This window comes from Apium graveolens, chromosome 6, assembly GCF_009905375.1.
Source record: "Apium graveolens cultivar Ventura chromosome 6, ASM990537v1, whole genome shotgun sequence".
NCBI lineage: Eukaryota > Viridiplantae > Streptophyta > Magnoliopsida > Apiales > Apiaceae > Apium > Apium graveolens.
The window spans coordinates 91,353,896-91,425,984 of record NC_133652.1 but is presented as its reverse complement, the minus strand read 5'-3'; the positions used below and the strand labels follow the sequence as shown (position 1 = coordinate 91,425,984).

The window sequence follows — 72,089 nt, the reverse complement described above, 5'->3', positions numbered from 1 at the left end:
ATTCTTGATTTTGGTTTAAATTCCTTAACTTTTGTATCTAAACATCTTTGAAAATCATTTTTTTGCAAAATTCTCTGAATTTGCCTATAATTGCAAGAAACTTGTTAATTACAAGATTCTTGAGATCTATGGATCACTCAACAGGCATTTGTGCTAAGCTGCAGATAATACATCTTTCACAACCAAACTGCAGTTCACCCAAGCACAGCAACACAAACACAAACCCACTCGGGTGACTCTCGAAAGGAATTTGTTTTACAAAAGGACAGAAACCTCAAAAAATGTTCTTCCTTTGTTTTGTTGTTTGAGAAGAGAAGAATGTAATAAGCCAAGATCCTCATGCTTATCTAAAACCTACAGAATTCATGAAGGGGATACTTGTGCTTACCAAATCAGAACCGCTACATGACTAGAACAACCAAACCTGTCCAAGATGCTTACAAAGGCTATTCTGATTCATCTCCAAAGAAAGTACCAGAACTTCATCTAATACTGGTCTTCACAGAAGCTCATCAACCCTGTTATGTTAGACTTAAGGAAGATTTGCTAAGGAAAACTGTCAGAAGTTCCTACAACGGCAAAACTAAAAGGGAGTAAAGGAGATTATTCTTGGACATGTAGATGAGACTATCAAATATTTTCACTTCCTAGATCATGCATACAAGAACCTATGTCTTAATGGGGCATAGCAGCACCATCATTTCCTGATCCATGTTCCACAAGAACCTATACTTCACATAGTATAGCAGACAAGGAAGAATCCCTTGATAAACATGACACAACTGCATATCAAATAGTGTTAACAAAACCTTAGAATTCAGACAGTGGAGTAGAGTACACAAGAACCTAGATGTCAAAGTAATACAACAACTCTTGAATCTACAGCCACACAAGAACCATTATCTCAAAATGGTGATGAAGGCAGAATCACTGAGAACACTATGAGAACAGTTGAAACTGATGAAAGATAGAGCTGCATATTAATGTTAAATCAATCAACTGATTCTTCAGAATCCTACAAGGTATGAAATGCATACTCACTCTTTTGATGAAATGAGTATGATTAGACCTATATGGATCACCCCTAATCATATGATCACATATAACTCTTCTCATCCACCTCTTATTTCTGTAGGTCAAACAACATTTGATCCTTTTATGTGAGGATGAGAGAAAAGATTGAGAGAAAAACAGAAAATAAGAGAGGCGGGATCCTTCCTGTCAAAAGGAGAGGTAGATGAGTGTCTGGATTTAGTAATCCTTGTGAGGAAACTCTGACTCTTAAAAGTCATGAGACTAGTGCAGTGAGAAGTAGTGAGACTACTTATTAAAAGAACAGAGAGTTTAGGACTTTTGTTACTGAAAGACTTTTTCTGCAGGTCTAAGTAAAGTCTCTTATTCTACCTGTTAAATTCATCACTATAGAAATCATTGAAGCTTGAAGCTGCAGATATTGTTCTAAATGGACAATGACAAAAGCTTGAACAACGTGCATCTAGCTGAATCTTTCCACCAAGAGATAATGTCAAAAAGGGGGAGAATATATCTAAATGCAAAACAGTTATTGGATGTTGCCAGACAATGATACTCTCTTCTTGATAGGGGGAGAAAAGAGTAAATCTAAATGCACTGGTGGTATAAACTTTACAAGGGAAAATCGAGTAAATCTCCATGAAATGTTGATGTAGATAATATTGAAGACATGTATAGAAGTAAAGTTTTTTAAACTCACAGAAGAAGATAAAATGGGGAGATTGACTTCTGCATTTAGTTAGAATTTTGACATCATCAATCAGAACTAGTGCATAAATTCATAATGAACAAGTTGGGGGAGATTGTAATATGTAAGTGATGATGTCAAAGATTACTGAAGATGACAACATCATTAGTGTTCCTGATCAAAGTGTGAAGCAAAGCTAAATGGACATCTGATCAAAGGAGAATAATGAACTTCTACATTTCATAATCTGTTAAGCTTGGGGTTAGTCTTGTTAAAAGGCATGAATGTGTGTCAAGCAATCTTCTCACAAATTGGGGGAGATTATTGTGCAAGACATGCATGTATCTCAACAAGACTAAGTCATATTTGTAACACCCTCAAATCCGGGGTCGGGGATCCGGGTTGTCACGAGTTCCATTTCTCTTAATAATACTTAATCTTAATAATCAACCAACTACTGCGTACTGTGACCCCCGCAATATACACACACACCACAAGTTATAGTCTCGAAGATGAATATCCAAAAATAATACAAGTCATTTTATTCCACAATTATAAGTCATTACACTTCAAACGGGTTTCTGAATAAATTTACATATTCTTTGCCATTATTACAATTCATAAATATACATAAGTCTAGTACATCAAAAGTTGAAAGCCTAGCCTATTGGTAGTTCCTACCTCAGCTACAGCGGCATCAACGCCTACTGGAAACTGCGGAACGTTTCCTATCCGCTCACGAATGGGGAGCTTGGTCATGTTCATCTTGTCTATCTATTTTTGTGTGATGAAAGAAGAAAGCAAGGGTGAGCAACAAGCCCACCAAAATAATATGTATAATAATTAACAATATATGAGCATTCTCATAGTACTCATGAAAGTCTTGGTCAAGAATAATGAACCAAGTTTGATATCTTAACGCGACCAAGTCGCAAAATATTCAGTATATATGTATATATACTTTTGAAAATCTTTGAAATCCTCTTCCATGTATAATATACACAGAGTTCCGGTTTATAACTGTATAAAAATATCGTTGCAAGGTGATCTCATATATCTAACCTTATCTCAACGTTTTTCTGAAAATCTTTGTCATGCATAAGATAATCATATACTAGATATAAGTTGAAAAGATGAAGTTACAAGATACTCCAATATACTTATATTTTTTCCTAATACTACTCGAACTACCACTGTTCAAGCTATAATAATTTTCAAAAGTTCATCACATAAATGAGACTGCAAGATAAGATTTGAATAGATTCAATCTTTGAAATATCATTCAAAAGAAATGAAGTTACGAGATACTTCATTAAGTCCCGATATATATATACACCTATATATATCTCATACTTTCCTTGAAAACCTCTGTTATAAAAAGTATAAACAGAGTTATAATATCCAATGAATTTGGAAAGAAGAAAACCTTGGCACAAACCTGATATCTTGCTGATCAGGCAAAGATACCAATTAAGTAACCTTTTCTACTAGTAGATGGACGAATTCCCCACTGGTCATCACCCTGGCCGCATTAGGACCTATGCTGGACTGCCACTCATCCACTTACGCATTGATGGACTCCCACTGAGCCACTTACACTTTCATGGATGCCTACTGAGCCCATGTTACTTATGCCGACTCAAATAGATGGACTTACTTCCCGAACGTTGGGCAAGTAATCAAAATGTTTTCTCAAAACAGCAACCTCGTTGCGAATATAAAATACACCACAGAGCCGGATCCCTCAGATTTTTAAGTGAGTATTTAAATCCCCTTTGAAGGGAAGATTTTAAATTTGAAAACGAGTTTTGGGATCCGCTCTATCCTTTAAAATCATTTTGAAGACTCGAAAACATTTTTAAGAATGTTTGGTGTAATGCTGATTTAATAAAATAAATCAGTCCCGATATGTTAGAAAATATCTGAATATTATTATTTAAATAATATTCTCATAAAGGATAATCTTTATCAAAATAAATGAAGTAGAAGTTTTAAAAACTCATACTTCAAATGAATAGTAAATAACCAAAAATATACTTATATGAAAGTACGATCTTTATTTGAATAATCGAAAATAAGTTTGATTATCGAAACATTATTCTTTAATAAAATAAAGAATATTGTTTAATAAAATAAGCGGAGTCGTAAGTCTTCGAATGAATATTCAAAATAATATTCATTAAATAAAATAAGCGGAGTCATAAGTCCTCGAATGAATATTCAAAATAATATTCATTAAATAAAATAAAGTTATCGAATAAACCTTATTCGATTAATAGTTTTGAAAACTATATCTATATATATATATAAATATATATATATATATATATATTATACTCGGGAACATCAACTCCCGGTTTAGAAAATGTTCACATTTGGGTCCCCTATACTAAGGGTATAAGCAACTATTGCTTATCTCTAGCATAGGTATTATGCAACTTATAAGCATTTGAATTGATAAAAGAATATCAATATTACGAAACAGGCATGCATATAAATATCATATCACATGCTCCAATATATCGCAAGACTTTGCTAATAATAATCATGCACTTATCACAAGATAATGCATATACATATGTACATCACAACAACAGTTATACGGGTAGAAAACTTGCCTGAGTGTTCCGGGATAGACTTAAGCTTAGAGTGGGTCCGGTAACCTATGAACAACAACATAATCCGGAATTAAACCACGGTCACTTAAGAAACTAGTCAAAACCCACTCATACCCTAACGGTCGCTTATACGCTTAACGATTTGCGTTAATCGCTTGCATACCCTCGGCTCCACCAATTTTAATAAATTAACCGTTACGAATTTTAAGGCGAATATTTCACGAGTACTTTACCAACTTCCTAATCCACCTTAAATAATTTTTTAGTAATCCAATTAGTCTTTTAGGGGCCTTAAACAAGGTTTCAAAGTAAGGCGAGGGGAAATGGTTCATTCGCGAAACGCCGTTACTTAAAACGGTCGTTTCTCCTAAACCGTACATCGGATTCAAGCGAACTACATATCAAAATGAAGTTTACGATATAATCTTGCTAAAAATGGCAAAATTACAGATTGGTCAGTGAGTTATCTGGTCCGAGATTCATGTACAAAAGTCAAAGGAAAACGGACATTACGACGGCTACGTTTACAAGTTTTCCAAGTTTCTCCCTACACCAAAACCTCACCAAACAACCCACAATTATTAACACATCAAAACCTCAACTAAATAATACTATACCAGTTCTTATTCTCCAGATTCTTCATCTCAACCAACCACAATCAAGTTCTATTAACTATAACAAGATTCATTCACCAAATCACTCCAAATTCAAATCAAACTACTAATAATCAAAGGTCATGCTTCTCATTTAGAAAACAAACCATCAAACTCACTAATAATCAAAGTAAAGGCTAGGGTTTGAAGTTTATACCTTCCTTGGGAAGTGTTAAGTTGCTAGGAAACCTTAGGGAGCCTCCTACAAGCTTGATCTTTCCAAAGAAATCAAGAACACAAAGTTAGGCTTCGAAGTTTCTAAAAGTCCGATTGAAAGAACTGTAAAAATGAGGGTCTTACCATATTTATTTGAACAAGACTTGTGAACAAGAGTTGTAGGCCATCTCAATACCTTTCCAACGATCTATAGAACACAATATTTAAGTGAGTATTGAAGGAGATATGGCAGTTTGAAGTTGCTGGGTTTGTTTTGGCCGAGAGCTTTGAAGCTTGGAATGGGGGAGAGAAGATGAATGGTGCTTGGTTGATTTTTTGGAAAGTGAAATGAATTTACTTGGTTGTAAATCAACCTTGCAAAATGTCTTGTTTTTGCTTCTTGATTATATCATTGCTTGCATCATCAATATGCCACATGTCCACTTCTTGTGGTGTAAGGATGTCTTAACCTTTAACTACATATTTTAGCTTCTCTTGGAAGCTTTCTTCCCATCCTACTTGCATGAGCTTGTCCCTTGGTCACTTATTTATTTTACGGTTCGCTTAACTCTCGTTCTCGTTCGTCGTTTGAGGGATCATATCCGGGATCTTATTACTTGGGTTCCCCTAAACCTTTCCTAATATTTTATAATCCTTTAATGATCCTCTCTTATAATCCTTAATTAAAAATCATTTTAATCATATTACCTTATACTCAATTCTTTCGGTATCTGGTGGATTTTCGGGAAAAATCAAAGTGTCCGGATTCAAATTCTAACGACCTTTACATACACTCAATTACTTTATGGAATACTAATAAGATCTTAGAATTTCCATAACAGTACTCCAATATAGTGTGGTCTGATAATTTTCCTTAATCAGCATCATCAGCAAAAGTTACTATTCATCAGTGTTTCAAAAATTCCAAAAATTGGGGTTATTACAATATTAACAACCCTAAGTAAGTTATATTGGTATCTTAGTTTGTATTTGTACTTGTAACATTTTAAAGTCTGTAAAAATTCAAAGGAGCAGACTGCAGTCTTTTTTCTGAAACAATATCAAGCCTAAGGATTCTATCTGTAAGAAGATCAAGGTGATCATGCCTCAGAAGAATTTTGAAGAAGCTTGGAGCTGAATAAATCTGTTTGGTTAAAAATACTCTAAGTCAAGATCTCTACAAGTCACAGATTTAGTATTATAGAGAAGTCATTCGAGAACTTCAAATGACTTATTGAGAAGTCAGGAAAGCTACTAGAGAACTCAGAAAGATATCGACAAGTCAAGAAGATATGAAGGTTGGAGATATCGACAAGTCATTTCTTCACTAGAGAACTTAGAGTTATCGACAAGTCTACATTCATTAGAGAACTCTGAGTTATCGATAAGTCAAAGTCCACTAGAGAACTCAGAGATATCGACAAGTCAAAATTCACTAGAAAACTCTAAGTTGTCGACAAGTCAAAGTGAAGACATGATGCTGAGAGATCTCGACAAGCTAAAGTTTCATTCGAGAACTCAGAGACCTCTATAAGTCAAATTCACTAGAGCATTAGAGATCTCGATAAGTCATTATACTTATCGAGATGTCAAGATCTCTATATGCCTAATTGGTGATCTCGAGTAAAATTCTCAAAGTACAAAATCACAGACCAGTTCAATATTCAATATAAACAATCAACAAACAATCCAACCAGCTGGATTGACAAGTCAACAAAAAGCAGCTTGAAGAATGTGCAAGATCAATGGTGAAGATTAACTGACAGAGGAAGATCAAGATAATCACAGAGGATGCTAAAGATATGCTAAGCCAGAAATGGAAGAGTTCTATAAATAGAAATGACAAGTGACAGTTTAGAAAAGCTAATAGCATGTCTTATTGTACACTGTGTAAACCAGCAGTTAACTGAATTATAAAGTTAACACTGGTCCTTCAGTCAGTTGTAACAATTTAAATAGAAAATCTTGTAATTCTCTCAAGAAGAAGCTAAGCTCTTTATCAACAAAGAGCCTAGAAATTTTGTTGCAAAACATTCTTAATTTTAATATAAAATTAAGTGAGTTTTGAAAAGATTGTGTTCTTGTTTACTGCATTAACACATCTTCCCTACAAGATTTAATTTACTTTGTTCAACCATAAGCATTAAAGAAAAGCTCAAAAATAGTAAAACACATCCCCCCCTCTGTGTGTTATTCATTTCCTAACAAGAGGAATAGTGTTTGGAATTATAAAACGAGAAACACAAGATATTCAGAGAAATATATATACATTCGTATATAAATCCTCGAGGGGTGTTGCTACACTCCAGTAAATAAATTAACAGGATACAATCTAAGAACAACAAAGTTCCTAGCTTCTACAAAGATTTACAAATCAAATCTTATAAAATGATCTAGCTTTTGTTTGTACTAGGATTTAATTGTCGGGTAACGTTTATAATGCCCCTAAGAATATACAAGAGTTAAATCGGGCATTATAACGTTATTCCGGTGAGAAGTTAAACGGATAAATAAAAAGCTTGAGCTTCTCTGTAAATTCTTTGCTGCAATCTTTAGCTCTTTTGGGAGAGAAGAAAATGAAAAGAACAATGCAATTGCTTGAAATGCTTCTTCTGCTGAGTGTAGACTTTTATCAATAATGTGTGGCTGAGGAGAGAGCTAAGATCAGGGAATATTCCTTGTAACCTGCGACTAAGAAAAAGGTAACTGGCGACTAGTTTATTTCTGCCAACCTGCGACCAACAACTACTCAACTGGCAACTAATTGTGGTAACCTGCAACCAATTAAACAAACCAACTTTTGTTTGTTTATTATGTTAACCTGCGACCAAGTCGCCAGGTTTCATTTTTTTATTTAAACAACATGCGACCATTTGGTTTGCAAGGTTTGTTTACTTTTGTTTTTTTATTATTTTGTTTTTGTTTTTCTTTTTTCCTTTTTCTTTTTTTCTTTTCCTTTTTGTTTTTATTTTTGTATTTCTTTTCATTTTTCTTTTCTTTTCTTTTTCCTTTTTTTTGTTTTTCTTTTCTTTTTCTTTTCTTTTTCTTTTCTTTTTCTATTTATTTAAGTTTAAATTGTAACTAAATTAGTTTATAAAATAAACTTAAATATAACCTATATAAATAAACTAATTTAGAATTTATTGAATAAACTTATTTAAAGTTTATAAAATAAATCATTTTAAGTTTATTAAATAATTTATATTAAAGTCCACTAAATAAATTTATTTAATTTAACAATTAAACTTTGAGCTTCCCCAATCCCTCGAGCCGCTTAGTTGTATACCCCGCGTATCTCTTCTCGTACTTTAACAGATAAACGTTCAATCCAAGTATGTTCCTCAACTTAATAATTCTTCTATAAATAATACTCAGATTCCTTTCACGAGCTGTTGACGCCTAGTGCAACTGGTCTGGTTCACAGATGACTAACCCCGATTCAGGTCTTCGTATTATAGCCTTGATTAAATTGTTAAGCTTGCAACAACTTTATTGCTTTGAACACTGACTGTCAATAAATAAATATACTTTCACTGGAATCCTTTATGGTACTTTAGACAACATATTCATTGCTACTACAATCTTGAATACTTCATTCACTGTTCTTCACCGAAGCTTGAACATATAAATGAACTCCTGTCAGTGAGTATAACTTCAAGACTACGGCTTTCTTCTTTAATCTCTGTCTATACCCTGTCTTCAATTCTTCAGATTCATATGCTTCATACATTGTCTATTTTCAATCAATGCCAATACACTGAAATCTTCTAGTAGCACTTATACACTGAATCTTCAACATTTCTGAAACCTTGAAATTCTTTAACCTTTATTCTTCACTGAGGCATGAACATATTAATGAGCTTCTTTCAGTGACCTATAAACAGACTTCAAGCTTTCTTCTAATCTTCTGATTCTTTTTATTTACCTTGTCTTCATTTCTTCTGATTTCTTGTGTAGTCGTAGTATTATTAACATGTCATGTTCTAGTGTTGTTCTCGAGTTGAGTTATCACGTAATTGTTAATACAGCTACGCAGTCTCACCAACAGCTTCTATTCCTTTGGCAGAGATCTAAGGAATTTGAGGTTTGAGTCTTTTATTTGATAGACCCTTCCATGCAGTTTTAGAGTATTCAGTAGTTTTTAGAATCTACTGAAAATGCCAGTGAGTGACTCACCTTCTTCACTATGGAAATGCTCATATTGCTGAATCAAGAGTTGCATTTTGTTCTCCCTTACTTTCTCAGTTCCATCACATATAACTTGAATTGTATCCCAGACATCCTTAGCAGTTTTGCAATTTATGATGTTGTCAAACATGTCACTGTCAACACCATTAAACAGAATGTCCATGGCCTTTTTATCCTTTTGAACTTGTTCTTTATCTGGATCAGACCATTCTGCTTGTGGCTTTGGAACTGATGCTTCATTTCCTGTAGCAGCTCTCATAGGGACATATGGACCTTTCTCAATGCAGTCCACATATATTTCATCTTGAGATAGGATATGCAGGTGCATCTTCACCTTCCAATGATGATAGTTGTCTTTGTCCAGAAATGGAATCTTTACTTCAACATCTTTTCTGTTCATCTTGTTAGTTGTTGTGATCTTTAAACATTTTGTTCTTCAAGAGCTTGCTCTGATACCAATTGTTATTCCCAAACAATCTAAACAAGAATTACAGATGGGGGTTGAATGTAATTCTGGCTTCTTTTTTGTTTTAAGAACAGTTATTCTACAAATAAATAACTGTGTTTGATTTACAATGATGCGGAATAAGAATATAACAGAAATTAAATCACAAAGCAATTAAATACAAGTATTCAAAAACTTTCTGGTGGATTAAACTTTTCCACCAGAGATATATATTAAGTAGAGAACTCTGTGATACAAATAGTACACAGTTGCTTACAAGTTGAACAACAAGAACTGCAGAGAAATTCTTTACAGATTTTTCTTTATCTATTTCTCTAGGTTTTCGTGCTTTCTTAGATACATTTCAACTTGCTACTCTTGATTTATATGTTACCAAGTTACATGACAGTAAGACAAGACAATAAGATAAACTGTATCTAGTCTAACTTTATGCTGCTTCACTTCTCTTTTCAGCATCTTTGAATATCATCTGTTTAGCATAGAAATGGAAATGCTTCTTTGTTCTTTGAACCCTTCAAACAGGCTGCCACATTCCATTTGCATACAACAAACGCATGTGACTGTCAAGTCACTATCAACTGCTCTTTTGAATTTGAACATCCGTTGGAACTTAGGTTGATCATCCGTTGGAACTTTGTCTGATCATCCGTTGAAACTTTGTCTGATCATCCGTTGAAACTCAGGTTGATCATCCGTCGAGACTTATATTGATCATCCGTTGAAGCTTTGTAAATCATCCGTTGAGACTGTCTTTTTGAAAGTTAACTCTACTTCATTTACACAAGATTACAAGGCATCTAATATTTACAATTAACCATCATATCTTGCATATCAATCTAGTAGTTAGCATGAATTGAACAATCTACAACATCTAGTTTACTAAGCTATCCAAGTATGCAGGAATGTGCTACTAGTCTTATTGTTGCATAAGCTACTCTTTCAACGGATGTTGAAATGATCATTTGTTGAGAGCTACAAAATCATTTGATTAAAATCTACTTAGTATTTTATTCAAGTTATCATCAAGTACACAACATATTCCTAACATTAACAATTAATATTTTTCGTATATAATCTGTGTACAATAGTGTACTAAAGCGGATAAACACGAATATATTAGTTTCGGGTTAGTGTCACCAAACTGGTACATGAATGCAAATCTGGGTCAGGTTCGGGTTTAAGGTTTGGTACACGAAAACACAAAAGTACACGGAATGTTTGTACACGACACGAAACATTACCAGGTCTACCTGTCACTATTACTGAAAATAAGAAGCTGGAGGAACCAAAGCAGAAGTCAGTAAAGGGGTACAGAAAGGAAAGAGCAAAGAGAAAGCTCGTATTTGAAGAAGAAGAGGAAGAACCTAAGCCAACCCAGTCTACTAGTGCAAATCAACCAACCTTCCCCATAATGGAGCAAGCTGAATTCAAGGTCAATCCTGAGGTAAATTTTCATGGTGAACCAATAATTCCTAAGGATGAACCAATAGACTGAGAAGCCTACCAATTCCTGAGCTAAATATCCCAATACCAACCTCATCCAAAAGAAGAAAGAATGTTCCACGAAATCCAGTCAAGTATATCCCATTCCAAACTAAAACCCTAGCTAAATCCAAACCAACTGTTAACAAAGGAGATCAGCTCTTCATATGTGACATAAAGGAGTTTTCAGACATCATTATCTATCTGGATGAGCTAGATGAAGTGAGAGCAATTGATGCCCATAAGAGACTTCCATAGAGATTGGTGTTCAGGTACAAGGGTGGAAAGGAGTTAACCTGGCCTCTTCATAAGATTCTCAATGAAGGCTTCTCTGTCTTAGTGAATATGTTCTCCTCAATCAAGAAAAACTTTGGCTTTAACATTGCTTCCAATAAGGAGATACTCAACCAGATTGAAAGAATAAGACAAAGCTGAAGAGACCCAAATGCACTCCCAAAAGTCTTAATTATTCCTTACACTGGGGATAGAGTGCATTTGAGGCCATATTGGTTAATGGAGTTCAAGGATGAAAAGAATACTAGAAGATTTTTCATACTAGAAGATCATATAAAGATTTCAAGCAATGAAACTCTCATGAAAATGCAGGAGATGCTGGATCAATCTAATGAAGATGAATATGAGTTCTACAGACAATTCCAACATCAAATTGAAGAGAACAATGAAAGGATGGGAAAGAAGATTGGAAAATTAAGGAGAAAAGATTAATTTGCTCAGACTAGAGGAGCACTTGAACAAAGCTTGTACGACTTGTGTGAACTTTCTTTTGCCAACTTTCAATAAACTTGCAGCACTTATCATTTTATCTGCTAGTAAATGATCTTTTTGTATAGGGTATTTTGTTATCATCAAGTTCCTCTAAATTTATGCCTACAATTCTAATAGACATAAATTGGGGGAGATTGTTAGGAATATGTTGTAGGCTTGATTATAATTTATCAAAACATCTTAGTAGATTTAATCAGTGATATTTGTAGCTCTCAACGGATAATTTTATTAGTCATCCATTGAGAGAGTAGCTTATGTTTAAAATAAGTATTTGTAGCACATTCATGTATACTGTAATGTCTTAAAGGATTATAAGTTGTAGGAAATTCTAATTCATGTTGACTGCAAGAATGATATGTAAAATAGGTTGGTTAATTGTAAATATTAGATGCCTTGTAATTTTGCATAAGTGAAATTGAGTCAACTGCTATGGAAATACTTTCAACATATGTTCCTACAAGGCTTCGATGGATGACCCAAGTCATATATGACAGATAATCCAATAGAGTCTAAACGGATGATTCAATAAAGTTTCGACGGATGATCCAACAGAGTCTCGACGGATGTCAAATTCAAATAGGAGTTGATAGTGACTTGATAGTCACATGGGTTGATTATACATAAAAGAAATGTGGCAGCCTGTAATCAGGATTATGAAGATCAAAAAGCATTTCCATTTCTATGCTAACTTGAAGAAATACAAAGATGTTGGATGAAAAAATGAAGAAGCATGTGATTATACTTGGATAGTTTTATTTTATTAGTTTGTCTCTTTCACATGTAACTTGATAATATATAAACCAAGAATAGCAAGTAGAAAAATATTGATTGAAAAGAACTGAGAAATAGATAAGGCATAATCTGTTAAGAATTTCTTAGTTCTCTCTATGTAATTTTACTTGTAAGCAGCTGTATGCATTTTTGCATCTTAGAGATCTTCTACATTTATATATATCTCTGGTGGAAACAACAATCCACCAGAAAGTTTTTAAACAGTCTTGTTTATCTACTTTGTGTTGAATACTTGAATGTTTCTTATCCGCACCTAGCGTATTCATACACATTTATATTTATATTTGTAAGAAGTTTTAAAAGATTGAAAAGAAACCAAGAATTACATTCAACCCCCCCTTCTGTAATTCTAATTGTTAGATTGTTTGGGAATAATAGTAGCAACAGTGTGTTTGTGTCGTGGTAAAAGAAATAATTGGGGGTTTTAAGATTTACAAAGAGTATGCATTTGAACAATGCGTATAGGGCAGTGAATACGCAACCAGGTGATAAGTGGCATTTTATACCACTTAGAAAATCTTATAATGTCTTGAATTGATGTCTTGAAATCAAGTATTTTGTGTATTTGATGCATTTTTCTAGTGTTTGTGCATTTCAGGGTATTACTGGCATTTGTGGAGAGATTTCATCAAGAATAAGTCTTAGCATGTGTTTGGCATTGCAAGTGGGAAGTTAGGAGCAAAATGCAGCGAAGAACGGGAGCAAAACAGAGAATTTTCCAGAAAGGTGTTGGGCGCCCGCTCAGCCTGGTTGAGCGGCCGCTCAGGAAGCTGGGCGCCCGCTCAGGATTGCTGGGCGGCCGCTCAGGGACGTAATTTTTAAATCTGATTTTTAGAGTTCTTGTTCTGCTGGACTTCTGACTTCTAAGATGGCTGGGTTTTGTGGGGGTTCTATATAAGTAGTTTTCAGAGACGTTTCACGTGTGTTGAATCGTGGTATTAATCGAGGAGCAAGGAGATAAGGAAGAAGACCGTTTTAGCACACCGCAATGATGAGGAAGCATAGTTTTTTGTGATTCTTTTATTCGTTGTAACAGTGGATGCTAGTTTTCTTTACTTTGAACCTATTTACTCTTGTGACGTACTCTGGTTTAATATAAGTAGTTTTATTAATTATTCTCGTATGTTATTATCATGTTTTCATATGAACTCATGGTGACGATGAGTTCAGTCATGGGCTAATCGTGATCATGGGGTCGTAACGGATTTGCTATGGAATTCTTTAGTTAGTTGTTTAATACCTTAGTGTGTGATGATTGTATGATATCTAGTATTGGTTGTGCTTAATCGTCTTATGTGCGTCGCGAACATATAAGATAGGGTGTTAATCTCTTGTGAAGCGACGGTGGATCTTGAGATTTAGAACTTGACATGCTAGCATAGGTTCATGTATGTGTATGCATGATTAGTGGGTAACTCTAACCGTTTTATTTGCCCTGTGTAATCATAAGGAATAACTTGTGCTTAAATCGTTATGTTGTCAAATTCTGTAGACATATAGGGTCTCAACATAATTGATGATTATTCAACTTCTATCTTAATTGTGGATGCTTGGTAGAATGGTATTGGTACAACGAAAGTTGGTTTTTATCAGTTTAGTGTTGTTCGATTAATATCATCATTGTTACATGCTAAGGGTAATAACAATAGCTATTGAAGGAAGTAGTAATGAAGTTATGATCTCATGTGTGTTTAATATTTTTAATTCAAGTGTCTGTTGAGTGTTTAATTCTTGTAGTTAATTCTAGTTAATAATTAGTTAATCAATTATATGTGTTATTGTCTTAACATTGAGAAGTAATCATACATTGGTGAGTGAGTGTTAATTGAGCATAGTTAGTCTGAGTCTCTGTGGGAACGAACTAGAAAGTATTCTATATTACTTGTGAACGCGTATACTTGCGTGTATTATTAGCGCGTGTTTTCCGCCCTAACACCAGGCAATGTGCTCTATGGACTCGCTTTGTTTTTTTTAATCACTAAAGCAGGAAAAAACAGGAAAAATAAAAGTACACGCACAGCTGCTATGCGTATACCCAAAACGCATGTCAGCGATGCATATACACTACACGCATCTTCCTATGGCGTATTCTATGTTTTGTGTCTTCTCTCCCCTTGTCGTGTAAAAATAATAAAGAATGCATAACTGTACTTCGTATACAGAGAATGCATATGTTTTATGCGTAAACCTTACACGTTGTCACGTATTGCGTATTCATGTTTCTCCTTCTTCCCTGTGATTGTCGAGTAAAAATAGAGCACACTCAATACCCTCTTGCGTAATCTGGCAACTCATGTAAGTAATGCATGTTCGCCGGGAGTTTTGGGCGCTTCCCGCACCGATGGGTATTTTAGTTTCTTTTTAGAAAATAGTGATAATTCGGTGCTTCATTTGTTGCTTATTAATGATTATAATATTCTTTTGTTTTATATAATAAAATTGTGCGTGTAATTTTTGGAAGAGAAGTGAGGCTTTGTTAAGAAATAATTAAAAATGTAATGTGTTTTAGCTTAAAAAAATTGGTTAGTTATTAATAATTACAATATTATTATTTATTTTATTAATTAGACTTGGTTGTGTTTTTTTCGAGATAATATAATTATTCTATTATATTAAGTAGATTTACCTGTGATATTCTTGAAGAAAAAAATGTTTAGGTTGGAAGAAACAAAATGTAACATATTTTAGTTGAAAAAAGTAATTGATATTTCATTTGAAAATGATAATTGGTTAGTTGTTATTGCTCATGATATTTGGAGAAGAAGATGTTTTAGTTGAAAGAAATAGAGAAGATTACATCATGCAATTGACGTTTTACTTGAAAATTTTAATTGTGTAGTTATTATATATTATGATATTAGTAATAAATTAAAATTGTTCAAAAATCATAAAATACAAATTTTCATCATGTAAAACAAAAAATCATGTTGAGGCTATGACAGTTGTTTTTAGATATGTTCGAAAAATCCGAAAACTGATCCGAAAATAAGCCCGAAAAATTCGATCCAAAAAAACCCAGAACCGGGCCGCCCCGTGGGCCTAAAATGAGCCTCCTTTTTCTCGAAAATTTGTCCTAGCTCGAAACCCGAAAAAACGGATGAAAGCCCGGATCTAAAAAAGTCCGGATAAAAGTCTGATTCGTCCCGGATAAAAACCCGGACATTTTGAAAAGTCCGATTAAAAAAACGATTTTTTTATATAAAATTTGAAAATATACGATATTTTCTATAATTTTAAAATATTATATTATCATATTATAATCAATTAAGGTATATATGATTATTTATATATTATACTAAAAAATAAATATTTAGTTCGGTGTCTAAACTACTATATATGATATATCAAAATATAATTTTCTTTGGTATATAAACTACTCATAATTCGAGTTATAAAATATTAAAATAATTTTTAATATATAAATAAAAAGTCCGGATAAAACCCGGTTCAGACCGATCCGGCCCGCAGGCCTAAAATGGGCCTTATATTTTTTAGGAAGTCCGGCCCGATCCGTTTTAAAAAACCGGGCTTTTAAAAACCCGACCCGATGTGCTTTTTTGCATCTCTAATTGTTTTTATCCTGGAAAATAACAAAAAATAAAGTTATAAACTACTCATAATTCGAGTTATAAAATATTAAAATAATTTTTAATATATAAATAAAAAGTCCGGATATAAATAAAAAGTCCGGATAAAACCCAGTTCAGACCGATCCGGCCCGCAGGCCTAAAATGGGCCTTATATTTTTTAGGAAGTCCGGCCCGATCCGTTTTAAAAAACAGGGCTTTTAAAAACCCGACCCGATGCGCTTTTTTGTATCTCTAATAGTTTTTATCCTGGAAAACAACAAAAAAAAAAGTCCGGATATAAATAAAAAGTCCGGATAAAACCCAGTTCAGACCGATCCGGCCCGCAGGCCTAAAATGGGCCTTATATTTTTTAGGAAGTCCGGCCCGATCCGTTTTAAAAAACAGGGCTTTTAAAAACCCGACCCGATGCGCTTTTTTGTATCTCTAATAGTTTTTATCCTGGAAAACAACAAAAAATAAAGTTAGGTTGACAGTGGGATTTGAACCCACGCCCTTTCGGACCAGAACCTTAATCTGGCGCCTTAGACCAACTCGGCCATATCAACAATGATGAAAGAATTCAGTTTTATAATTTATATATATAGGGGAAATACAAACTAAAATTAAAATATATAACTAAAATCTCTTCGAAGACCTTCTTAACCTTTCTCTTTTGACTAAAGAAGATAATGATTCATTAATTCAAAAAATCACTCGTACAAAAGGACACCAACTCAGCTGGGGCATATTACTTGATAAAACGATCAGACCAAAAAATATGTATACAAAGATCTCATCATCGTAACACTTGAGTAATAACAAGTATAACGCAGAAACACATCAACTTAGAAAAATGGACTATATAAAGGGCAAAGCAAGTAACAATACAGTGCACCAGCACATCAACTTGAAAAAAGGAGTATATAAAAGCAAAGTTTATTTTTGAAGAAAACTGTATTTAAACTGTAAATGCTAAATCTTGAGCTTACATTGACTATAGATCACACAACTCACATTACTACCATTATATTTAACCATGCAGCATGATTAAAAGCAAACTCACATTATAGTTGAATCTAAATTGTATAAAACTTTCGCTTTTAAGGTTGGATGGTTCCTCATTAATGAAATAAATTATACATCTTCTGCCACTGGGGGGTGGGGGGGGGGGGTGAGCTAAATTTCTGGAAACTCTGTTTTTTGGTGCATGAAAGAGGAGACTTTCATGCTGATTATGCCTTTGTTTTCCCTTTCCTTAGTCTTTCTAGATCTGCTTCGGCATCTTTCAACTGCTGCGCTAGTGTAGATACTTTCAGTTCCAGCTCTTCTATGGTGCCCCTTGTGATGGCAGGTTTGTATGGTGTTAAAAAATTACGTGAAAATCCTTTCAAAGCATCAACCCCGCAAACCTGTAAGAACACGTCTGTTAATCGGAAAAAATTGCAGAGGAATCTTAAAACATAAATATTAATGTGAAAGGATACAGATATCCTCAGTAGTATACACGGAAATTTAGTAAACGACATGATAACATGACGCGAAATGACATGGAAATTTAGTGTGTGGGTTTGAATTTTTGGTACATGAAAGTCCATGAACACAAAAGTATACGATCATACGTAAAGTTTAGTGTCTATACTTTATACAGGTTTTCACTTTGGTTACCCGACACGACACTAAAGTGCTCTAAATAAAAAAAATTAATAAATAATTATATTTTATGTAAAAAGTGTACATTAATATAAATACATATATACGAATTATTATAGAATTGTATGTAAATATAAAGATCTAATATATATTTCAAAAAATTTACATGACAATATATTTTTCAATATATATTTTTATTTAATGTACTTGGATATGACACGTAAAGTACACGACATGTTTCAAATTGGATGTGTCAAATTAAGTAGTCAGAGATTTTACATTGAAGTACACGAAACACGAAAATACATGAGAAGTATACGACATGGTACATTGTCAGGTCTACCCACAAACAATCAAAATGCCCCATTGTATGAGAATGAATGGCTACATAAGAAAAAGTAACCTTGTGTTGGAGTGTTCGATACCCTGTTCTGTGGTCAAAACTGGAATTCGTACACTCGTACACTGATACTTGCGTGCCTTTTCTTGTGCAATAATTTACAAAATTGTTTATATTGTGTTTTGTATGATATTACATTCCCAAAGTATACACAGAGATATGGATAACAGGATCTACATATCATGTTTAAAATAGATAACCCATATGCAAAGTAGCAACAGTTGTATAATTTACCTCTTCTGGCAGTAAAGGCAACTTTGTTATATGGAAGTCATCATATAACATGTAGAACTGATCGAGGTACTTTTGTTGCATCTTCATTCTAGCTTTAAGCAACTTCGTTTCAACAACTACAATTATAAGTGTACTAAAAGTGATTAGGTTTTGTCCCAGGAACCATAAAATGATCTAAAGATCTCTTTACATTCTACTCAAGCATACCTTCATCATCAAAAAGTACTTGGTTGATGATAATATTATGTGCATCTATCTCAAATTTGCTGAGTTCCTGCACCAATCTTTCTGTTTCATATAGGGAGAGGAACTCCGGTATGCATACACAAACAAAAGTCGTCATATCCTGTTAAACAAGAGCAAATGGATTTTATTTGATTGAGTAAACACTTACGCGAAAGAAAATGTTAAAGGTATAAGATTATGTTAGGGTCTTACTCTGACATCTTAAAGTTTTAGAGCGACTAGTTACTTAACATGGTATCAGAACCCGGTTTAGGGAGAGGCCTGGATTCGAGTCTTCCCACCCCCATTTGTTTAATTTGAATATTTGTTGGTATTAGTATTGGTATTTGTTATATTGTTGTGTCAATCTTACGAAACGTATTGTACGACTGAGAGGGAATGTTAAAGGTATAAGATCATGTTTGGGCCTCTATGACACCTTAAGATTTTAGAGCGACTGATTACTTAACAGAAAACATACAATATTTTAAGTAAGTTTCATTCCATGAAGAATTACTAACAAATGCATACTTAAGATAACAGATTTGGATGCACAATTCAGATTTAGACAAAGGCTTATTCAAAAATTTTAGCTGCGCAATTGGGTTATTTTGATTGATGTAGTTGTTACTCCCCTAAAAAAATAATGGAATGATAAGAACAATATCTCAGTGATATAAGAATATCTTACTGGATCCTTAAATTGTGCATTCACTTGTTCAATTATATCCTTCATACCCTCTATCTTTCCTAAGATTGCATCCTCACCAAATTCATCACCAAGGCCAAAGAGACGAGTCATCTGCCATATACAACACAGATACATTACACATACAAGACAAATTAATGATAGGCATACTCTCAACAGTAAAAGGTACAAGCAAAATGCAGTAGAAGAGTGTTATACAACAATCCATGCATGCATCATACATGAATCCGCGTGTAGCAAATACGATTCTCCTACTCAACCTACAACTTATCATTTGTATACAACACAAAGTGAAAACATCACATAAAAGTGATACATTACACATAAAAGCATTTATTTGGCACCAAAATCTATAAAAGCACGTTTCTTTAAATATAAGATGAAAATATATAGACATAATTTTAGCTGTTTAGGGAACATAAACAAAAATGAAGCAAATACATAACAAGCAGAAGAATATAACCCCACAGCCATCAAAAACAGATATACAGTTATAAGGATCCACGTCATATGGCAATTTACTTCTAAACTACTCCCTCCATACCATTTTAATAGTCCACTTTGTAAATTTCACACATATTAAGAAATAGATAATGTAATGTGTTTTTTCTCATTTTTATACAACAATATAACTTAGTTTTTATACATTATATTATTTACACATACTTCAAGAGGTAAGGGTGTGTATACATATATATATACACACACACACAAAGTCATTAAATAATGTGCATTTTAAATTTCTAGGCAATGATATTTACGAGGAGGGTCTTGTGACTTAATTTAATCAATACTGAAACTATAAAGTTTGCATGGGATAGAGACCATGACAAATATTTTGGGAAATATGTTTTTTTACAAAGTGGACTATTAAAATGGGATGGAGGGAGTATTAAAGAAAACAATTGCGGTTTCCAAGAAGCCAAGAAACAGAAGCATCTCCAAATATTTGAGCATTATGCCCGCTCTATGTTAGAATATGCCTTGAATCGATGAATGCCCCAAACGCTGGGAATTCATGATCCCGATGGGGGTTCGGGGGCAACGTCCCCGACCTTTACGGTATCTTATGTTATACGTTAGGGTTATCTGTTATGGACCTACTTTTCTCGGCTTTTCCGTAACCACCTAGAGAGTATTATATAATCTCTCTACATCATAACCTAAACGTATGTTGTAATCTATATCCTCAAGATCACCAAAACTTTTCTCTTCTGCCTATTTGTGTTCTTTCTTTACGTTTATTATAATTTTTCTTGCTTCGGTTGTAACACTCCAAGTCCAAAATATATATACAGGAAAGAAAAGATCACACACCCAAAAAGTGTATTAGGCATATTTCCTCTGAAAATTACAGAAAAAATTGGCATTTTAGTTGCCAAATCCATAACTAATTACGATTTTATTTAGTTGTAAAATTACACATATTAGTATTTCTAGCACAAAAAGTGAATAAATATAGTAAAAGCAAGTAGGAATAAGAAATCACAGATAGTATTTTGTTTATCTTTCCTTTCTGTAAGTACAAATGGTCATATCCGGGCCGTACAAAAAAATATACTGAAGTTTAAAAAATATGGAATCGTAATTTTGGAAGATTTAGCTGGATTAAAGAATAATATTGTAAAGTTAAGAAAAAGGAAGTGCATGAAAAATCTTGACCAAAGCAACATCACCAGATTATAAGACACTAGCCACTTGTCGATGTTGCACTAATCAAGTTCAAGGGCAACAGCTAATTAAGATGGAAAATAGGTAAAGCATTTGTGCAGGCCAAAAGAAATAGATGGAGTTGAATCATACAGTATTGACTATTAAGAGCGACAGTGGAACCTCAAAAGAATAATACCCTTCCACACTAAAATAATATGTCAAATGACTATTTTAGAATCAACATAATAAAATAGTTGAAATTTATTAAACGCAAGGTTATTGATTTTATAGAGGTTTAACTGTAATACTGTCAAAGAAGGCACTAAAGTTAACTAGATCATAGTATAAAATTTTAAAAGGTAACATAATTATTACCAAGTAAATTATTTATCAAGGGCAAGACTAAATATCTATGTGTAATCAGGAACAAACCTGACCCAACATCCCACCAAACTTATTCTTCAAGCTCATGATTTTCCCAAGACCTTTTTCCAATGTTGAAGGAAATTGCAATAGTCGAAGTGTGTGCCCAGTAGGCGCTGTGTCAAACACTATTACAGAGTAGTCCATTGTTTGCACCAATCTACAAAAAGTATTCAGATGTATGAAAAATATTGTAACAGGAGGGGAATTCATACTGAAAGCAATGAACATTATGTATTAAATTACATATATGTTAATGATGATCTACAAGAATCACAGCCAATTCCAGCTACTGTATATATATCACCAAAAGTTTTAAGAGGCTATTAGAAGAAGCATTAGCCTTACAAATATGTAACAAGATTATATCAAAATTGTGCGGCCTGCTTAGAAAGGAAGATATTTGTTTCAATTCCTGGACAACACAAAACGAGCATCTCCAAAAGAAATGGCTTCCTAGGGGTGCCAAACTATTACAAATAATATATTATTATTTTTTTAAATCATCTGTGTCATAGATAGCAACTTTTAGTAAAATAATGCTCCAATAGTTGGCACCCTTGACATGGACCTGCATGATCCCCATACATTAATCATATAATATATAATATATATTTATTAATTTAAACGAAACACGTATAGGTGATATATGCTTTAGGAAACAAAAGTTTGTGTTTTATCCATTTTACGAGGGTGCCAGTAATTGTCAACTTGGCACCCTTAATGGATCTCCGGCAGGGGAGCCAAGAAGAGTGCCAACATCTAAGTAGCACGGCTCTCTTGGGTGCCTTCCTATTCCAATTAGAGTTCATATTCGTTTTATAAGGTTGCCCAAACTTGTGCTAACTGAAGCTTGCAATTTTTTAAACTCTCTCAAAATAGATTAAAAAAACACATGCTTTTGTTTCAAAAGCATATACAATTCGTATTTTTTTTCTTTTACTAATTTATTTAATGAGGACCATGTAGACATCTTTTAGGCCATTAGGGGTCCTTGGAGCGTTTTTTTACTAGAGTTGCCATATATGCCATGGATGACAGAAAAATAAAAAAACATACATTTGTAATGGTTTCATAATTTTTGGCACCACTAAAGTTTGCTTCTATTGGAAATGCCTCTTACTGTGTACTTGTATACATTTCGAGGAGAAAAGACATATTTTTTCATTCTAAGAAGTCCACTCAATTTTGGTATAAACTTGTTACATATTTCTAAAGCTACATCATTAAACTTTCTACAAAAATCTGGCAGGTATAGACTTTTAACTCCAGATGATACCACATTCACTGCCTTGAGACATTTTCAAAATTACACTCTTAGATATATTTATGTCATATAAGCAGGAGGATGATCCTTACTTTAGCATTTCAGCAAAGCTCATAGCCTCATCAATTCCAGGAATTGCATTTGATAGGTCAGATATAAAACTCTCCATTCCATCCGCACCCGTTGTGTCTTCATGCTCCACAGTGGGATCTACCTCCTACAAGACTCCAACCATAGGACCATAAACATACTACCAAGACTGTAGTAATATAATATCAAGAAAACCTAAAAATCTAATTAACCAAGGTATATCAATGAATATTCAGAATTATACAAAGCATTGACCAGACCAGGAGCTTGGAGAGTCCACAAGAGAATTCTTTTTCAAATTTTTGTATCGTAATTTTACTTCTGGTGTCACCTTCACTCCGTTAAACATAAAAAATATGTGGCGGTTGCGTATGAAAGGCATATTCATTAATTTGTGAAGTTAAAGGTAGCATCTTTAGTATTTTTAACTTCTGAAATCAGCAAATTGAGTATACAAGTCTATTAGTTACATTGAGATAATCAATTACGTTCCAATTAAACCTATACAGCAACGCCCAAACAACACTAGCCTAATCGAACTTTAATCATCAAAAACCAAGATTCAAAACCCAGAAACATAATCACTAAAAGTCCCAAACTTAACAAGCAAATCAATCAAATAAAAAAGGCAGATAAAAAAGGTAGAGTAGGAGGATATACCATGGCATATAAATTGGAGAAGCCATTAACAAGAGAGGGAGATTTAGTGAATCTCTGTTGAAAAGCATCGCTGAGATTATGAGCAGGGTCAGTAGATATAATCAAAACAGAGGACCTGACTTTTGCAAGAAGAATAGATATAATTGAGCTACATGTTGTCTTTCCAACACCCCCTTTGCCTCCTACGAATATCCATTTTAGGCTTTCTTGTTCTAATATATTCTGTACTGTCCCTTCTGGTATTTCTATTGTTTCTGCCATTAATTTACACTAACAGAGAGAGAGAGAGAGAGAGAGAGAGAGAGAGAGAGAGAGAGAGATGTGTTGGGCTTGGGGCAGTGATTCTTTGCTTTGTGATGTGAATTGGGGAGAGCCGAGAGGGATCTGATTTTTTGACTACCCAAGATATCTATTTGACTATTTATGGGAAAAAATATTGAAACCGAAAAGATCTCTATTTAAGTTCGGGTAAATTTATTTCCTGAGTAAATTATTAAAAACTGTTAAAAAAATAATTATTAATATCTTCCGCTTACGGACGACTCTTTTTTTATTTTTTCGTGCAAATACTTTAAAAACAGAGGCTATTAGACTATTAGAATTCAGGAATCTTATTTAGCTCATATGTCAAAGTATATAATCAAGATGCAATGTCTTATACTCTGGGGTTCATAACGACTTGCAAAAAAGCATGTAGTTGGGCTCGCCATCTTTGGCGGGGAGATCGAATATAACATCTCGTATCGATAAAAATATAAATATTCGGAATTTTTATATATACAAGTCAATAACTAATATATATTAAATAGCTAGTTTTTTCAAACTGACCTGTGGTGAGTTATTGGGCTCGATATGCATTTGGTTGCGGGTTTGGGTGTTATAAATGGTATCAGAGCTCTATCCGGCCGGAAGTACAGAGACACTTCGCGAGTTCCGTATGTGTGTTTGTGAGATCGACGAGAACGTCGATTCCCTAAAAGAGGAGATATTTGTAACATCCTACATCGATAAAAATAAGAGTGTTTGAGGCCTTTATGAATACAAGTCAACAACTAATGTATACCAAATCGCTAGTTTTTCGGACTGGCCTGTGGTGGGTTGTTGGGTCCGTTACAGATACGATTGCGGGATTGGGTGTTATATCGAAAATAACAAGTTTTTTGCTTTATTAAAGAAAAATTGCGAAAACGTTTGCAGGGGTGGAAGACAAAAAAGATCTTTCGCGCTGGTAAGACGGTCTTGATAAAAAATGCTGCTGCATCTATTCTTTCATGCTGCATGTCATCTTTTCTCCTACCTAGATCTATTTGTAATGAAATGGAGGTGATGATGAATAAATATTGGTGTCAGACGGGTTCTTCTAACATAAGGGGGATTAAATGGATTGTCTCGAATGGTCTAAGCATGTCTAAGTGTCACGGAGGCCTGGCGTTTCGTAATCTTTGTGGGTACAATGTTTCTCTCATGGACAAACATGTATGGAAATTTATTCATAACCTTTAGTCTCTTGTATCAAGATTTTATAAAATTAAGTACTTTTCAAATACTCACATTTTACATGCCAAAACAACTTCAGGGTCAAGCTTTATTTGACAAGAAATCATCACTGCAAAGAACGAAGTTATGCAGGGATATAGATGGATTTTAGGGGATGGTGAATCTATCAGATGTGTTCAATACACCTCGTTAGCCGGAAAAGATAATTTCGAGTTAATCAAACCAGAGAGTATGTTGACAACACTATGGTAGTGGCTTAGTTGTTTTTGCTGAACGAAAGAAAGTGGGATGGTGCTAAAATCCTAGATGTGTTCTCTGAAGAAGATGCATCGGTTATTTTGGAAACTAGTATTCCTGCATTTCCAGTTGTGGATCACTTACCATGGTCAAGAACTACAAATGTAAAGTACTCAGTTAAGACGGGGTATCAACTGTGGCATGCTCAAAATATTGACATTAGGGCTGTTACTCGATCGAAATGGGTGGAGTAAACTCTGAAAAGTTGGTTTACCTCACAAGATAAAATTATTTCATTGACATTTCTGTAGGAATAATGTTCCTGTAAGAAGTAGGTTGAACAATAAGGTAGTGAGTATCCCCTCGAATGTCCGATGTGCAACTCAAATGTTGAAGATCTGATCCATGTCTTTTTTGTATGTCCTTTTGGTGGAGCTGGTTGGCAATACACATGTATGTTATATGACATGTCAATGAAAGAGTCCGCCCCTTCATGGTTACTTAATAAACTACATACGTTCTCATCGATTGAAATTTCGTGTGATTGCCAAAGTGCTTTGGGGAGTTTGGTTCTTTCGCAATCAGGGTCGGCCCTATGTATTTGGGTGCCCTAGGCGGGATTCAAAAATAGTGCCCCATATTCATAACCAAAAAATCACAATAAGATATATTCATTGTATAAAAGAAAACTTACTTGAATCTAAAGTAGTAAGTGAATATAATGAATTTCTTGTACGCTAAATATCCAAGTTTTCAACCTCCTGCAATAATCTCCTGCAAGCCACTGATGTAGTATCATGAATATAGAACAGTCATCATTACTAGTACACAACCATGTCAAAATAAAGTTATAAAAATGAATTTACCTTTATTGATTTTGAAACTTTTTTCTAGGCTTTTGAGATGTGAATCTCTCTATGATTTTGCTATAATCTAGAGAACTTGCCAGCTCACTTTCAATAGACAATAAAACCAATCCCTTAAGTCTATCTTGAGACATCGAAGAGTGGAGATAAGATTTGATCAGTTTCAATCTAGAAAATGTCCTTTCCGCCTCTACCACTGTAACAGGAATGGTCACAACGATTCTATAAGCTATCCAAGCATTTGGATAATTTACTTGCCTTGAACTAGAACTTAAATAATTAAGCACATCTATTGCCTTTGTTATCTCATCGGGGTATTATCATTTGAAGCACTAGTAACTCGTTAAACAACTCTGCGCCAACAATATCATATCGCATATCATGTCTAAGAAATCCCTCAAGCTTCATGCAACAAGATTTTAACCCCTCATCATCACCAGATAAATGCTTCTTCAGGTTAAATAAAAACCCAAATTTTTCCTTATAATCTTGAAACTGTTTAAACCGTCCTTATAACCTTAAAAAATTTTCCAAATTTTTCCTTTCAGTCTCCTGCTCAAATTCAGTATATGTAGCTTCATTCTCAGATTCTTTTCTAATATCTGTATTCTCAACAGGAACCCCAATATCACCACTATTAGTTTTTTTTCCCAAAAAACTTGTCAAGTGAGCCCATTTTCAATTTCTCTGCTTCCGCCGCTTTCAATTTCTTTTGCCTTTTTTGATGCCCTGATAACTGGTTACGCTTCATTTTCAAATTATCTAGTCATCAAACAAAATAATGCAATTAATTTTAGTCACCAATCCCAAATCAGTAAATCACAAAAGACATACTACTTTTTACAAAAATAAATCTCAATTATTCTCTAATTATTCACATCAAATCCTTAAATTGAAAAATAATAATAAACAAATAGTAAATTATAATATTATTAAAAAAGTAATTAGAATAGAAATCTTTAAACCATACATGTGTTATAATTGCTGAATTGATAAGCACTGATGATCCGATCTTCACGATGAGTCGATGACTTCCAGTGTTTTGATAATTGATATTCAAAATGAACAGAGAACAATCTGTATTCTGTATTTTATTCGGTAGCTAAGCATAGGGAAGGGGAGAGTTTTGTACTTTTGTTATATGACTTAATCTGACCATCTGGGGTAATGGGTATAGACGCGCATAGTCCAAAAACTCAATTTCTCCAAACCTTTCACATTTTTACTTTGTTTTGTTTATTAAATAAATTTATTAATTATATTTTTAAAGTAAATTAAAGTAAATTATATTTTAATTTTAAAATAAAGTTATCACAAAGATAATAATATATTTTAAAATTTTAATATGTCCCCCAATCACATATATGTTAATGTATTCTAATTAAAATTTGTATTTTAAAATATAAAAAAAAAAATATAAAAAATAAATACACCTATATACATATGTTATTGAAATATTTTGGTGCCCCTGTGCGCGGTGGTGCCCTAGGCGGCCGCCTTGGTCGCTTACCCAAGGGTCGGCCCTGTTCGCAATGAAAAAGTCCGGGAGAATAAAGCATTCAAAACAGCTATATATATGTAGTGGAGTGCCGAATTAACCTCGGACTGGAGGAAGGATATGGACAAACACTCTGAAAATCTGATTAGTAACCCGAGTACAAGTGTTCATGAACCAGTCAAGTGGAAAAAACAAGGGGTTGACACTTTCAAACTCAATATCGATGTAACAGTTAAGATGAGAGCATCTCCTTTCTCGATGGGCCTAGTACTTCGTGATCACACATGTGCTTTTGTAATTGAGAAAACGATATGCAAAGACATGGTTTTCTTGGAGTTTGAAGTCGAAGCTCATGCCATTCTTGAAGGTCTTCACTGGCTCCTCATTATGGACCATGATAGAGTTATTCTCGAGTCAGACTACTTGTTTACCGTTTAAGCCTTGCAGTGTTCTCTTCACAACTTACTTGAAGTTGGTCATATCCTGGAAACATGTCGAACTATCCTAGAGTTTAGAGCAGGTTAATCAATCTTTTTTATTAAAAGACAAGCAAATAGGTGGCTTATCTCGTAGCTAAATTACCATGTTCTCTAAATTGTCAAAACGTACTCATGTATCCTTCAAACTTGTTGTTGGAGGCCCTTCTGTATGACTTTTCTTAGTAATGAATTTTGTATTTTTTTTCAAAAAAATACTATACTATGATGTTTGTTTACCGCAAAATATTTTTCATTTTTCAAATAAACAGTAGTTGTTTGAATTTTAAAAATTTATATCTAAATATGTTTTAAAAAATAAGTACAAATATTTATTTTTATTTTTCACATAAAAAATTCCAGACAAATATTTTTAGTGAAAAATATTTTATGGGATATTGATTTTTGTAAAATTATTTTTAATGAAAAATATTTTTCAAGAAAAATATATTTTCAAACAAATACCTTCTGAAATGAAGTTAATATCTAACAAACAAATTTAGCTTAATATACAAAGTAAATATTAAAAAAAATATTAATGCATACCCAATAAATTTCTTTATATAAATTATTGAAATAACCACAAAAGTAATTAAGAATCAGGTGAATACCGTAGTTTTCTAAATTTATCAAAATATAAGTTAACGAGTCTTTTCAAGAATTAAATATCAAGATACCACATTTTCAAGATGAATAATCTTTTCATACTCCCACACATGTTAAATCGTGTGTCGTAACACAAATTAAATAATATTCGCCCGATTTATCTTTTTGGGTGCAACGTCATCCCTGATGTTGAACACTTATTATAACAACCATGATGATGAATAGTAAATTCCGCATCATGGACCGGTTACGCCGCACGGAACGATGTTCTATGTGATGTGGTGTAGGGGTATGCACGAAGCCATCTGTTACAATTATAAAGTAAAAACTATTGTGATTTGAAAAACTCCGCCACTAAATCGTTGATAAATAAAAATCAAATAAAGTCACGCGCATAATTGCGGTTGTTGCAGTTTAACTTTGCAGTTCAACCGCTAAAATAGTTACAAAAATTAAGAAGATAATTTTAATACATTTTGTGCCAATGGAATGAATTATTGAGTTTAAACTCAAATATTTTGTCACTTAAAATCTTTTTCGTGTATAATATTAATAAAATAAATGTAATTAGTCAGGTTTCAATACTGAAATAGTTTCCACATGAATTGACGGATCCACAATATAAATTAAGTTGATTATTATGATTAATGTGGGCTGGCCAACACATGAATTGATGTATCCATGATATATTCTAAGATCAAAATTTTCAAATGGGATACCGGCGACCACAAAAATTGAAAATGATATATTTTGAGACATCACCGGTGATTCTCAGTTCACTTTTCAACTATGGGATAAATAATTGAAATTTAATTTAGTGTGTATTACCTTAAACAATGTTCTTTACATTCACTTAATATTTTATTATTTAAAATAACGCGAGGTAATAAGAAAAGAGATGAAGTGAAAAGTAAAAAAGGTGAATATTTATTATTTGCTTTTTTCTCAAGTCAACTGAAACTTTGCATAAATATGATCAGCATGTAAATCAGCATAAATCAAATCAAATCAAATCAAACATATCCAATAAATTCTGTGACTTATCACAAGGTTTGGGGACGGTAAATATACGCAGTTTTCCCGTTATTCAAAAAATGAAGAGGTTATTTCCCAAAATACCATGAAATTATGTGTGTCCATGTCCAAAAAATATTAAAAGGGTAGCAATTGCAAATACACAAAAGTTTGATAGCATAAAGTAAATATATGTTGAGACAAACCTTAGCCCATGATTTTATTCACGTGGGACTTACCGAAAATGCACTTTTCTCTTGAACACGAAATTAGAGAACATATAGGGTCGTTTGGTTCAAGATGTGGTATCGGATTGTAATTATGAATATGATGAGAGTATTATGGGGATTATGTATCATATCTGATATCGTGTGTTTTTGGTTGAGTGCTATAATAAATATTTTTAATTTAAAATATATTAAGTCAATAATTTTAATTTAATTAAATATATTAATTTTATTATTATTATAATATTTTTAAGCTTCATAGATTTCTTTTAGTACTAAATATTTATATTTAATTGCTTAAATCAATATTAAAATAGTAAAATAAAAGTTGATATCCATACCCCTCCCCGTACCGCCCTTTCTACTTGGGTATCAAAAACGGGGTTTGAGAAATGAATATGAAATTTTATTTTTATGAATCAAACATCAGGTATAGGGTTGAAATGACCGAAACCATACCTGATTCCAGAATATAAGAAACCAAACGATCTCATAGTGATTTTAATAATTGAAGTTGAAAGCGGTTGACACATCTTATATTCTTGGAATCAAAAAAATATTTCAATGTTAATATCTTAATCTGCGAAGACAATTATTGTCCTTGTTGTCATCATTAGGGCGGCCCATATAATAACCTAAAACTAAAATCAGCATACAAGAAGCTCTGGCCATCAAACTAGCAGCTTGATTTGCTTGCCTTCTTACATATTCTACAGAAAAAATCATAACTGGTTCTAAACTTAAACCTGCAACTTTCTATAATATTTCCACATTCAAAATAATTTGGCTTGTTTTTCTGCAAAGCTTGCACTGTGTAAAGAGAATGCTCTGGAGACTAACATCTTGCAGATGAAGAAACCTAGCTCAGTTGAGTGAACTCTCCACTGCCTCACCTTAAGCTACTTGAACTTTTCCAGGAAATTTGATCGCATTTACTCTCAAGAAAATGACCACGTATGATCCCTGAGGAGTGAGGACCATACCCACACAAAAAGATGAATCATCCCTTCATAATGACACATCATTTATCTTCAGCTTACCTACACAGGGAGCAGTCCACCTTTGATTATTAACATGTTACATGAGCACCAGAGCAGGAACACTATCAGTACTTGTAATAGTTTTTTTTTTATTTAGCCTAAACTAGTTGCCATATCTGCAATTATCTCCCAACTCCATTCGATACCTACTGCACCAGTGACAATCTTGCCTTCCCAAAACTTTCTAATTCTCCACTCCACCCATTCATTACTTCTTGAAATTATGAGTTTGGAATGATAAGTGACAGAAATAGAACATGTAAACTCGAAATTATTTATGAAATTGAACGAAAACAACAAACCAAGAATGGCCAATCTGGACAAAAGGATTACAACTATTACGTTCCTCAAAGAAATATACACTGAATGCCACAAAGAAAAACAAAAAAAAGAACAAAAGCTCCTGCTAGGTGCTAACTGTTACTCACAAGTCATAAGTCATAACTAATTACATACAAAGAAACAACTAATCCTCTTTGGGTGTAACTTCCTGGTAAGCAATTTCTTCAAATCTTTTGTGTACTGATCCAAGTGACAAAACTCCTTCAAGAATGGGTGGGACATCAATTCGTGTATCGTATCTGGGCCGCGAGATGAACCACAGAATTTCACAAAGTCTTCCAACAATGCAGGTAGCTTCTTCTTTGCAGGGCTTGTTCCGTTAAACAAATCATAGGCCAAGGTTCCCACCATTCTAAAATCACTCTTTTTATTCTTCTTATCGGAACTAGGATTCTCAACCACTTCTGGATTGATTAGCCACGAAGGAAACTCTAGTTTTACATTAGCTTCCTCGTCCAAGAACACGTTTGTAGTAGACAAATTTCCATGCACGCGTTCGCCAGTTTCATGCATACAGTCCAAGGCTTTCAGGGTTTCCATTATAACGAAAGCAACAATCTCTTCTGGCAAGCCATGCTTGAAAATAGCGAAAGAAGGTAGAGGTTTTTTCGGATTAGGCAAAACCACGCATAGATGATTATCTTTCTTGAAAGAACAATGGACAGATCGAACTATGTTTGCGTGTTGGCAACACTTCTTTGCCTGAAAGATCTCTTTGATTATAGAGTGTACAGGATACATATCTTCTTTTTGATTGAAGTCGAAAATCTTGATGGAAACATTATTATCATGATCATCACCATGATCATAGACAGCCTTGTACAAACTCCAGTAGTAGGAAGAACCAACTTTATCGACTAACTTGTAAGCCTTGGAATCTGCAAGATAGTAGGGCGGCTTCATCTGGTGGTAATCTATTCTTTCTGACAACACTTTAAGGTTTTATCTGAATGCTTTGAACGCAACTAATTGAGACCCTGAACCTGAAGCTGCATGTATTTATAGGGTTGCTTAGTCCTCTTTAGTCTTGGAGACTCTATAATAATATAAATTTCCTATACCTTTCTTTTGTCGAATTCCTAGAACTGCTATGAAACAAAATCTACAAGTGTATATACTAATATCAAAATTTTAAAATTAACGAGGATCTATGTATTATTAATTAATATATCGATCTTCTATTGGAAAAAAGCTTAAAATCTTCTAATTTCCTGCCTACGCTTGTCCCAAAAAAAAACAAAAACTTCAGGCCCACGTAATTGTTTGTTTCCACGTAATTGGACTACTGGAGTTTGTTTAATTTATTTTAGAAAAGGGATATAATTCAGCCTATTTTGTGAAGGTTGAGCGAGAGTTTAAAGCATAAAAAACTCTAGACACTTGCTACAGGACTTTGTTCTTTATAGTTTCCCTGCACCATCAACACTGGTACCTCTACATGGCTATTCATTAGTAATTTTACATTTTCCAAGTTAGTAACTGGCATGGCTGCAGGGGACACCTAATCTTCCAATCCTGCTACATTTTTAAGTGTCCATCCAATAAGGTACGCAACACCGCCGGCTATTGCACCATTAAGGAGAGTGAGGATTGCAGATGGTATATAACTCTGACCTGCAATCTTAGCCTTCGCAATGCCTAGAAGGACAAGGGCAATGGCAGACATTATGCAGGCGCCGATGAACTTGTGCGTGTCGTTGTTTGTGAAGGGAATGAGAATGATGAAACCAAGAAGAGGTGCACTGCCAAATACGAGGAAGGCGACAAAGGTGACTAAGCCATTCTTCCATGGCTTCTCGGATTCGTCTGGTGGTAACATCCTTTTTTCAGTTGACATCTTCTCATCAACTAATATGTTCTTGTACTTGGCCAGTAAATTCACTACCTTCATTACACATAGAAAGGATCAAATTACATAATGTACAACAATGTTTTATACATGAGATGACATGAGGAAACATGTGAAACAGAGAAAGTAAGAAACTGCTCAATTGAACACCTATTGCAATGCAAGTGCCTTCTACTCTAACAGGTCTTTGGTCATATACTAAGATGTAGCTAGTTATCGTTAAATATTAAAAGTATTGATTAGTATTTAGCAGGCGAAGAGTACCATTGCTGCATCTTCTTCGCCCATTCCTAGAGCTTGGTACTGGCGGAGTAGATCACGTTTCTGTGGAGTTCGGTGATTTGTAACCTCCCATTCAACTACCGATCTCTCCCTGGCCGCCACCTCCTTCTCCGTGCTGCTCGATACAAAATCACCGAAGCCCATGGATATTCCATCAGCCACCAAATTCGCAAATCCTAAAACCAACACATCCACTGCAGAAAGGAACAAGATTCATATTATGGGGTGCTTGATAACTTAATGTAGTTTGACTAATTAAAAATTAAGTTCATGAACTTTGTAAGCCCTTTGGGCCTATATTCCAGCTTCAACTGGGTTCAACTGATCGAGAAAGAAAGTAATATTAACTTCTATATTACTGATTTATGCATTGTTTAACACCTCCTTTAAACCCTCACGAACTTTCAATCAATTTTACCTTTCACCTTTCTTAATCATTTACAACACAATAACTCGAGAATGAACAATTTGTTGAACTTGATTAAGATTCCTTTAAATATCACTGGTTACAGAAAGCAATGTACTTGTAGCTCATAGTAAGACTCTCACACTCATCCAGTACATTATTTAGTCCTGTTTATACATGTAAAGATAAAGTGAAAGCTTAAATTAACTGCCCAGTTGCCATTTAGGTATGAATTATCAATGTGCACTTCACTTGAAAGAGTTATCAGAAGAGAAAGTGCACTTGCCATGTTTATTGGCTCCGATCCCTAAAAACAAAGGATGGACAATAATTATAAGTGTAACATAGATAATTTTTCATGAAAGTTTCCCCTATAATTATACACCTAATGGATTCACATTGCAATTTTTATATTATCATTCTCCCATTATGTATGAATTCTTTTGGCACTTATAACTAATATATTCTTGTTTTTTATTTTGTAGAAAAAATTAAAGTTGATACTTTGAGTACAAGAAACCAATATAGTTAAATTCTATCTAGTCCACCATTTTATTGGAGTACTGGAGTCCATATTTGTTCTACCAATAACATATTACAAAATACACTATTTTGTGGAGCATATTTTACAAATATCACTATTTTAATAGAAATATTGCAAATCCCATAAATTTTATAAGTAAAATATTGCAAAACTTAATATGTTCTGCAACATTAACATGAATATTGTACAAGCTAAACATGTTAAGTAGAACAATATATTTTACAATATTTTACTTGCAAAATATATGTGATTTGCAAAATTATCATTAAAATAATGGTATTTGCATAACATGATTCGCAAAATATATTTTGCAGTGTTTTTACGTAACAGGACATATATGAACTCTAGGAATTCAATGACTCATAGAATATACATATATATATATATATATATATATATATATATAGAGTAAAGTTCTGTGGAGTCCACCTTTTAATTGGAGTCCTCGAAATCCATATATGTTCTGCAAGTAAAATATAGTTTAAAATATTGCAAAACATATTATTTTTCGACAAACATCACTATTCTATATAGTTACAAATAAATACATATTTTATTTTATTTTTCATCATATATAGTTACAAATTTTATTTACCAATTTAAAAAATAAAGCTGCACCATTTTTTATTTAAAAAATCACTAAAATTTGATAAAATAGTTTAAAGTGGTTTCGTATTAGAATCACATTAAAATCACACTTACCAAAATTATTCCACAGTAGAATCAAATTTAAAATCAATTATTTTTTTCAAATTTCAATTGTTAAACGTTTTATTATATTTAATATAACTATTATTTTACATTAGCAACGAATTTAATGAAATTTTATAATAGAATCAAGGGTCTCTCTTGAAGAAAGATATATATATATATATATACAATTAGAAAACATTGTACAAAAGTTAAAGAATTGATTTTTTGGACGGAAGGAGTTCATCCCGTTGGTTGGGTTACAAGAGCAAGTTTGAACTAGGCTCAATATATAAGCCAAACATTGATTTAAACTTGTCGCTAACAGCTCGCTTGTAATTACAGCTCTACTTTCATTTTATATCACTACTACCCACAAGAAATGGCCAAACCCGGAAGTGACACAAAAAAGACCGCTATCAACCCGAAATGACCCATTTCTAGAATTTCATTTAATTGTAATTCTAAGTAATTTTGATTCCCAAAATTGATCCAATTACAAACGCGGATACATTTTGATACTCAAGAATGCCTGATGGGATTAGAAAGCCACAAAGTGAATAAATGTATTTTGAAAGAATATATCATTTTGTTAAGCAAATGATTTAATCAGATAACTAGCTACAATAAAACTAAACTAGAAACAAAAATCCTAGCTACAATTCTTTGGATAATATTGCAAAATACAATGATGTATAAAGGGTTCATCAAAATGCAACAAAAAGATAATGAAAACTGACCGGAGGAGAGACGGCCGGCGGAGATGGATGAAATAAGAGAGAAACAAGTAACAATGGCATCAAGGCCAGCATATATAATACTCTTAGCAAACTCCCCTTGCCATGGCCTTGTGGGACAATGTTGTTCCTCATCATCATGGGTATTATTATTCTGATCTGATCCATTTCTTACCACCACTGATCGGAGCAATGGGGTGGCATTGCTGCTGGCGCCGTCGTCGCTGCTTATTTTATCCATGTTGTTGAAATGTGCATTGCTTGTTGTTGGATTGGTGATTACTTATTTATTACGTTGACAAAAAGTGCAGTGCATTGTTGTCACCGTGCATGTTATAGTTGTGACACGTGTCGATTGTTTTCATTTTTTAAGCAGTCAAATTCGGACTGCTATCCACGTGTCCTCTTGATGACGTCCCCGGCTTGTGGGATACACACTCGACCAATAGAAATCGGGCCGTAAAAGCCCATTTGAAGTTGGACTATTGACGGGGTACAAAACCAAAATTCTCGTTGTTTGTTTGTTTGTTCGAGGTCCGCTGAGCACTCAGCAGCTTCGGGCTTCACCGGCACATTTGTAACTTTTATTTTTTAATAAAATCTTAATTTTTGTTTTTTTCCAAGTCTTATTGTTTGTTAATTTTTTAAAAGTTTGCACTATTATCTATTTATATATATACATATATGTATATATATATATATAATATATATATATTCTCCCTCCGTCCTTTTCATTTTTTACAATTTTTATTTTGCACCGTCCCTTTCATTTTTTTACATTACTCTAAATATCAAAATTTTATTATTAATAAATTCAAATACTTGCTGAGTACTTAGATAACCGTGACAATATTCATGTTGTAGTTATTTGTTCAACATACCAACTTGTGTACAATTTCAATTCATTACTCCCTTATCTCAAACTAAGACTCGTTTTGACTATTAACATGTATTTTAATGTGTAAGAAAAGGTATTTTGCATTGTTGTCACGTCGACGACTAGTCGACGACTAATCGACGACTAGTCGCCTAGTCGACACAGGAGAATAAGTCGAAGCCCGACTTATAATTTCTGGCGTCCATAGATTTTACCCAGATCCGACCCGGTATCCGATCCGAGTCCGACTCAGTACCCGACCCATTAGGTAAAAATTAGGTTATGTGTGTAAAAGTTACGCGTTTTTAGATCCACACAAGCAAGAAAAAAAGAAAAAGAAGAATAACGGCGATAAAGAAAAAGAAGAACAGCCTCCTTCGATCTCCGTACAGCGACGACACTACTCCTGCGAAACTTCTCCGATCTCCGATTTCCGGTTAGTCCATCTCTTTCTTCTTTTTTTCTCCTTCATCTCCTTTCTTCTTCCATCTCTTTCTTCTTTCTTTCTCCTCATCTCCGTTCTTCTTCCATCTTTTTCTTCTTCTCCTTTTCTTTTTTTCCCTCGTTTACTCGTTGTGTATATACACGTGCGTATATACACAACCGCTTTATGTTTCCAAAAAAAATAAGTTTTATAAATATAAATACTTTCAGCTCTTTTTTAAAACTGATTTTTTAATTGATTTTTCACCTAGTTTTTTTGTCTTTTTTAAAAAAAACTGTAAACTGAAAAAAATACCTTCAATTTTTATGTTTTGTTTGGTTTCTTTTATTTGAGTTTATTTTTTAAATATCAAGTATATTTTCTAAATCACTTTTAAAATTTCTTTTATTTGATTTTACTTTTCAAATATTAAGTAATATTTTTCTGCATCACTTTAAAATTTTTAGTTTTTGTACTGATTTTATTTTTATTAATTACAATCGTATATCAAATTTTTGGAATGAAATTATGCATTTTGATTTTATAAACAATTATGTATTACAGTGAACATCAAATTACAGTATCATTATTCAATAAACATAAATTCACTGCCCTCCAAAGGTCCATTTGCTCACTGTATAATTCAGTTGTTGTTCACTGTTGCTCATAACTCCATTTTCCATTTGCATATGTACCTGCAACTGTCACTAAGTTCAATAAATTATTTTATACAGAAAATAAACTGATGGAGATAGAAACTGAAAGTAACCGGAGAGAGTTGGCTAAAGTCCCGAAAAGAAAAGCAAGATCAAATGATCCGGGATGGAAGTATGCATATTATCCTTTTCTAGAGACCAATAAAGATGTTATGAAATGTATTCTTTGTGGGAATTCAAATCATGGGGGGATTAATCGATATAAACAACACTTCATTGGTGGCTACCCGGATATAGTTAAATGTCCTAAAACAACCAAAAAGATTGCCAAAGAAATGAGTGATTATATGGAAAGTAAGAAGAAGAGAAGCAGGAAGAATACACAGCAGCAACAAATTGAAGAAAACATCGATGAATGATTATGATGCATGATTGTGTTGTTTAGTTGATTTGACTCTTTAGTTATGTTTTTATTTGATTAGAGATGTTTGACTTTGGGTATTTGAACTAATTATCTATTAGTTTTTACTTGAACTATTATTTTGAAGTTTGTTTACTTATATTATATATTATAATTACTCTAAATAGGATATTGTCGACTATTTACGACTTTTACGACTAGTCGGGCGACTTGTCGATTAGTCAATTCCACGGTACTCGGGCTCGACTTGTCGACTTAACAACCATGGTATTTTGTATGTTTTTTTTAATTTTTCTGAATTAAAATTCAATATATTTATATTTTTATTCAGCAAAAAAAAATTGAAAAAAATATATAAAAACACTTTTTACTGTTTTAAATGTATATCAAAAGTCAAAACGACTTTTATTTTGAAACACAAGCAACACTAACTATTTTGCTCTCCGTACGTAAAGCAAGTAATAACAATTTCACTAGATAGAGGGAGTAATATTTATTCAAATATTTGATGAGGTAAATATAAAATTAAATAAGAAATGTAGTTAAATTAAATATTAAAAACTAATTTTAGAGTGTCGGAATTTTTAAAAATAGAAAAAGAACAAAAATATGATATAAAGGAAAAGTGTGGCAACTGAAATAATTATTAGGTCATCAAAATCTAATCATTTTAAAGACTATATACACAAATTACTGTTTTTTATATAAAATGTAAATAAGAAATTATGCCGTTAACTTGTAATAATCAAAATAGGAGAAATCAGACCAACCCCGATCGTGTGCCTATATGACCAAGGCCCAAGGAATTGTTATGACTTGATACATTTAACTAGGGCTCAATACGGATTATTTTAAGTGTAATTGATGTAAATATGATAGTTTTTCTCTCTATATGAGAGTTTCTCTCTCTCTCTCTCTCTCTCTCTCTCTCTCTCTCGTTATTTGGGAGTTTTATTTTGTTCATGTGACAAGTAATTTTCATTTTACTTTTAACGGATCAGAATCATTTTGATTTTCATATGGAGCGTCCAAAATCATCTTTGGAAGAGCTTTATGCGAGGTTAAATCTGGAGGATGAAGGGGATGAGGGGGTAATTATTGGGGATGAGGTGAAAGATCATGGGAAGGAATCGTTTATGTTAGTAGGTCATTTTTTGATTGAAAAAATATTAATTTTAACACAATGCAAAATGTACTAGCTTCGATTTGGCGTCCTAAAGAAGGAGTTGAGATTCATGAGATAGGCGGGAGGAGATACTCATTCATATTCTATCATCCTTTGGATATTCAGAAAGTATTAGAAGGCGGTCCATGGTCGTTTGAACAGGGGATGTTAGTATATCGACAAGTTTCGGAGAATGAGGATGCACAGGAGGTGACGTTAAATGAGGCAGAAATCTGGGTACAGGTTTATGACATTCCAAAAGGTTTCATTTCTGAAAATATTCTGCAGAGTGTTGGCAATTACATTGGGATGTTTGTTAAGTCTGATCCAGCAAATCTCAATGGGGTGTGGAAAATATATGTCCGTATTCGAGTTAAAATAAATGTCCTTCAACCTCTGAAACGACGAATGAAGATTAAAAGAGAGGGGGGAAGTTGGAGTTGGATAAATTTTAAATATGAAAGATTGAGTTCGTTTTGCTTTGTTTGTGGTATATTAGGACATTCGGAAAGGGAGTGCAATGTGGTTTATGATAATCCAGGAGTTGAGATTGAAAGAGCATATGAAACTTGGCTACGTGCCCCGCGAAGAAATTCAGAAAATACTACTGGATCAAGGTGGCTGAGAAATGGTGATAATGAAAGAAACTGGAGTAGAGATGGTGGGAGTGGTTGGACGTCGGTGGACGGAGACGGGGGTGCAAGGGAGGAGGCGAAATTTAAGGGATATGATAAAGGTGCCAACATAACTTGAGAAGATAACAGAAGGATCACGATTATTTCAAGAAATCAGGGGGTGACAGATATGGGGCAAGATAATTTAAATGAGGCAGTTTTGGAGGGAGAGAATTATGGAGGAGATAATTTTGTAATGGACCCAAAACGGCGTCGAATGGAAGAGATAGAAAAGACACAAGATAATGGGCCAGAAAAAATACAAACTGAGGGGCTGGAACAACGAATCCAATTAAATATTATAAGTGATCCAAAAAACTTGAAGATGGCAGGCTCTGGAAACCAGGCCCGCCTAGCATTATGAGTCTCCTAGGATGGAACTGCCGTGGAATGGGCAATCCACGAGCGGTTAGGTTTCTGAAAGAGTTAGTTCAGAAACAAAAGCCCAATCTGATTTTCGTATCAGAAACGTTGGTTAAAAAGAATAAAATAGAAGCGATTTGTAAAATAATTCACTGTGCTGGTTGTTTTGCGGTTGATGCTCAGGGTCAAGGAGGAGGCCTAACTTATTTTGGAAGAATGAAGGAGGGGTTGAAATAAAGGGTAGTTGTAATCATTATATAGATTTTGAGGTCATGTGTACACAGATAGGTAAATGGCGCTATACCGATTTTTATGGTTGTCCAGACGGAAATCGTCGTCAAGAATCGTGGGGTATAATTCGGGAGCTTGCAACAAAGTCGAACTTGCCTTGGTGTCTTTTAGGTGACTTTAATGATATGTTATTTGGGTATGAAAAAATGGGGGGTCGCCCTCATCCGAGATACTTATTAGAAGGATTTAGTAATACAGTTGCAGAGTATGGGCTTGAGGATTTGGGTTTTAATGGTAGTGCTTTCACTTGGGAGAAGTCAAGAGGGACTGAGGCTTGGATGCAAGAAAGACTAGACAGAGGATTTGCTACTCATGAATGGAGCAGATTGTTTTCGAGTACAGAGGTTAGAGTGATTGAGGTATCTACCTCTGATCATCTGCCAATTATTTTACAGTTAAATGTGCAAGTTTATGTGCCAAAAGCTAAAAGATTTAGATTTGAGAATATGTGGATTCGCGAAGCTGAGTGCATAAATGTAGTGAAAATAGCTGGAATCGAAATGAGGAAGTGAGTATTTTTGGCAAAATTGAATATTGTTGCCTTAAATTGGAGGAATGAGGTGGTGGGAAAACGAAGGAGCTAGGGGAAAAATTTAACAATTTAAGAAGGGTGCTTCATCAGTTCAGATCAAGAAGGGATAACTATGGGGTAAGAAAATATAATGAAGCGAGATGGGAGTTTTTAAAACTACTCGAGCAGCAAGAAGTGTACTGGAAGCAGAGGTCAAAGAAATTTTGGTTGCAGGAGGGGGATCAGAACACGATGTTTTTCCATAAATATGCATCGGGTAGAAAGAAGGCTAATCAGATTTGTAAACTTAAAGATAAGCATGGGGAATGGAAAGAAAATGAGGTCGATATTCAGGAGATTATTATAGATTATTTCTCTGAGTTGTTCACTTCAGTGAGTAATGCAGGGGAGTTATCAACTCGGGACCGAGTGTAGAATGTCACGGAGGACCAAAATCTGAAGCTGCGGTAATTAATATCTGCCGATGAGGTAAAATGTGCAGTCTTCTCAATGCATCCAGAAAAATCTCCTGGATATGATGGATTAAATACAGCATTCTATCAGGCGTATTGGAGTATTGTAGGAAAAGATGTGGTGGAGTTTTATCACAATATTTTTAGCACAGGGGAATTGCCGGATGAGATAAATCGAACGATTGTTTGCCTGATATCGAAAGTGAAACATCCTCAGCAAATGACCGACTTACGCCGTATTTCTTTGTGCAGTGTGTTATTTAGAATACTTTCCAAGGTGATGGCGAATAGACTAAAGGTCTTCTTGCCAAGTTTGATATCAGTAAATCAAAGCGCCTTTGTTGAAGGGAGGTTACTAATGGACAATGCTTTGATAGCTTTTGAGATTAATCACTATATTAAACGTGGGTCTCAAGGAACTAATGGTGTAGCTGGGTTGAAAATAGACGCGTCAAAGGCGTATGATAGGTTAGAATGGGGATTTATTGAGGGGATGTTTAAAAAATTTGGCTTTCATGAGATTTGGATTCAAAGGGTTATGCAGTGCATTAAGTCAGTATCATATAGTTTCCTGCAACATGGGTCAGTTTTTGGTGATATTCGTCCCAAAAAAGGCATCAGACAAGGGGACCCCATGTCCCCGTACATATACATTCTTTGTGCTGAAGGTCTGAGCTCAATAATTAAACGAAATGAAGAAGCCGAGCTTATTCATGGTTGTAGTGTGGCTCGAGGAGCTCCTGCTGTGTCTCACTTGCTTTTTGTTGATGACTGTTATCTAATTTTTAAGGCAACGGAGTCAGAAAAAAGGGTAATGAAAAACATTATAAGGAGATATGAGGATTTGTATGGGCTGGCGATAAATTTCCAGAAGTCAACCATTACTTTTAACCCAAACATAGCACAAGCAACCCGCTATCTGTGGAGTTCTGGAAGTAGATGAGATAAGTATTCCGGGGAAATATCTAGGGCTACCTATAAATGTGGGAAGAAGGAAAAATGAAGTGTTTAATTTTCTCAGTGATCGTGTCAGGCAAAAGCTGCAAACTTGGAAGAGTATAGCAATATCAAGGACGGGTAAATGCCTTCTCTTAAAAATAGCGGCACAATCTATACCGACTTTTTGGATGAACTTGCTACTTGTTCCAAGTGAGGTGTGTAATACAATTCAACGTCAAATGAATAGTTTTTGGTGGGGAGGAGGGAATAATAATAAAGTTATTCGGTGGATGTCTTGGGAGAGATTGTGTACGGTTGAAGAAGCTGGAGGTTTGGGTTTTAAAGATTTGAGGAGTTTTAATGTAGCAATGTTAGCAAAACAAGGTTGGAGATTGCTAAACAATGAGAATCCGCTTGTAACTAATATTTTGAAAGCAAGGTACTTCCCAAATAGTGATTTTTTAAATGCCAAATTGGGTGATAACCCAAGTTATATATGGAGGAGTATCCTTGAAGCTCAGGAAGTGGTTAAAAAGGATGTCGTCGAAATATTTGTACGGGGATGGAGACTTTTATATGAAAGATACCTTGGTTACCATGCAAGGAGAATGGATATGTTACAACAGAAATGCCAGGTGAATTGGAGGATGCTACTGTGATGAATTTAATGGTGATAAACGAAAGAAAATGGGATGAAGAGATTTTGACAGACTTGTTTAATGACAGGGATGTTCAACTTATTAAGAATATTCCGTTATCTGCTGTTGGTCGTAATGATTCATGGATGTGGTTTCCTGATGAAAAAGGGCAGTTCACTGTTAAAAGCTGTTATCGTAAATTAATTGGTGAATACAGTACTCCAGATGTTGGTTTTTGGAAAAAAGTTTGGTCGTTAGAGGTGCCTGGAAATGTTATTTTCTTCTTATGGAGGATCTGCAGAATGTGTTTACCAACAGCACAGGCATTAATTGTCAAACGAGTGCAGATTGATAGTAGATGTACCTGGTGTCGTATAGGAGATGAGGATGCTAAGCATGTTCTTTTTGAATGTTCATTTGCCAGGCTGGTCTGGGAAGCAGTGGGTCTTAAGGAGTGGAGTCAAGTTTTACCAGGTGAGCAGGCAATGGATATTTTCAAACGAATATTTAGTGCGGGAACAAAGGAACAGAGTGTTTTAGTTGCAGTACTTTGCTGGAGCTTGTGGAACCGGCGTAATAAATGGGTGTGGGACAAAATTGACATGTCGGTATTTGGTACTAAAGCAGGTGCTCTAAATCTCTTGGCAGACTGAAGGAAAGCACGAATGGAAGGAAATAAGTATAAATCAGTAGTTAGCTCTAGAAGTAGACAATGGAAAAAACCTCAAGCTGGTTGGGTAAAGATTAATGCGGACGCTGCAATATTTGCCGCTAAAAAATCCATTGGTATTGGCGGGGTAATACCAGATGAAAATGGTGAGTTTTTGAGAGCAATATATAAACAGGAGACTGGGACGTGGCAAGTTAGGGAGGCTGAGGCTATTAGTCTCAGGGAAGTGCTGTCCTGGACAAAAAGGCATGGATTCTCTAAATGTGAGTTTGAGACGGATTCTAAACTTCTGGCAGATGCGTTTAATGGAGGGCAGGGAAATTCTTATTTTTATTCCATTGTTAACATGTGCTAGTACAGTTTGTGCATAGGTCTGTGAATGTAGTCGCTCATTCGTTAGCAAGGGTGTCTCATTCTGAGTCAGGCTTACAGGAGTGGGTAAATGTCGCTCCTGATTTCCTTATTGATGTACTTACCTATGATTCCATTTAATACAAGTACTTCCATTCAAAAAAAAAACTAAGGCTCAATACTAAATGCTGAAAGGATATCTTCGATATATTATTTATTTTGGTATTTGTATGATTAAACATAAAATTAAGAACACGGAGATCCTCTCCATTAGGATATGAATTTAATTGATCCAAATCAAAGTCAAAAAGTCAAACTAGCAAAATCATGTCTTTTAAACAGATAAAAGAGATATTCCATTCTTGCAAAATATCAAAACTATATCATTATGAAATATATCTCTAAGGCAATATGATCAAAGAAGAAACATCAAGATATGATATTTCTTAGATCTGTGTTGCAACAGAAATATGCCAACAAGCTCGTATAAGGAATATTGCAGAAATACTCTTTGGAAATCTCGTGCTAGATCAAAAATATTTTACTCTTCACTCCTAAATATTTTTTACATCCTTCAAAAGAGTTTTTACTCAAAGTTTATTAATATTCATGGTTGAAGTATTAATATCCATTTTTACACTCATTTTGTGTGTTCGTAAAGTAATTTTCTCTCGTTTCGTAAAATCAGCATTTCTCGGAGAAAATTATTCAAAAATACTCAAACACATTTCCTATCATCCAAATATATTTTATATATTATGAAATATATTTTAAGTATTTATACAAGTCAGAACTTTGGTCAAAAGATCCATCTCCTTTATTTCAAGACCAACGATATTTTTATTTGGAAGAAAGGCTGACAGAACAGTTTCATTTTTAAATAAAATACTTCCACATGCTAGAATGACTTGAAATTTGGAATGGATCATTTAAATGGTGTTTTATAAGTATGGTAAAAATTTTGTAGCATTCAGAGAATTTTTGTCCGGGCACAAAAATCGAGGCAGTTGGTCCCACAGTTGACCACGTTTGACCTAGTTACCATTGACTAAAGTTGACCAAAACTTACAGGACATCATTTTATAATATTTAGGTAATTATCATATTTTTATGATATTTATTTAAGAGTTTTTGGGGTGGTCATAATTAATGGTGCTTAATCCTTATTTAAAGTAATTAAAGAATGATTAAAAGAAAAGGAAAATATATATTTAATATATATATATATATATCATTTAAAATTTGAATGGATACTATCTTGTGCTTCCTTCCTACTTTCAAAGAAACACAACCTACTTGCCATGTCATCAATCCATGTGATACACTCCATCCACCATTCATTCCTTCTCAAATCTCAACCATTCAATCCACCCAACTCCTCCAATAAATAAACCCTCACCCCAACCCATTTTCAAAAAGCTAAAGAGCCACAAAGTTTCTGGGATTTTTTTAAGAAGTGCTTCTCTTCATCTCTTTCAAATTCTATACACACACTTCTTCTCAAAAACCTTCTTTCTCTTCTATATACTTACATATATACAAGGTTTTTGAAACTTATGCTTAGCTTCACCCAACCAAGCTTTATCTCACCAAGTGAGCTTATCCACTACCACTTCCCGGACTCCCGAAGGGGTGCCCAAGTTCGACCAAAGTGCCAAAATCCGGCCGAACCTCCGGCGAATTTTTCCGCCGAACTTTTCCGACCGTTTTCCAAAAGTGGTTAGTTTTAGCTTCGTATTTGAGTTCTTTATATTTAAACTTTGTACTTAACTTCTCTACTTCATCTTAAGCTCTAATACAAGCTCTCTTATAAAGGAAGTTCTCGGGGAGAACTTAGATTCGAACTCGAAATTCGAATAAGTACTTGATCTTCACAGAAATCATTCCAACGAGAAGATCTAAAAAGAAAAGTACTTTATCTCCAAGGGGAGATTATATTTGACAAAAGTACGAGTTAGCCAATTATTTCTTGTACTTTAATTGGATCTTGGCTAACATTCATTCGTGCTCATAAAATAATTACGAAGTTTAAGTGTAATCCTTTCTAGCATCTTTAGTGCTCTCTGGGGGATTATTACTTGTCTCATATAAACACTTCGTAATTTGTCAAATCTTAAAACGGATCGTACGAGTTAGACAATTACTTAACGCTATTTAATTGGATATTGTCTAACTAATAACGTACATATAAAATATTACGAAGTAAAAGTGTAATCCCTTCTAACATCTTTAGTGTTCCGGGGGATTATAGCTTGTTCCATATAAACTACTTCGTAATCATCCGTTAAAATTAAGGACGAATCAAGTCCACGAGTTAGCCAATTGATTTACGCTATTTAATTGGATCTTGGCTAACACATATCGTGTATATAAACAATTACGAGTCATATCGTATAAGTCCCTTCTAACATCTTTCAGTGTTCCGTGGGGTTATACTACGATATCCATAAAATACTCGTAATTATTCGTCCAAACTTCGAAAGCACAATCTTAAGCCAATTACTTGCACTTATTTAATTGAATCTTGGCTAACACATATCGTGTATATAAACAATTACGAGTCATATTGTATAAGCCCCTTCTAACATCTTTCAGTGTTATGTGGGGTTATACTAGGATTTCCATAAAATACTCGTAATTATTCGTCCAAACTTCGAAAGCACAATCTTAAGCCAATTACTTGCACTTATTTAATTGGATCTTGGCTAAGACTCATAAATATTATAAACGTGCTTGAAGTTAGGAGAGTATACTTTGACCTTATAATCGTCAATATACAAGTATACCTTAAAACCTTAAGTTGATATACTTAAAGGTAAAATTACAACTCCGAGGTTGTAATTAAAGTATTCTTCGATCTATAAATAATTAATCGAAAGAAGAAGAATACTAAAGAAGTCATAAGCCATAAGTGCTTAATATAAAAAGACTTCTTATATTACTCCACCTATCTATTTAATCTATAAAGAATTAATCATAAAAATACTTGGACTACTATTTATTATCTTAAGTCAAGTATTCTTATTTTGTTTAATATTCTTATTTGAATATTATACTATTTGTGGGCTAGTACAGTAACATACTAGTTCAAAACAAATTTTTTCCTACTTGTTTTATTTCGTGGATTGTCTTATTAGTTTTGTAGTGAGGTGAAGTGATGTGAGGTGATTCTCGTTCTAAGACCCAAGTCCTAGACGTACTAACGGGGAGTTAGTAGTCTTCGCACCGTGAAGAAGAGGAAAGACCCAAGACCGGATCACTAAGATCCAAGACCGGCAAAAGCTAAGGAAGCCAAGTTCACACAAAGGCTCTACAACAACTTTGAAGAAATAGCAGGGAGTTATTGTCTAAGATAAGTTGTGTAGGTATTACATTTATTTTGAGGTGGTGACCCTTGTGTTACGCACCAAGACAAATACTTGTAAAGGGTGTAAATGCTTCTCCGCCTACTAAAGGAGCGAGTTTATTATAAGGGAAAATCCCAAGTCCGGGAGAGGAGCTCGGGGATTGGAGTAGGGGTGAGCGAATCTATTAGAGGTTGCACCATCGCGAAACAGGATAAAATCACCGTGTGGTATTTTCTTTTCTTGCACTTTATTTTCCGCACATATAAACTGCATAACCACTCGGTAAAGTTTTAAAAAGGGATAAAATATTTTTAAAACACCACAACAATTTTCAAAGTGGTAATTAAGCTATTCAACCCCCCTTCTAGATTAAAATAACCCTCTTACGGGACCTTACAATTGGTATCAGAGCAGTGCTTTTTAACGTGTTTGTTAAGTGATTTGCAGATTTATAGGCACAACAAAAAGTGATCCGAAATGGCGTATATTAATCCCGTTGGATTTGGTGAAGGTCTATATAGCTCACAACCTCCTCTATTTGATGGCACCAACTTTGCAACATGGAAAATGAGGTTTCACATTTATGCTAGATCTCAAGGAGTCAGTTTGGATGGCTATCGAAGACGGTGTTCGCATTCCTACCAAAACTATCGATGACATCATTGTCGAAAAGAAGGTTAGTGAATACAACTTAGAGGAAGAAGCCACAATGAATATAGCCGCAAAGGCGGAAATGGTTCTCACAAGTGCACTTGTAGAAAAAGAATATAAAAGAGTAAATAATTGCAAGTCGGCACAAGAAATGTAGAACAAATTAGTGGTAACCTATGAAGGAACCACTGATATAAAAGATTCTCGGATGGATACATTGATCCAAGAATACGAGAACTTTAAACTCCAAGAAGGAGAAAATATCATCGATATGGAAACAAGATTTACTCGTATTATCGATGAGTTATCTCAACTTGGAAAGAATTATACTCAAAATAAAAAGAATAGAAGAGTGCTCAAATCTTTACCTCCTAGTTGGAAGGTTAAAGTCACTACTATAAAAGAGATGCACAACTTAAAAGAGTATAAGATTGATAACCTATTTGGAAATCTTCGTGCTTACGAAGAAGATAATGTTCCGGAAAAGGTTGCTCCAAAGGTGGAGGATAAAAAGAAAAATATGGCTCTAAAGGCCATATTAATTGATGAAGATGAAAATGACGAGGAGTTAAACGAGGAACTCCAAAATCTCGATGAGAGTGAAATTGCTCTACTCACGAGACAACTTCGTCGTGTGCTTCAAAGCAAAGCTCAAAAATACGGAAAAGGATTTCTAAAATAAAATAATCAACAAAGAGTTTTTAACTCTAACGGAAGGCCAAATTACTCTCAAAATTATTCTTCCAACTATAAGAGTAATAATCCGTCAACGAGCTACAATAAAGGAAAAGGCAATCAAAATATAAATACCTATAGTAATGCCAATGCCTCCACAAACCATCCGGTTTACACTCCTCCAAAACCTAAAGATCCATCTCCGGAGGAAACACAAGATGTGTGTTTCGAGTGTAAACAACCCGGTCATTATAAAAGAGAATGTCCTAAACTTTCAAAGGGACGAAGTCTCGTGGCCGAAAATGGTTGGGATGTAAGTGAAGATGAAGAAGCTCCGGAAGCTAGTGAAGAAGTGGTGAATCTATGCTTGATGGCTCTCGGAGAAGACACCACATCTAGGGAAATCTCCTCTACAAATGAAGAGGTAACATCTAACTACGTCTCAATTAAATCATTATTGGATGAATCTAATTTATCACTTATGGACATGAATAAGCATGATTTAATTGGACTTGTGGTAGAATATAAAAGTAAATACAAAGATGTTGATTAAAGGCTTCACTTAGTATGGTCCGATAAAATGAAAATAGAAGAAATACATCATACTCAAAATAAAGAGTATACTTGGATGATGGACTCAAGAGTCCAAGATGAAAAAGAGATTACATCTCTGAAAGGCATATGTCATAGCCTACTCGTTTATTCGAGTATTTAACTCAACTCAAATAAGAATGTAATAAGTAAATAGTGGATCTATCATCAGAGAGATCTCACAAAGTAACATCTGTCAAAGAATAAAGAAACATTGTTCATCTGCAGACTTGAAGATTCACTGGAAGAAGTTCAAGAATTTGATCATGCCTCAGTGATATAAATCAAGATCGTGGATTTAATCAAGTGACAGAGATCTCGTCAGGGTATCATTTATTACAAGGATTCAATCAGAATATCAAAGTCAAGACATGAAGAAACGTCACCGAAGTTAGTCACTCATGAACCAGACAGTACATCGAGTGTCAGCATTGAAGTGGCGGAATTGATTCATAAGTCTCAGTGACTTTCAGAAGATTGTCAGAAGAATGGATGCTGCTCAGGGTTAGTATTAATTCTCTATTAATTAATTAAGTCATATAATTTAATTAAGAAAATAAATTATATCTGCAAAGATTAATTTATTGATTAATTGAATTAAATTGATTAATTAATTTAGAATTAATATTAAGGATTTACAAGATTTTAATTGGTTTAAAATCTGCTTAAATTCAGCAAGACAATTCATTTGAACTAGTATGACAATCGGTATGACAATTGATAGTCATACCGAAAGTCATGCCAATACATTTAATTGTCTTATTAGAATTTCTGTTTAGATTAAAATCTGTTATTAATTCAGCAAGACAATTTATTTGAACTAATATGACAATCGGTATGACAATCAATAGTCATACCGAAAGTCTTGCTAGCTCATTTTAATTGTCTTGCTAGTTGTAAATTTTGTCATACCGAAAGTCTTGCTGGCCAAAGAAGATTGTCATGCCAGTACATGTTTACATTCGGCTGTTTGATAAAAAGGAGCAGAAGTCTATTATTTCACTATCAATCAAACAGAACACAAACTCAAGAACAAAAGAAAAAGGAGCAGAAAAATATTTCATCTCATCTGCAACTTCAAGATCAATTTCTAGATTGTAAAGTTAAATCCAATCAACTAGAAATACTTATCTTGTTCTTGTGTATCAATCTAGCGGATTAAAATCCCTAGAACTTAATCTCAAATCGCATTTAGCATTTGATCTTTTAATTACAAAAATAGAAAAAGTTCATGTCGAATTTATTCTAGATTTGTAATAATTGATTTGAGATTAATCCCTTGTAACCGATACCGTAGTTGTAACACCTTTCAAGTTTAATAAAAGTTTTATTTAACTTGAATTTTGTTTCACAATTTTATTCCGCATTTTATTCGATTAAACGGTATTGTTTGCATTCAACCCCCCCTTCTACAAACAAATTGGGACCTAACAATTGGTATCAGAGCCTTCTGATTAACGTACAAATCTAGATCCTAGACTTTTGTGTTTCTTTCACTTCTTGAATTTTTTTTTATTCACTCAAAAAAATTCATAATGACTACACAAAAAGTTGAAACCGTTAAAATTCCACTTTTCGATAAAGAAAATTATGTTATGTGGAAGAAGAAGATGTTACTGTTTTTACAGGTTGCTAATCCCAAATATTTGCAAGTGTTGAAGAAGGGTCCAAAAATTCCTATGGTTATGGAACCAGAGGTAATAGAAAATGATGTGGTGATCACCAAAGCGAGAACTTATGTGAAGGATCCTGAGGACTTCTCTCCCTGCTGAAATAGAAGAAGCTTCCCTGGATGCTAGCCTTCAATTAATCTTAGTAGATTCCCTTAATCCCCTGATGAATAGACATGTAATGAATTGTAAAGATTCCAAACATATCTGGGAAACTATTGAGATTATTAATGAAGGCACAGAGGAAGTTAGGGAGAACAAACTAGAAATCCTAACCTCTGAGTATGAATACTTTAAATCCAATCCAGGAGAAGGAATCACTGAAGTGTTTGAGAGGTACAATGCATTGATCAACAACCTGAACATTAATGGTAAATACTATTCCATCAGGGAGGTCAACAAAAAGTTCCTTTTAACACTACCAACTCATCTCGAACATAGAATCACTGCCATAAGAGAAGCAAGAGATCTGAGTGAGATTTCTTTGGAAAGGCTCTATGGTGTGTTAAAGACTTATGAGTTGGAGCAGATTCAGCGGAAGGAAGTTTACGGGAAAGGAAGAGTGGTCAGCACGTCTACTGCTCTAGTAGCTGATGAACAACAACAACAACCACAATATCAACAACAATCTCAACAGTCAGAAAGAATGGTACAGTCTTCCAAGGTTGAAGATAATGTGATAGTAGCAAAATTTGATTCTCCTACTACAAATCAATCAGGAGATGATTATTATTCCTTGGAAGAACTGGAGCAATTGGAGGATGAGTCAATGGCCCTGATTGTCAAGAGATTCTCAAATGTCAGATTCAAAAGGAATCCCAAGTTCAAGTACAAGTCCAACTACAACAGATTCCAGAAAGGTGGATCTTCATCCTCTAACACCAGCAGTGGTGGGTATAAAACAGGGATGGTTGATCGAAGCACCATTCGATGCTTCAACTGTAATGAGTTGGGACACTTTGCCACAGAATGCAGGAAGCCAAAACAAGCTAGGAAGAACTCTTACGATTCTAATCAGAAGAGTAAATCTGAAAGGGCGTACCTGGAAAAGGGAAGAAGCTGGGATGATACTGACAGTGAAGATGAAGAAGTTGGGAATCTTGCTCTCATGGCTAGTAATGCAAGCACCTCATCGTCAAGAAAAGAGGTAAAATTTACTGATGCTGAATTAGTTTATCATCTAGGAGGTTCCTTAGATTGTGCTCGTCGTGATAATGAATTGTTAAATCAACAAATCAAAGACCTTGAGAAAGAGGTCAATGAATTAAGACTTGTGCACATTAATCAAGATAAACTAAAAGAACAAGTATCTTTTCTAGAGAATAGAGTTGACTGTTATAGACAACTCGAAACTATTCTCAAAGACAAGATCACCGGTCTTGAGGCTAAGGTTAAAGCTTACTTTAATTCTTGTTCGAAGTCCAAAGAGTTTTACAATAAGCAAGCTGTTAATCAAACACATGGAATAGGTTATGATTACAATGCTGCTATTGGAAAATTAGGCATAAACTCCCCTCCTCATGTATGTGCTAAAGGCAGGGAAGTACCACATGTGCTTAAGGGTGTTGATGAACCCCTCTATAAAGAATCAATTGCTGAACCATTTGATGAGACCTCTTTTATTATTCAAGAAGAAATCCGTGCTGAAGATAATGCTAATGGGAAAGCTGTCTCCAAGTCAAGTGTGTCAAAAGTTCCAGTCAAGGTTGTGAAAGCAACTGAGACTAACTCAGACATACATGAGTTGGATAACACAAATGCCATGTCTACCATGCATAAGTTGCCTATTGTTAATCCTTCTCATAAAGCATGTGGTGTTCCTGATTGTATGTCTTGTGCTTTTAATCTGTTGTTTGCTTATTTTAATGGTAAGCATGTTTCTAATGATAAGACTACTCCTCGTCAACATGTGAATAATAGAAAGCATGATAGGTCTAAGACTGCTAGTCCTCCTAAAGCTAGAAAGGAGACATTTGTGCCTAAGCCTAAACAGAAATTTGTCAAGGCTGTTCACAAGGTCAAATGTTCAGTCATTGAGAACGTTGAGAATATTGAAATTAAGAATGTTGTTTTGCCTGATAAAGGCCAATTTTACAAGTATGCCGGACCCAGCCAAGCTTGGGTTCCGAAGAAGGTCTAATCCATTTGTATTGCAGGGCATTAAACAGGTACAACCGGTAGTGTGGATTCTTGACAGCGGATCGTCAAGACATATGACCGGAGATAGAGCCCTGCTATCAAATGTGGTTGAGAAAGCTGGCCCAGTGGTTACCTTTGGAGATAACAGCAAAGGTTTAACGGAGGGATATGGCTGTTTGCTAGCTGGAAATGTTATCATTGAAAATGTATATGTTGTGCAAGGACTTGAACACAATCTGCTTAGCATTAGTCAGTTCTGTGACAACGACTACAATGTTTTATTCGACAAGCTGAAGTGTCAGATTCTGCACAAGAAAAGTGAAAAACCCTCCTTAATGGGAATCCGGAAAGGAAATCTGTTCGTAGCTGACATGAACTCTGGAAGCAATCTTGAAGTCAATTGTTTCTATGCAAAGGCATCGTCAGATGAGAGTTGGCTATGGCACAAGAGACTTTCTCATCTCAATTTCAAAACAATGAATTCTCTTGTCAAAAGAGAATTGGTAAGAGGTCTGCCTCAGCTGGAATTCTCTCCAGAAGGACTATGTGAGGCTTTCCAGAAAGGAAAGTCAAAGAAAGCAAGTCACAAAGGCACTGACACATCTTCCATAACTGGTGTTCTGCAATTATTGCACATGGATTTATTTGGTCCAGTTAATATCCTTTCTATGTCAAAGAAGTGTTACTGTCTTGTGATAGTTGATGACTATTCCAAGTATACGTGGGTTTTATTTCTTCACTCTAAGGATGAAACACCACAAGTTGTGATTGATCATATCAAGATGATTGAGTTAGATTCTAACGTCCCTGTTAGAGCAATAAGGTCAGATAATGGGACAGAATTCAAGAATACACTTCTCAATGGATTCTGTACAGACAAAGGGATTACCAGACAATTTTCAGCTCCTAGAACCCCTCAGCAAAATGGAGTGGTAGAAAGGAAGAATCGTACATTGATTGAAGCTGCAAGAATGATGTTAAGTGAATCAGGTCTTCCAATGTACTTTTGGGCTGAAGCTGTCAATACTGCATGTTATACTCAAAATCGAACTCTAATCAACAAAGACTTCATGAAAACTCCTTATGAGATTTTGAATGAACAGAAACCTTCTATCAAATACTTTCATGTATTTGGTGCCAGATGCTTCGTGCTCAAGGATGGAGATGATCGTCGTGGTAAGTTCGAGGCAAAGGCATATGAGGGTATTTTTGTTGGATATGGAAGAAGATCATATAGAGTGTATATCATTGATCAACACAAAGTAACTGAAAGTGTCAATGTTACATTTGATGACACTAAACTCCCTAGTATCCAAACTGAAGATCCTTCTGAGAAACTGAAGTTTGATGATACGTCAGATTCAGAATCAGAACATGGTCAAGTACCTGAGGTTGTTGCTGGTGAAGAACCTGTTAATCCTGATGATACTCAAGGTAATAGTGATGGAAACTTTGGCAACAATGGAGATACCACTGCTACTGACGGAGAATCTTCAAGTCAACATGGCAACAACTCAGGGGGAGATGCTGAAGGATCATCTAGTAGGACACAACATCATAATGAATTTCAAGGCGAATCATCAAGATCAAATCTTCCAAGACAGACTGTCTGGAATAAAGCTCACCCTTTTGAGTTGATTATTGGTGATCCAGATGTTGGAGTCAGAACTAGACGTGCTACTCAAAATGAGTGTCTGTTCTCAGGATTTCTTTCTGAGATGGAACCTAAGAAAATTGAAGAAGCACTGACTGATCCAGATTGGGTGATTGCTATGCAAGATGAACTCAATCAGTTTGAAAGTCAACAAGTCTGGAAACTGGTACCTAGGCCTGTACACAAGAAAGCTGTTGGTACTAGGTGGGTATTCAGGAATAAACTAGATGAAGATGGTGTGGTTACAAGAAACAAGGCAAGACTGTTAGCTAAAGGGTATTCTCAAGCTGAAGGCATTGATTATGATGAAATCTATGCTCCAGTGGCTAGACTTGAGGCCATCAGGATATTTCTGGCATTCGCAGCATTCTCAAACTTTAAAGTTTATCAAATGGATGTCAAGAGCGCCTTTCTGAATGGAAAGCTGGATGAAGAGGTATATGTAGAGCAACCTCCTGGTTTTGAAGATCCAGATCATTTGGATTTTGTCTTCTTTCTTTTCAAGGCTATCTATGGGCTAAATCAGTCTCCAAGAAAATGTAAATCAAAGGTTAGATGGAACATTTATTTGTCAATCCAAGTATCTCAAGGAACTCCTCAAAAAGTACAATCTAGAGGATTCTGCATCAGCAAGGACTCCATCAACTACAGCTGTCAAGCTTGGACCATGTGAAAACTCCATTAAGGTAGATGTCACAAGCTACAGAGGTATGATTGGCTCGTTACTCTATCTTACTGCAAGTAGACCAGATATTATGTATGCTACATATTTATGTGCAAGGTTCCAAGCGGATCCTAGAGATATTCATCTCGTTGCTGTTAAACGAATCTTAAGATATCTTAAGGGAACACCAAATCTAGGTATTTGGTACCCTAAAGAATCTGGTTTTAACCTTGTTGGATATACAGATTCAGATTACGCAGGAAGTGTTGTTGATAGGAAAAGCACCTCAGGAAGTTGTCAATTCCTAGGAAGCAGGCTAGTCTCATGGTACAGCAAGAAACAGCAAACAGTTTCCAACTCAACGGCCGAGGCTGAATATATTGCTGCTGGAAGCTGCTGTGCTCAGATCTTGTGGATTAGGAACCAACTCCGAGACTATGGCTCTGTATTGAACAAGATTCCTATTTTATGTGACAATACAAGTGCAATAGCCATCACCAACAACCCTGTGCAGCACTCGAGGACAAAGCACATTGACATCAGGTATCATTTTATTAGAGAGCACGTCATGAATGGTACTGTTGAACTATTTTTTGTTCCAACAGAAGAACAAATAGCAGATATTTTCACTAAACCACTTGACGAATCCACATTTACCAGATTAGTTGGTAAATTGGGCATGTTGAATAGTTTTAGTGATTAATTTAGTTAATATCTGTGATCTGTTCTTGAATAAATTTATAAATGAATTTTTCTTAAATAAAAAAAAAAAATTCATTTACAAATTTATTTTATCATTTTATCATATTTCTTGCTTATTTCTATGTAATATATATTATCTTATCTATTTTTATTTTCCCTACTTGTTAATTTAAAATATCTCAGAATATTTTATTTCCTCTAAAAATATTTTACTATGAATTTTATTTGCTAAAATTCAATAGAAATCTATTTTTGGAATAAAAATAATAAATTCTGATATATTGTCTTTGTTTCTGTAAATATTATAAGTCTGTATTTCAGTTTTACTATTTTGTAAATATTTTCTGATATTTTTACTAAGTTATATAAGTCTTTATAAATTTATATATGTGTGTGTTTCTGTGTTTAAAGCTGATATGACAATCGGCAAGACAATTGAAATTGTCTTGCTGAAAGTCATTTCAGTTTAAATTTTGTTTATTATATTATTCAGTACAGTTTTATACTGGCAAGACAATCGGTATGACTATCAATTGTCTTGCCAGTTATAAACCATATATATAATTATTTTCCGTTTATTATTATACTGGTATGACAATCGGTATGACTATAAGATTGTCATACCAGTTATAATTTTAGTATTTATTCTATTTTTTTTCTTTTCCTTCTTTTGCCTGGTATGACAATCGGTATGACAATCCCGGATTGTCATACCACCTGTAATATAAAGGCGTGTGTTTGTTTTTTTTAAAAACCATTTCAACAGTTCATTTTGTTTAAGTCGAACAGTTTTCTCTCTTCTCTCTCTTCAAACTAAAACCAACGAATTGCTTCCTTCCTTGCTCGAGTTTTTACTCAGCAAACTGAATCTTCACTCCTGTGATATATACTTACATATATATACATACAGGAGTGCTGTCAAAATTTTCAAATTTTTTTTATATATATCAGTTTGCCCCTTCAAATTCAATTTGTGTTTGTTGATTTTGAACTTTTTATTTTTATTTTAATTTCTGATTTGTGTCTTTTGGCTTTTCAAAACTGCGTTTGTGAGTTAAGAATTTTAACGAGATACATTTCTGTCTAAATTTTTTGATTATAATTAATTTAATTCGAATTATTAAATTAATTTAATTAATTCGAATTTTCTTAATATTATTCTTAAAATTCTGAAAGCGTGTGTCTTATTATTATTTTAAATGGCTCTCAATTTCCAAATTGTCGCGCATAATCAGGTTGGTTATTTTAATCCGGAAAAATGTGATGTTGAAAAATTTAAGCCATGGATTAGATTTTTAAATGACCATTCGATTGTTAGCTCTGCTATTAAATCAAATGTGATTTTAAACGTCGATCTACTTAGACTGATTTGCACAACCTCTACTGTGGCCGATGATTCAAAATCTTTTTCATTCACCGTCGCAAACACACAGTATGTAGTTGATGAAACAGTCGTCAATCGTGCGTTAAATTTTCCACTAGACAACTTCTGTAATTTACCCTCTGAAAATGATATCACAAATTTTTTCAATGCTATTCACTATCAGGGGGTGATCAATTTAACCAAACTTTCTAAATCAAATTTGGTGTCTGAATGGGATATTTCTTCGATACACTTTCCAAAGTGTTTGCCAACAGCACAAAATCCAATTTTCATAACATCACTTCCACTCTGCAATATATTGGTCTGGCGGTTGTTTTCAATCAAAGGATCAATTTTGGCAAACTACTTTTTCCCATTCTCTTGAGACGTCTAACTTCTGCTTTACGTGATCATTCTACAAATCGTAGGGTATCATGTTACTATGCTCGTTTTCTCATGCTTATAGCAGATCATCTTCTCACACCTGAACACAAAGCCCTTTTTGCTAACTCTGCAGTAACCGAACCCCCTCCAGTTAGCAAAAAGATTTACACTCGCCAAGACACAACCTTCAAATTCATGCAAGTTCCAGTACTTGTATCTGCTTTCATGGCCGCTTATACTCCTTTACCTATTTTCAATCTTCCCGGTCATGAACAGCAACCTCAACCTCCAGTGGTTCAAGCCACCCAGGCTCCTCCAACATCAGATGCTCTTCCATTACAGGTAGTAATTCCTCACTCTCACTCCCTTCCTACTTCTGTTGAAAGACCTCCAGTGGTTGATAGGGCTGACCATGAAGTTATAGAACCACAACTTCAATCCCAGGTCATAGAGCCAAACACAGAGTCACATTCTATCTCAACCTTTCCCCCACTGTCTAAAATGTTACCCAGAAGATTACTAGGAAGTAGTACATTGTTAAATATGAGTGAACCCTCAGCTCTGCCTCCTCCTAAGAAAAGAAGAACATATTCTGAGGCATCTGAAAGCCCATCCTTGTCCTCCCAACAGGACATGGACTTTGAAATGGCCAATGAACAGTTACTAGAGGCATTCTCTCAACATGATGCATCTATTGAAATTCGCCATAGGGCCATGGCATCTTGTACTGAGTCAAGCACAATTCCATTACTCACAATGGAACCATACACTTCCCCAGATCATACTCAGGACACACAGCGAGAAGTGCATGTAGAGTCGGTTACAGTGCCTGCCATAGTTACGGCAGAAGAGCAGTCACATGCTTCAGAGGGAAAATCTGACTCTCCGCCATCTTTAATAGAGTCATTTTCTCCCCTCCCAGATCCAACACCTCTGGCTCCCTTATGGGATTCTCCACTCGCAGATTTATCTGGAGAAAGTGGAGGGCAACTCGGTCAATCTATCCCTGAAGCAATTCAGACATCTATTCCAAAAGATTTGATAGTATTGACTGAGGATCGGGACTCGCGAATTCCCATTGCACCACCACTGACCTCTCTTGAAGAGGCTAAGGTGATTTTTACTGCAGGTACAGAAGAACAACAACAGGAAGACTCCTCACGAGCAATTATATTGAGAGAAACACAAGCACGTGAGGTGAGTGAGCCAAACACGAGTGAAATTCAGGTGAGAGCACACACAGACACTGATACTGTAAACCTGTTAGCTCAGATTGCTGCCCTAAAAGAAGAACTTGCTAAAAGCCAAGCTGAAGCTCAAGCATTCAAAGCACAAGTGGTTGAACGGTCTTCTTCTTCCACCTCTGTCAACAATCAGCTTGCAATCATAAGGAATGACATCTCAGATCTAAAGACCACTGTAATACCAAAGCTCAATTCTATTCAGGACACTCCAACTTTATCAGCTGATGACATATCCAACTTCTGCTCTCTACACACAAGAATGACTTCTCTTGAAGACCTCGTTGAGATGAATCATTCACTGGACTCCTCAAGATTTCTAAAGATAGAGACGGGCATGGAACATCTCAATGAAGGGATGAAGCACCTATATTTCATGATCAAGAATTCTCATTGCCCTAATGAAGAACAAAGAACTTATTTTGAAGGACCGTCTGGTGGAGGATCAGGCTCTGGAGGTGATGGAGGTTCCAAAGGAAAGTCAGTAGAGGATCCCTCAACTAAGGGGGAGAAGAAAGGGAGTAGTGCCAAAGGGAAAGAAAAAGATACCTCTGCTGGAAACAAAGGAAAGGCTGATGATGTCTACTACAGTGGAGAACATGATGACTTTGATATTTTTGACATTCCCACTGAACCAGTTCAGGAAGATAAAGATGGGTTATTTGAAGCTGAAGAGGAAAGTGATTTTGGAGAATGGGAAGAAGAAACTCAAGTGGATCCTATGTTTGAGAAAGAATTTCAGAAGGAGCAGTCAGAGATGAAAAGAAAAGAAGCTGAACTCAAGAAGGTCTCTCAGATCATTGACATGAGAAAAGACATTCAAAGAACAGAAACTCTTCAAAAGCAACGTCTTCATGACATTAAGGCTCAAGAAAGGAGAAGAGATGTCAGACTAAAGATTGGTGAAAAATGGGATGAAGCTAGGAGAGTACTTGATATGCCTCAGCTGAGCACTAACAATGATAGGCAGTTCTTACATCTTCTTGACAAGCTGGAAATCTCAAATCCTAACAATGACATGTACATGAATGCTATCAAGACTGAAGTCTCAAGGATCACAGCTGCTTTTGATAGATCCCTAAATGAGATGAGCATTTTTGTATATTGTCAGAGTGAAGGATCATTCAAGGTGTCACTTCATCTATTTGAGAATCGTTCTTTGTCAGAGATTTGGGTTCTTTTAAACAAAGTCAAAAGAAGCTCAGAATTGAATGAAGTTCTTCGAGAAAGGCTTAAAGAGTTTGCCAGCAGGGCTAGTCCTCAAGTGGTCAACAATCCTCATCAGGTGAGATTCTTTAAGTCTGATTGTCTTCAAATCTGTCAGCTAGATGTACAATCTCTTAAAGACTACTCAGCTAAGCATCTGGTCTGGATGGAACATCATTTGAGAACTGCTGGATATTCATCCATGTTGAAGACTCAAGCTGCTGACTTGATTCAAGCTTATTTTGAAAAGAATGTTAAAAGATACAATCAACTCAAGAATAAGCTGAAGTCAGTTGGAGTTCAACCAGTCAGACCAGCAAGCTTCACTTCAGAAAAGGATCGTGTCTTTGACAAGGAATTGCTTCAAGATTTAGAAGAAGGTGAAGTCAGAAGAGAAGACAACTGAAGTCAATTAGCTCAAAACTCAATGTAATATGATTAGAGCTTTATGAATCAAGATAGTCTAATGTAGTTATATGTTCAGGCTAGAGGAACATCTATCTTGTATTCACTTGTAAATTTCATTTGGAATCTGGAAAATGTTAAATATAATCCAGAACTTTTCTGCTATTTACTTTACATTACTGTTTATATCTTTTTCTTATTTGTTAGTTGAGTTATCCTCTAGGTATTTGTTGTTATTGTCTAACAAACAAATAGGGGGAGATTGAAAGGCATATGTCATAGCCTACTCGTTTATTCGAGTATTTAACTCAACTCAAATAAGAATGTAATAAGTAAATAGTGGATCTATCATCAGAGAGATCTCACAAAGTAACATCTGTCAAAGAATAAAGAAACATTGTTCATCTGCAGACTTGAAGATTCACTGGAAGAAGTTCAAGAATTTGATCATGCCTCAGTGATATAAATCAAGATCGTGGATTTAATCAAGTGACAGAGATCTCGTCAGGATATCATTTATTACAAGGATTCAATCAGAATATCAAAGTTAAGACATGAAGAAACGTCACCGAAGTTAGTCACTCATGAACCAGACAGTACATCGAGTGTCAGCATTGAAGTGGCGGAATTGATTCATAAGTCTCAGTGACTTTCAGAAGATTGTCAGAAGAATGGATGCTGCTCAGGGTTAGTATTAATTCTCTATTAATTAATTAAGTCATATAATTTAATTAAGAAAATAAATTATATCTGCAAAGATTAATTTATTGATTAATTGAATTAAATTGATTAATTAATTTAGAATTAATATTAAGGATTTACAAGATTTTAATTGGTTTAAAATTTGCTTAAATTCAGCAAGACAATTCATTTGAACTAGTATGACAATCGGTATAACAATTGATAGTCATACCGAAAGTCATGCCAATACATTTAATTGTCTTATTAGAATTTCTGTTTAGATTAAAATCTGTTATTAATTCAGCAAGACAATTTATTTGAACTAATATGACAATCGGTATGACAATCAATAGTCATACCGAAAGTCTTGCTAGCTCATTTTAATTGTCTTGCTAGTTGTAAATTTTGTCATACCGAAAGTCTTGCTGGCCAAAGAAGATTGTCATGCCAGTACATGTTTACATTCGGCTGTTTGATAAAAAGGAGCAGAAGTCTATTATTTCACTATCAATCAAACAGAACACAAACTCAAGAACAAAAGAAAAAGGAGCAGAAAAATATTTCATCTCATCTGCAACTTCAAGATCAATTTCTAGATTGTAAAGTTAAATCCAATCAACTAGAAATACTTATCTTGTTCTTGTGTATCAATCTAGCGGATTAAAATCCCTAGAACTTAATCTCAAATCGCATTTAGCATTTGATCTTTTAATTACAAAAATAGAAAAAGTTCATGTCGAATTTATTCTAGATTTGTAATAATTGATTTGAGATTAATCCCTTGTAACCGATACCGTAGTTGTAACACCTTTCAAGTTTAATAAAAGTTTTATTTAACTTGAATTTTGTTTCACAATTTTATTCCGTATTTTATTCGATTAAACGGTATTGTTTGCATTCAACCCCCCCTTCTACAAACAAATTGGGACCTAACAATCTCTAAAAGATCAAAACCATCTCATCAAGGTTGAAGTAGATAAACTTCAAGAAAATATAATCAACCTTAAAATAGAGAATATATCATTAATTCTCAAAGACGAAGAGATGGAACGTGAAAAGATACAATTGAATGATAATATTTGTAAACTTCGCGGTGATCTATTGAACTTAAAGATTCTAAATGAATGAAATGTTCAAGATATAGAAAAATCTTATAAAAACAATCTTGATAAAGAAAATGAGCTATTAGAAACCAATGAGCTTAAAGGTGAAGCTCTAAGGCTAAAAGAAGAAAATTATAAACTCATAGCTCAAATTAAGGATCAAGAAAGAATCCTTAACAACAAGATTGATGCCTTAAAGAAAGAAAATAAAAATCTTGAAGAAGTCATTCAAAGATTTATAAAAGGCAATAAGATGTTGGATCAAATGGTGCATACAAAACCTCATATAATCATGAAGGTTTGGGATATAATAAGAATTCTCCTCCTAAAGGAAATAATCGGAGATTTGTATCACCAATAAAGACTTCACCCGAATTACCATCTTATAAATGTTCTTATTGCAATAAAATGGGACATACCATTCAATATTGCAAATTCAAGAAAGGTGAAATTAAGGGGAAGCATGTATGGATTCGCAAGGAATCATACAAGAAAGATGATAAACGCGTGCCTCATAAAAATATGGAATATAAGAATCCAATGCAACAATGATCTCATCAACCAACTATGTTTCAAAATAGAAACACACAATATCATGTAAATGGTAATGCATTTAGAAGACAACAACCTTGTAGTAGAAATGCTTATGCTACTTACCATGCTAATAATAGATATAATGTTTATCATGCTCCATCAAGATTTTATGATAGCTCTAGGTATTATCAACCTCAAACTAGGCCTTATGCATCTAGAAATATTTATATGCCTAATGATTATTACACCATACCTAGATTCCTTCATAAATCAAATGTTATATATGATGTACTAACCCCAGGACCCTCAAGACAAAGGGGTACCTATAAATTTAACTAATCATGTATGTAGGTTTGTCTTGCCGTGAAACAAGACATATGGTACCTTGATAGTGGATGTTCAAGACATATGACCGGTAATAAGTCACTCTTGAACAATATTAAAAAGGTTACCACGGGGAGTGTAACATTTGGTGATAGTAGTAAAGGAAACATTGTTGGCATTAGAGATATCGGAAATGGGAAAGTTAAAATTTCCGACGTTCAGTTGGTCACCAGTTAAGGTACAATCTTCTCTCAATAAGTCAATTATGCGACAATGATTACAAGGTAATTTTCTACACTACTCATTGTTCTATATTAGATAAATTTGGAAATTTGGTTCTCACTTGCCTCTAGAAATAAAAATGTTTATACATGTGACATGAGCAAGCAAGTGAACATGTGCCTAATCACTATAAATAATGATCCATGGCTATGGCATCAAAGATTATGACATGCCAACATGAAGTTGATTAAGAATATATCAACTAAAGACCATGTCCGAGGTATACCAAAACTAAATTATCATAAAGATCATACTTGTGAAGCTTGCGAAGTTGGTAAACAAATTCGAGCTTCTCACAAAGCAAAGTTTATGGTATCTACCTCGAGACCTCTCGAGCTACTACATATGGATCTTATTGGTCCGGTTCCAATACAAAGTCTCGGAGGTTGCTCATATATGTTGGTAGTTGTGGATGATTATTCACGATTCACATGGACTGAATTTCTCAAAGCCAAAAGTGATGCTTTTGAATCCTTCTCATACTTATGTAAAAGGATTCAAAATTAACAAAATAAAACCATAGTCTATATAAGGACTGATCATGGTAAAGAATTTGAGAATTCAAGTTTCACCAACTTTTGTGATGAACATGGCATCACACATAATTTTTCCGCTCCATACACTCCTCAATCCAACGGAGTAGTTGAACGGAAAAATAGAACACTCAAGAAATGGCTAGCACAATGCTAAATGATTATCGTCGCTAAGTATTTTTGGGCCGAGGCTATGTCAACCGCTTGCCATATTCTTAATCGGATTTTGCTACGACCTATAAAACAAAAGACTCCTTACGAGTTATATGTTGGCAAAACTCCGAAACTAAGCTACTTTCGAGTATTCGGAAGCAAGTGCCTCATATTAAATTCAAAAGAGTACCTTACGAAGTTTGATCCTAAATCAAACGAAGGTATATTTCTTGGATACTCGAGCAATAGTAAAGCTTACCGAGTGTTTAACCTCAAATCGCTTGTGGTGGAAGAATCTATGAATGTCGCTTTTGATGAAAATAAACCACCGGCGAAATATAAATATCTTGTTGACCAAGAAAATGTTGAACAAGATGATATTGAAAAGGTTATTCGATAATTCGAAAATATGGATCTTGGGACTCCAGTACATAAAAATCCATTAGAATTGGACGAAAAGAAAGATGAACTTCCTCAAGCAATTCCCACTATAAAAAGTCATCCATTAGATAATGTGCTTGGAGACTTAAGGAAGGGAGTTCAAACGTGGTCACAAGTTCAAAATGTTGTGAATCATCTTAGTTTTCTATCTCAAATAGAACCTAAGACCGCAAAAGAGGCTTTATTAGACGAGGATTGGATTTCTGCTATGCAAGATGAATTGCTCCAATTTACTCGTAGTAAAGTGTGGGAATTTGTCCCTAAGCCTCATGATACTTCCATAATTAGTACAAAATGGGTATTTCGAAATAAATTAGACGAGAATGGAATGGTAGTTCGAAATAAAGCAAGATTAGTTGCACAAGGATATACCCAAATGGAAGGAATAGACTTTGATGAAACATATGCACCGGTAGCAAGAATTAAATCAATTCGAATGCTATTGGCTTATGCTTGTCATAAAAACTTTAAAGTCTATCAAATGGATGTGAAATCTGCATTCTTAAACGGGATTTTGGAAGAGGAAGTATATGTGAAACAACCTCCCGGGTTTGAAGATGCAACACATCCCGATCATGTCTATAAATTATATAAAGCTCTATATGGCTTAAAATAAGCCCCAAGAGCACGGTACAAAAGGTTGAGCAAGTTCCTACCAGACAATAAATTTAAGATGGGAACGGCCGATAAAACCTTATTTACGAGGCAAGAAAAAGATGATATATTGCTCATACAAATATACGTAGATGACATCATTTTTGGATCAACAAATGATGCACTATGTAAAGAATTCTATGAAAATATGAGTAAAGAATTCGAGATGAGTATGATGGGAGAATTAAATTTCTTTTTGGGATTGCAAATAAGGCAATCTGATGAAGGCATCCATATCTCTCAATCCAAGTATTGTAAAGAGATGTTGAAAAAATTTGAAATGGATAATGCCAAACCCATCTCTAATCCTATGTCTACATCCGATAAATTAACGGAAGATACCAAAGGAATTCCCGTAGAAACAAAGAAATATCGAGGAATGATCGGTAGCTTGCTTTATATAACTGTGAGTCGTCCCGATATTCAATATAGTGTTTGTGAGTGTGCTAGGTTTCAAGTAGCACCTAAAGAATCTCATTTATCCACGGTAAAAAGGATATTGAGATATCTTAAAGGAACCACTGATGTTGGTCTTTGGTATCCAAAAGGAATACCATTTGACTTAGTATGTTTTTCTGATTCGGACTATGTCGGGCATTTAGTCGACAGAAAAAGTACTAGTGGTACTTGTCAGTTTCTCGGTGGATGTTTAGTTTCTTGGTTTTCAAAAAAACAAAATTCTGTATCCATCTCAACAACCGAGGCTGAGTATATAGCAGCTGCAAAGTGTTGTGCTCAATTACTGTGGATGAAGCAAACACTAGCTGACTATAATATAAAATTTGATGTGATCTCAATCTTATGTGATAATACGAGTGCTATTGATCTTAGCAAGAATCCCGTATTAGATTCTAGATCTAAACATATAGATGTGAGACATCATTTTTTACGATCATGTCAATAAAGGCGATATAAAAATGACTCATATTGATACTGAGATCAATCTCGCTGACATATTCACAAAACCATTAAATTCCGAAAGATTCACTAAACTCCGCTTGGATTTAGGAATGTTGGAATTTACGAAATAATGGTTTATATAAAAAGAACAGTTGAGAATTATAAAGAAGTCTCAACGATAAGGATATTCTCCCGATCAGGTTATTAAGTTTATCTGAAACTCAGATTTGTCAATAAAGAAATTTATTGACCAGGTTAAGATAACTTAAATAGCCCAGATTAACCAGGAAAATAAACTTAATCGAGTAAATATTTATTATTCCATGAGATTTATAAATATTTAGCAGTCTTCCCTATATATATATAGACTGATTATTATTTTCAGTTATTCATATATATACATTTCTATGATATTTATATATATATATATATTTGAAAAATTATATAAGGATAAATATATGTAATAATCCAACTATATTAATTGTTTTTTAAAATATATTTTCTGGATTGTTTCATCCGGTCCAATCAAATTAATCTAGCCCAAATACCTTTTAAAAGGATTTATCTATTTATTTTCAAAATAGCCCCGCCCATTTAATCAAAAACCCAAATTCTAAAAACACCTTCTAATCTCAACCGTCCATTTCTAAACCTAATTAATCTGGTTCGTTTATTCCATAAAATATATAAGTGAAACACTGTTTTGCACAGTGCACACTCTCAGTTCAATTCTTAACCCTAATCTCTAAACCCTCTCTGGCCTCTCTTCTTCTCTCCACCTCTTTCGAAGAACCCTAGATCAAATTCTTCGTTTTTCCTTCAAATCTTCGATGATTTTTTACAGATACTATGCTTATACATATAATCATTATATCTCTAAAAGATATAATGAAAACAGTTGATTGGGTTGGTAAATTAATTCGATTTTGATGATAAAAATCGACGATTTATGCATAAATCGAACGAGAATCATCAAATCGGACAATAAATCGATTGATTTATATATATATATACATTTGTTTTGATTTTGAGTCTTTGATTCAACAAAAATCTAACTCGATTTCAAGTTATATGACAAGAGAAGACGGGTAAATGCAATATCTTCTCGGAAAAGAAGATTCGATGGCTGCATGCGACGGAGAAGAGTAAATCGGAAGTTGACTCAGTCCGCGACTGAGTCAACCAGGTAAGACCTATGAGTCAGGCCAGACTCTAGGCTCAGGTAAGAATTCTGTAATCCTTTCAGTCTAATTTGATTGATTTTGTTTGTTAAGAGACTTGACTTAAGTTGAATCGAACTTTATCTGATTAATTTTTATATTTGTGAGAAGAAATGTTCTGTGATATTTGATTAAAGAAACTGAGATTTGATTCTACTCTATGGCTGATCGAATTAAAAGTATGAAATTTAGATTATTGTTGTAGAGGGTGTTATATGTTGGATTTATGATTATCTGTTGGATAAATGTTTATCTGGTAGACTTGGGGTTAACTTTGAATGTGTGATTATCTGTTGGTTTGAAGATTACCTAGTAGCTGTGTTATTCAGTCAAGAAAGTTTGTTGATTAATTTGGATAATATTTCAATGATTGCTTAAAATGATCACTTAGTTAAGTTAAGAACAATCTTTATCAGTCTTTGAAGTTTAAATGAAATATAAATATAAGTGTAAAATGTAAACTTGTTGAGTTAATCTGTTTGACTGAAGTTAAAAGCTGTGAATCTGTGTACTTTAAAATATTTGTGAAATCGTTTTAAATAAGGTCTATTTGCCTGATAAATTATGAAGTTCTGGTATAAAATAACAGATTGTTTATTGATGTTTTTTTAAATCCAGGAAAGTCAGTATCCTAGTTATTTTGACTATAAGTTCCTTGATAACTCAGTGTACTTCATAAATTCTTATTTACCTATTGGTGAAGTTACCTAGGTATAAATCCTGTTGAATTGAGTCTTTAACACCACTGTTTGTATTTATAATCTGATTACCTGATTAATCCTTGCAGAGCTATAAGTATATGTGTGACGCCCTCAATCTCGGGGTTAGGAAATGAGAACTCACACACCTCTAATCTAATAATTAAATATGCATAAACCCCGATTAACTACTAACAGGATCAACAGGATAAAGTATGAGACAAGATTACAACTACCAATCACAAAATATAACTTACAAACCTAAAATATTATTAAATAAACAATATCGATTCCGGCTGGGAACCGACAGATAACCTATTGTATCTTTAAACACTTCTTTCTAGGCGCGAGCTCACTCATAATTACCACTACCTGCTCTGGAAACCGGAAGCCCTCAACACGGTAGGGACCATCAGGTACGCTCTTACGAGCAGTGCGCCTAAGCCTGGCCATCTTCTTGCTTAACTGCCATGGTTAGATTAAAACAAAACAAATGAGTATAAAACTCAGCAAGTAACTATATAGCAGTTCTACAATATCAAATCACAATATGCTTTACCAAACTCAGGGCATTCTACTTTATTTGATCTAGGTGGCAGATTTCCAGCTTTTGGGTTATGAAAAGGTTTTGAAGGATAATGTGGGGCTTTCAAGGAACAAGGCTCAATGCAGGACGAAAGCCGACATTCATCACAAATCATTAAAGGATCAGAATAGATCTTTCAATAGAGGAAAGCAACAGTATTTCATTATATGGAATCAATCATATGATTAACAAATGCAAGAATCAGGGTTCTTGAGCTTTAAGCTTCACATTAACATAATCAACTCTTTTCAAAACCATTTTCATTTTCAAGAATCAATTTACTGAACAGAAAGTTTCAGTTCCCTTTTAAATAACCAATTAGAACCCTTGATTGGATCACTTTATCTTTCCATTTTATTATAATATGGGTGATCAGCCCGTACCGACCTCCATCCGGTCTTTAAGGTACCAATCGACATAATTTCAGCCTTAAGTTGGACTAGCCCCGCTAGCCTCTTACCATGACTGGACTAGTCCCACTAGCCTCTTACGTCCCAATCCAATCCATCAGGAATTCATTTGGAAAACCTTGAGTTGGAAAAACAAATAGGTTTTCTAAAATTCATTTTATGATTACCAAGAATGTGAAATCATTTAGACTCTTTCAAGTCGAAACTCATTCTTAAATCAGATTTTAAGGAAACAAAGTTCAGGGAGTGATTAAAAGATACACAAGGAACAATTCATAAGAATTCTGTATCAGGGATAACAAAGCACTTAAGTTAGAAGGATCAACATTTGTTTAGGGATCAATAAGGTGATCAGGGAGAACATGGTATCATTAAACAGGGTTAACAAGGATAATCAGAGGGTCCAATATATTTCATGGATCAATACATAATTTGAACAGGAAGGACAGATTATCAAATGGTGGAATCAATAAGCTTATCAATAACAGATTATCAAGAACAAGAGTACTTCAAATCAATATCAGGGTTTCATAATTAAACAGTTCAATACTCTACATGGTATGAACAACATTCTCTTTATAACCATTTACACAAGTAATCAGAGTTACTTGCCTGAATTTGCTTTCCTGAAGGTTGAACTATTGCCACCTAGTAAACGCTTTCCTTTTTCTAGCCTGAATGCCCTCACGCTCCGAATCTACAATAAAACCAAACCTTAATTAGATTCTCAACTCTCGTTCCCGGAACGATCACTCTATACGATAACTCGATTATATCCTTGACTCGAGTATACGAATATGGCTTATACACATAAGCACATGGTGGCGCCCTCCAAACCCGGGTCAGAAGTTTGGGGTCCACAACATATACACAGTATATAAACCTGTATAGGAAATATTATTTGCAATGACCCTGCTTCACATAACCACGGATCACAACAGGTTAAAGTATAAAAACAAGCCACAATCTTAACTTTTATTACAACGTACCAAAACCCAACTTAATTTAACTTTACAACTGATAATAAAATCATTCTTACAATCTGACTATCTCTCTACCGCATGAAGCTTCTGCTAGCTCAACCCAACTCAACTGGAATCTTAGCCCGTACTTTTGGACTGAGGACTTCACTATCATCCATATTCTTTTCAACTGTAAAATATATAAAAGAATCGTAAGGGTGAGCTAACTAGCTCAGCAAGTCTTAATAGGGATAACTATGGTTAAGCAATAATCAAATGAATTGATTCAGAGGAATCAAGTTTCTTTTTAACTAATCATTAGAATTGGATATTTTAATTTTAAGTTTTAAAACCAAGGTTAGGCTGCTGATCAGTCACGCACTAACCCCGAGCAAAGCACACATCACTGCTCTAATTACTGGATCCAAGGAACGCATTGGCCTAACTTGACCATTGGTATGGTCTGACCACGAATCTGGTCCACATATATAAAAACTATCCAATCCTAAAGCAGTTTAATATGGTAAACAATATAATTCGATAACACAAGATCATAATCAATGAGGATTAATTATTTGAGTAAAACATCAGGAAACTCATGGATATCACGAGGGTATATCAGGGTATGTAAAAGAAACGACTTTCAATCTGTAAAAGAATTAGGTATTAGACAAATAGTGATTTTTCGAGGTATAGTTCTTTGATGTTATAAAGAATGACCGGGGTATAAAAGTTTCTGTGTTTTCAAACAATTTCGTTTCAGTGTTTGGTGTTTGGTAGTTATACATTTGGGGAGTAGTATCATATTTGTGTGATTTGGTATCTTGAGGATCAACAAAGGATGGTTTACAAAGAATAAGGCTTACAGCTCAAGAAAAAGAAAAATCAGGGTTCAAGGGTAAATAGTCTAAAGCACTTGCAATATAAAACATGAGTTATTTTGCATAATAACGACATGTTGTGAAACAGTTCGAAAATATTTGCGATGTATTTTGGAGAAAAGTTCAGAAATACTTGCCTTATAGGCTTTACAACTATTACTGATAAATTCTGAGCCGACTCTGCCGCTCAGGCTTTAATGTCCAACCACTAGATTCCATTGGATTCGACTTCGATACTCAGGTTTTTCCTGTTGAAACCCTACTGAGCTCGTCAATTGATTGCTAGGTTATCTTTAGTTCATCATCCACTTTCAGTGTTCCCGACTATAACCTACAGGGTCGAAATACCCTACGTTAGACGTCTAGGTATGCTTGACATATCCTCGATACTAATTCTTACCCAACGATATTCAAATCTGACTCGTAATTATTCATATTAGAATAACACAGACAATAATTAAGGTTCACATTCTCGAAAATCGGTTCGGTGTTCGTTTTCGGAAAATACCTATATTCTTTATTTTACGAAA

General features: G+C 34.4%; 3 protein-coding genes and 1 non-coding gene across 4 annotated transcripts; all 4 read right to left on the bottom strand.

The window, feature by feature from the left end:
• Positions 1-16,915: 16,915 nt before the first annotated feature.
• On the bottom strand, positions 16,916-16,996 carry TRNAL-AAG (transfer RNA leucine (anticodon AAG)). The gene has a single exon. It is a non-coding gene; the product is annotated as a tRNA-Leu (tRNA).
• Positions 16,997-17,352: 356 nt separating this feature from the next.
• On the bottom strand, positions 17,353-24,148 carry LOC141668144 (ATPase GET3A-like). The gene is made up of 7 exons (XM_074474844.1): positions 23,742-24,148; positions 23,084-23,208; positions 21,734-21,884; positions 19,631-19,741; positions 18,922-19,060; positions 18,715-18,830; positions 17,353-17,839 (listed from the first exon to the last, which is right to left on the bottom strand). Exons 1-7 carry the CDS (start codon positions 24,000-24,002, stop codon positions 17,663-17,665), a joined length of 1,080 nt encoding a protein of 359 aa, XP_074330945.1. The 5' UTR covers positions 24,003-24,148; the 3' UTR covers positions 17,353-17,662.
• A 7,498-nt stretch (positions 24,149-31,646) lies between these two features.
• Positions 31,647-32,447, bottom strand: LOC141665307 (serine/threonine-protein kinase BLUS1-like). The gene has a single exon (XM_074471289.1). It carries the CDS (start codon positions 32,445-32,447, stop codon positions 31,647-31,649), a length of 801 nt encoding a protein of 266 aa, XP_074327390.1.
• Positions 32,448-32,745: 298 nt separating this feature from the next.
• Positions 32,746-36,332, bottom strand: LOC141667831 (uncharacterized). Its single transcript, XM_074474461.1, has 3 exons — positions 36,056-36,332; positions 33,658-33,869; positions 32,746-33,429 (listed from the first exon to the last, which is right to left on the bottom strand). Exons 1-3 carry the CDS (start codon positions 36,291-36,293, stop codon positions 33,046-33,048), a joined length of 834 nt encoding a protein of 277 aa, XP_074330562.1. The 5' UTR covers positions 36,294-36,332; the 3' UTR covers positions 32,746-33,045.
• Between the last annotated feature and the right edge of the window lie 35,757 nt (positions 36,333-72,089).

What these genes read in the sequence shown, in the direction of transcription:
- LOC141667831 (XM_074474461.1), bottom strand. Translation starts at nt 36,293, where the DNA reads ATGGATAAAATAAGCAGCGACGACGGCGCCAGCAGCAATGCCACCCCA. An exon ending in CGCCGGCCGTCTCTCCTCCG is followed by an intron (nt 33,870 to 36,055) that starts GTCAGTTTTCAT and finishes TCCTTTCTGCAG; the next exon opens with TGGATGTGTTGGTTTTAGGA. An exon ending in GCGAAGAAGATGCAGCAATG is followed by an intron (nt 33,430 to 33,657) that starts GTACTCTTCGCC and finishes TGTGTAATGAAG; the next exon opens with GTAGTGAATTTACTGGCCAA.
- LOC141668144 (XM_074474844.1), bottom strand. Translation starts at nt 24,002, where the DNA reads ATGGCAGAAACAATAGAAATACCAGAAGGGACAGTACAGAATATATTA. An exon ending in ATGCACAATTTAAGGATCCA is followed by an intron (nt 19,061 to 19,630) that starts GTAAGATATTCT and finishes CTTGTTTAACAG; the next exon opens with GATATGACGACTTTTGTTTG. An exon ending in AGTACTTTTTGATGATGAAG is followed by an intron (nt 18,831 to 18,921) that starts GTATGCTTGAGT and finishes TTATAATTGTAG; the next exon opens with TTGTTGAAACGAAGTTGCTT.
- LOC141665307 (XM_074471289.1), bottom strand. Translation starts at nt 32,447, where the DNA reads ATGAAGCCGCCCTACTATCTTGCAGATTCCAAGGCTTACAAGTTAGTC.